The sequence below is a fragment of the Vitis riparia genome, chromosome 6, assembly GCF_004353265.1.
Source record: "Vitis riparia cultivar Riparia Gloire de Montpellier isolate 1030 chromosome 6, EGFV_Vit.rip_1.0, whole genome shotgun sequence".
In the NCBI taxonomy this organism is placed as follows: Eukaryota; Viridiplantae; Streptophyta; class Magnoliopsida; order Vitales; family Vitaceae; genus Vitis; species Vitis riparia.
The window spans coordinates 8,784,617-8,846,139 of record NC_048436.1 but is presented as its reverse complement, the minus strand read 5'-3'; the positions used below and the strand labels follow the sequence as shown (position 1 = coordinate 8,846,139).

At 33.6% G+C, this 61,523-nt stretch overlaps 2 protein-coding genes across 3 annotated transcripts; one reads left to right on the top strand and one right to left on the bottom strand.

The window, feature by feature from the left end:
* Positions 1-5,977: 5,977 nt before the first annotated feature.
* Positions 5,978-8,641, top strand: LOC117916762 (amino acid transporter AVT1I-like). The gene is made up of 3 exons (XM_034832932.1): positions 5,978-6,229; positions 6,872-7,479; positions 7,972-8,641. The coding sequence occupies exons 1-3, from the start codon at positions 6,088-6,090 to the stop codon at positions 8,485-8,487; spliced, it is 1,266 nt and encodes a 421-aa protein (XP_034688823.1). The 5' UTR covers positions 5,978-6,087; the 3' UTR covers positions 8,488-8,641.
* Positions 8,642-12,220: 3,579 nt separating this feature from the next.
* LOC117915710 (la-related protein 1A) lies at positions 12,221-40,658 on the bottom strand. 2 transcript variants are annotated; one of them, XM_034831344.1, is made up of 14 exons: positions 40,056-40,658; positions 31,808-32,363; positions 31,329-31,485; positions 30,487-30,577; positions 30,174-30,245; positions 27,884-28,464; positions 21,220-21,289; positions 19,332-19,436; positions 18,884-19,224; positions 18,590-18,733; positions 18,442-18,505; positions 17,876-18,021; positions 17,473-17,577; positions 12,221-12,812 (listed from the first exon to the last, which is right to left on the bottom strand). In XM_034831344.1, the coding sequence occupies exons 1-14, from the start codon at positions 40,323-40,325 to the stop codon at positions 12,686-12,688; spliced, it is 2,829 nt and encodes a 942-aa protein (XP_034687235.1). In that variant the 5' UTR covers positions 40,326-40,658; the 3' UTR covers positions 12,221-12,685. The 2 variants fall into 2 exon arrangements, with proteins under 2 accessions (XP_034687235.1, XP_034687236.1); XM_034831345.1 differs by lacking the exon at positions 12,221-12,812 and adding an exon at positions 12,954-13,225.
* Positions 40,659-61,523: the final 20,865 nt, after the last annotated feature.

Genomic DNA, 61,523 nt, shown 5'->3' with positions numbered 1-61,523 from the left:
TGGAATCCAATTTTGAAGTTAGTGAAACATCTACTATAAAGAAACTACACTTCAATATCCTATCATATTATATGGAGATAGAAAACTTGGGTTTGTGTCCTACTAATGATTGTACGCAAGCTACCCATGAGTTGGTGTCTATAATTTAACAAAGTGAATGTTACCAACTTCTCAAGATTTCCTTTACAATCCTTAAGTCTTAAATCTTCTTATTATGTGATTAATTAAATACTCTAGTTCTCTAAGAGCATAAGTAAAATTCCATTAAAGGAATTATTAAGGCCATAGATTTCATGATTATATGTCCTTAGGATCACTTAAGAGGGCATTAACCATAAATCTATATTGTAATTAAAATACTAAAGTTTAAATACGTGATAACCCTGACCAAGAAAAACTAAAAACAAGGTTATCATTGACTTGATAGTATTTTAGGTTGTTGTTCTCTAGGATTAGCTCTAATATGTTTATTTGTTTTTCGATTAAAATGATTAATTATTTACTAATTTAATGAAATCTTAATTTAAAATAAATAAAAGTAAAATATGGGTGGTAAAATGTTTGAGAAAATTAAACAAATTAAAAATAAAATAAAATAAAGTATTCAAAGAAGATCACAAGTTTGATTTTGAATCCATTAAGAGAGAAAGTAAGGTTTTTCCTACTTTAAGGATCAAAGAGTTGATCCAAGATTAAACAACATCTTAAGATCAATTTAAGTCTGGAACTCTAATTTGGCAATTTAATTTGGATCTTAAAAGCATTTTGAATCATTCCTAATCATAATTTCTTGTCTTGACAATCAAGCCTAGATTTATCTATGAGTTTGATCTTAATCTCATGATACAATCAATCAAAATGAGTTATTCAATGATCAAGCATCATTGGAACTAAGTTAAGCATTGATCTACACTTAATCAAGAGGAACTACTTAGATAATACATTCAATCATAATGAAAACAGAAAATTAAAGAGTTTAGGATTAGATTTTATTGCCCTTCCGCACATTCCTCATACAATTTCCCCGTGTTCCTTGCTTATTTCTTTAGATCACATAGAAGTAGCGAAACATACTCTAACTCCAAGGAGTATATGTCAAATTCCACTAAAGGAATTACTATACGTGGCCACAAATTTTATGATCACATGTCCTTTGGATCACCCTAGGGGACACACACTATCTTAATCTCATGAGATATCATGGTGCCTCTATTGAGAATACCTATTGTCACCAGTCTCCATCAACATTGATCCAATCCATATGGATATATGACCACTTTAGGGTCTCACCCATAGGTCAAAACTTCCTATTGATTTTGACACAGGTTCAATATCCTCTCAAGGTTGAGAGTCCATGTAGTATAGTAGCTTGGTGAATCATGATAATTAATAGCCTTGCATCATGATTCATCGTAGATCCTGTTCAGTGTGCATCACATACACTAGTGCACTCACCATGGGAAACACATCTCGACATCAAGACAAGTCATTCCTCCAATTAGGAGGTGGTGCACTACAGTCTCTACTGTATTGTCCAAATCCATCAACCAATTGTGGACAACTTATCTACTTACAAGAAACCTATGACTTGTATCTTCTGTGCAACTCCTAATGAACTCAAGTCATGTACTATGTAAGAGACATGAACTGAATGCTCAATCAATGTCAATACATCAAATTGATAGCAAGGGGATAGTTAAGTCTAACTTTGTTTCATCATGTCTTGCTTTTAAGGGCTCAATACCAATAAATAGCATATACCTCATTAGATTATGAGTACTAGTTCATAAGGAGTTTATATATAGTCGATAATAAGTCATAGACATGAGTTTTTGTATCTTGTTGTAATATACATAAGATATTGAAGTGAAGTTGACTCTCTGTAGTGGAATAGTGAGTTAACTTCAAAATTAGATTATGAGGCACTCAATATTTTCTAGGTCTCAATGTTCATTACTCAAGCTCATATTCATTATTAACACATTCTATTAGGGTTAGTTGAATTCTTTATTCACATGTTGCATAAGGACATTCTAGTAAAAATGCAAGGTTGCACAAAAGCTTGTGAATGGTCTCTCTAGAATGGGTTAATTAATTACTTGGAGTTTCATAAGGTTAATTAATCAATTAGGAACTAAGTTGTTGGGATAGAGCCTTAAAAAGCATGACATGCTGCAACAGATAGTTAACTCATTAACATATTTATTTATTTATGTTTCTTGGCTTCTTTTATCATCCCATATGTATTAATTAGTTATTTCAACATTCATGTTCATATCAATTGCATCGTACATGACTTGGATGCATTAGGAGTTACACAAAAGATACAAGTCATGAGCTTTTTACAAAATGATAGTAGTTCATAATTAATTGGTTCATGGATTCAAGCAATCTAGTAGAGACTATAGTGCACTACCTCCCAATTGGAAGAATGGCGTATCTTGATCGTCAGAATTGTTTTCTCATGGCGAGTGCATTAGTGTTTACAATTCGACATTAGATAGGACATATGGTGAACCATGATGTAAGAAGGCTATCGTTTGTCATGATTCACCAAGTTGTTATACTTGATGAACTCTTAATCTTGAGAAGATATTAAGCTTGTGTTGAAGTCAGTAGAAGGCTTTGACCCTAATATATTCATATATCCCTACAAATTGAGTCACTGTTGATGGAGGGTAGTAACAACATGTATTCTTGATAAAGACACCATGATATCTCATGATATTGAGATAGTGTATCCTATTAGGTGATCTAAAGGGATGTGATCATGAAGACTATGACAATAACAATTCCTTTAGTGGAATTTGACATATTCTCCTTAGGATTAGAGTATGTCAATTAATCACATAATAGGTGGATCTGTATCTCAAGGATTGGAGAAGAAATTTTGGTAGATTGATAACACTACTTTTTTAGATTACAAACACTAGTTTATGGGGAATCTACATGTAGTGGATAGTAGGTCACAAACCTGAACTTCACCTTATTGTAATTTTAGAGGATACTACGATGCATTTGATTCTCTTTAGTGGAGTGTTGAATCAACTTCAAAATTGAATTCCAATTTCATGGTCACATGTCATTAGATTTATATCTGAGCACATGAAAATAATGGCTCCCTTAGAATCCAATTTTGACGTTGGCTTAGCATCTACTATAAAGAAACTACACTTCAATATCCTATGATATTAGATTGAGATAGAAAACTCGGGTTTGTGACCTACTAATGATTGTACGCAAGCTCCCCATTAGTTAGTGTCTATAATTTAACAAAGTGAATGTTACCAACCTCTCAAGATTTCCTTTGCAATCCTTAAGTCTTAAATCTTCTTATTATGTGATTAATTGAATACTCTAGCTCTCTAAGAGCATAAGTCAAATTCCATTAAAGGAATTATTGAGGCCATAGATTTCATGATTATATGTCCTTAGGATCACTTAAGGGGGTATTAACCATAAATCTATATTGTAATTAAAATACTAAAGTTTAAATACATGATAACCCTGACCAAGAAAAACTAAAAATAAGGTTATCAATGACTTTATAGTATTCTGGGATGTTGTTCTCTAGGATTAGCTCTAACGTGTTTATTTGTTTTTAGATTAATAGGATAAATTATTTACTAAATTTAATGAAATCTTAATTTAAAATAAATACAAGTAAAATATGGATGGTAAAAGTTTTGAGAAAATTAAACAAATTAAAAATAAAATAAAATAAAGCATTTAAAGAAGATCACAAGTTTGATTTTGAATCCATTAAGAGAGAAAGTAAGGTTTTTCTTGCTTTGAGGATCAAAGAGTTGACCCAAGATTAAATGACATCTTAAGATCAACTTAATTCTAGAACTCTAATTTGGATCTGAAAAGCATTTTGAATCAATCCTAATCATTATTTCTTGTTTGACACTCAAGCCTAGATTTATTTGTGAGTTTGATCTTAATCTCATGATACAATCAATCAAAATGAGTTATTCAATGATCAAGAGATGATCAAACATCATTGGAACTAAGTTAAGCGTTGATCTACTCTTAATCGAGAGGAACTACTTAGATAATACATTCAATCATAATGAAAACAGAAAATTAAGGAGTTTAGGATTAGATTTTATTGCCCTTCCGCACATTCCTCATACAATTTCTTTGCCTTTCCTTGCTTCTTTCTTTAGATCACATAAAAGTAGCCAAACATAGCAGGGGATTTCTCTTAACAACCCATGTTTTGTTGCCAAGAAAATAAAGAAAAATTAAGAAGAAAAGAAGAAATTATATATGATTCACATACTAAAACATCCTCTGGAATTGAAGTGTTCAATGACTTAGATTTAACCAATCTTTGGATCTTGTTTATATTAACATGACTTATGTTTAACCAATATTTGATTAGTGCTAGGTTCTTTTATTTTTAGTGAGATCTAATTATTCTCAATACTTAGCAAAGTGATAATGAAATCACACATAAAAGTAGTGATACCTTCCACTAATCTACACAACTAATCTTGCAATTGAAACTAAGGTAAGTATATCCTCATCATGCAACCTGCTCTCTTGAAGAAAACCTTGTAAAGAATCACAGATAGTGCGTTTGGAATCTATCCACCTCTATATATTCAACAATGAGATCACGATGTATACTTTTATTTTCCTTCGGCAATCTAAACATTTCTTTTTAAAATCTAATGGCCACAAAGGAATCTTGTTTGGATTAAGATTATCTATTCTAATGATTGAGACTCATCACTTATCACAAATAGTAGTAGAACTCATGATCACTTTTAATTACTATATTGTCCATGATAAGTTTAAAAGTTATAAACATATTTTAAAATTATCAGTAAATTAATTAAAAATTTTATCTTTTCATTAATAATCTCTATTATAAACATGACTTTTATACAATATAATTTATGGACAAATATCAAGAATTATGATATAAATAATTTATACTCATCAAATTCATGAAAAATAATTTTATTGCCTATCGACTGTCTTGGGTATACAATTCTTTCATATACACCATATGCTTCACACGTCTCTTGTATAAGTCTAGACAATGAAGATTGGTGACACAAATGGTATAATATTGGATAGAAAGACCCTGTTGAGAGTGATTATCGTAAAGGCCTGTTTGGGTATAAAGGTTTTTAAGTTTTATCCTTAATGACATGTCTTTGAAATATTGTGGTGTGAATTCAATTAATGGTGCCACCAAACTATGTCATACCCTTCATGAAATCGTTTTCAATATATTAAATTTTCTAATAATTTCTTTGAAAAATGGACAGAAGCAGACATTGACATTCGCAGATCTTTCTTCTGAGACCCATATATGTAAAATCAAGCTGTGGAGTTCATAAATTCATAATGACGGGCAAGGCATTGGAAATGGTCATCTGGCGGCTGATTACATTTAATGCTGGCTGAATGCAACAGAAGAATGCATGTGGGCTGCTGGGGGCCTTGAATTTTCATCAACAAACAAATATAGAGAGATACAAATTAAGGGTTTCCTGTTGGCTGAAGCCTTTGAGTAGAAGATAGATGGGTCCGCATAGTTTGAAGAAATTTGCTATCCATCTCAGTCTTTCCACTTGAGGAACTTTGCGTATATCAGCTCTGAGATTCTTGGTTCCTGTTGTAGTTAATTCCATTATTAACAACTCATATATTGCCTTCTTTCGTCCTCACATTTGCTCTTCTAACGGGATAAATCAAAATTATGAACTCTAAATTACAGTATGGGCCAAGCGGCTTATCAAAGAGAGGAGACTTTTTTGGCACTCAAAGCAAGTGTTCGGACGTGGATAATACTAATACCAACCACATCATTAGCATTAGCATTAGCATGCAAGTTGGTAGGAGAAAAGAAGAAATATCTTGTTAGGGATGATGCTACATATTTTGGAATATTCTATATATATTTTGGTTCTTGTTTGCAATTAGTTGATGACTACATGCATATAGAGAAACCTACCCTCTGATGGGATAACTCAATAGATCTTTCTTTCTATGATATATTCTTGAGCTGTCTCAACACCAACCTAATTCTTAAGTGATCAGCGTTTGCCCTTGTGATCTCACAGCATGGAAGCCCAAGCACATGTGGAGGAGTTTTCTCACACCATACCTTTGATGCATGACGAGATCAACCGTGGGGTGGACTCCAGTACTCTGGGCACTACTACTTTCTTTCAGACCTGTTTCAATGGTCTCAATGCTTTGTCAGGTTCTTCTTCTTTTATCTCTTTTTACTTCTTTTATCTTTTTGTTATATTTATTAATTCTAAAAAGTGTTTCTAACATTTTTAATACTTAAAAGATAAATAAAAAAATAGAAAAAAAAATTTAATTGTTAGAAAGAATGTAACACTTCCGAAAATCATTGTCAAACGCACTCTAAGAGTGCGGTTTGACACTATTTCTACTCAGTGTTTTTAATGAAAATGTTTTCTTTAAAAATATTTTTAGAAGAATCACTTATCAAATGTTTAGTCAGAAAACACCATAAAATGATTTTTCAATATTATAAGTGATTTTTTATATTTTTTTAAAAATATTTCATAAATTTTTTCAAATACTTAATTTTTTTTTCAAAAACACTTCTTTAAGTTAAAAGCATTTCCTACCAAACATTGGATAAGTGATTCTCTTCAAAACATTCTTAGACAAAACATTTCTACTAAAAACACTTTTGGTAGAAACACTATCAAACTCTATACTTGATAGATGATTCTCCTAAAAACACTCCCCAATAAAAACCCTTCCACTAAAAATATTTGGGGGAAAAACACTTCCAAACATTATTCATCCATAATTGGTTTTTTGGGTTTTGTTGCTCTTACTAAATCCATTCATTTTGCTTTCTCAGGAGTTGGAATACTTTCAATTCCATATGCACTTGCATCAGGAGGGTGGTTGAGCTTGATACTTCTATTAGCTGTTGCCTTCATATCTTTCTACACAGGTCTGTTGATTCAAAGATGTATGGATGTAGATTCAAATATCCGAACTTACCCTGACATCAGTGAGCGAGCTTTTGGGAACAATGGAAAAATGATCGTCTCAATTCTCATGTCTATAGAGCTGTACCTGGTGGCAACGGGCTTCCTAATTCTAGAAGGAGATAACTTACAGAATTTATTTCCAAACATAGGATTTGAAATTTTAGGCCTAAGAATTGGAGGGAAGCAAAGCTTCACAATAATCGTTGGCCTTATCGTTTTGCCCTCGGTCTGGTTCGACAACATGAGTATTCTTTCTTATATCTCAGTAAGTGGTATTTTAGCTTGTGTTATCATCATTGGATCGATTTTGTGGGTTGGTGCATTTGATGGAGTTGGATTTCATGGAACACAAACAATTCTAAATTGGAGTGGAATTCCCACGGCTCTCAGCTTATATACTTTTTGTTTCTCCGCTCATCTAGTCTTTCCTACGCTCTACACTTCCATGAAAGACAAACGTCACTTCTCAAATGTAAGTGAAACAAGGTCTTTGAATCCTCTAATCCATAAAGTTTTTGGGTTCAATCTATTTGGATGAGAAATGAAAAATATTAGTTATAGTTGTTAAGCTTTTAGGAAAATTGGTAGTTTAATATGGTATCAGAGTTTCGTTGATTGAAAGGTCATGTGTTCAAGCATTACCACATATTTGTTTCCCAATTTGCATTTGTTTACCTATGAGTTTGTGTCTTCACATGTGGATATGGGACTATTCATACCCGCATATGAGGATAAGTTTTTAGGAAAATTGTTAGTTTAACATGGTATCAAAGCTTTATTTGATCAGAAGGTCATGTATTCAAGCATCGCCGTATATTTGTTTCTCAATTTGTAGTTGTTTACCTACAAGTTTATCTCCTCACTTGTGGTGGATATGGGGTCGTTCATACCTACATGTGAGGTTTTTTCTTAGGAAAATTGGTAGTTTAACAAGTGTTTCTCCATTTGTTGTCTTTCATTGCAGGCCTTGGCTATATGCTATCTCTTCTGTACGATTACTTACACATCAATGGCAACTTTGGGATGCTTAATGTTTGGGTCCAAGGTACAATCTCAGATAACTTTAAATCTCCCAATCGATAAACTCAGCTCTAGAGTTGCAGTATACACCACTCTGATCAGTCCCCTATCAAAGTATGCATTGATGGTTAGACCAATTTTGGATGCTACTGAAAACTGGTTTCCATATGACTACTCCAAAAGCCCCTTAAGATTTGTAATGAAGACCAGCTTGGTGATCAGCACCATTGTTGTAGCCCTGGCACTCCCTTTTTTCGGATATCTCATGTCGATAGTTGGAGCATGTTTGAGTGTCACAGCTTCGATTTTGCTTCCATGCTTATGCTACTTGAAGATTTCCGGCACTTACAGAAGATTTGGATTTGAGTTGGTGATTATAGGGGGGATTATGCTAATGGGCATTTTAGTTGCAGTATTGGGTACATATACATCTCTAGTACAGCTAATAGAGCATTTGTAAGTATTAATTAGTCTCTCAGCTACGGGGTCACAACAAAGTTTTGTTTCATATTATGATACGATACCATTGTGAAGTAGTATGGAATGACTAGTGCATTGTTCCAAGTTGATGGGAGTTGTATTTCAGAAAAGAAAAATAAAAGAAAATAATCAAAATCTATAAGCAAAATATTTGTAATTAGCAATTCCAGTATAATAATTGTAATAATTGAAAAATGTCTCAAATTTCTAATTAATAAAGATTATTTTTGTTAAAAATATTGTATATAATATTTTCTAAGTTATATATTATTATAATATTAGATTTCTTTATAGAATAAAGAAAGTTATCAAAAATATTTTTATAAATATTCTAGATTACGAGAAATTTATAAAAACTATACAAGATGGATAGAGATGTGAAGAAGAATGTGACACACCCAATGGAGTTAGAGGATTCGTGGTTTAAAGTGCGGATACAAAGAGTAAAGAAATATGAAATGTTTCAAGAACTTAATAGTTATATTCGTTTCTATCCTCTATAATATTCTCTATAGTATAGTAGAATGATTCTCTTTCATCCCTAAATATAAACATGATTGACCGAACCATGTTAAAATCCCATGTACCTTTTGTGTGAACTATTTTATTTTAGTGTTCTTCCTTTAATATATTTACATTAACCCTTCCGCTGGCACAATAGTAATGGTAGTTGAATGCAGGATAGAAGCTCCAATGAGTTTGACTTTGATTTGGAGTTGGTTGTCTTAGCTTCATCCAAGAGTTTGGGACTTAATTTTAAATGCAGGCAAAGATAGTTGAAATTAACTTCATCCATCAATTGACCCCTTTGGCCAGGGGACTTCCCCAATTTATTTTATTTTATTTTATTTGATGAAATTTGCTTCAAATCCACCTCTTGAGGCTTGATATTTTAGACCATAAAGGTTTGAAACCCGGAAGAACACAAATTATTTACCCCTTCTTTCTCTTTGAGGAGAAAGAGCTCAAAGAGAAAACTTAAAAAACCAAAATAATAATAATAATAATAATAATTTTTTTGGTCATATTTATCACTAATTCTTTCCATCTATCACTATTATTTATACTATTATTGAAAAAAAAAACAAAAAACCTAACCCTTGATGCTTTTAATTTACATGCCAACATGCTTTCTGTTGTCACTTTAGGAAATGCCCTTTTTTCCGGTGTCAAAGATATCTGAAGAGAAAACTTGATATTGTATGAAGATCATCTTTTTTCAATATTGACACCTAAAAAACATGAAGCAAATCACAAGCAATTATTTTTGCGCCAAAAGGCATATATTGACAATTGTTAAAAAGGTCAAGATTTTTGTTGATTTTTCTTTTTTTAATAATATGATCTATTTCTTGTTTAGATAAGCTGCTATATTGCTTTTTGGGGGTGTAAATTTATCAAATTGATTTTGTTTGTATATTCAATTATTTTCACTAAAAAAATGTTTAGAAGAAGAAAAAACATTCTGTGAGACACCCTAGTTACATTATATAAATGCTCTCATGAAAATAAACGGTGGCTCATATCGGGGAAGTGTCTCAAATTCATATTTAGAATATATTTCTTTTTTGTAAAAGGAATATTTATTTAAAATATTTCATAAGTTTATATGTGATTGTAATTAGATTTCTTATAGAATAAGGAAAATTAGTGAAAATATCTTTATAAATATTTTAGATTGAAGAAAATTATGAGAGAGAGGTAAGATAGAGATATGAGAAAAAATAAGAAATACCAAGTGAAGCAAAAGGGCTCCATGGTTTAGGATGAAAATGCAAGGGATCTAATAGTTATATTGTCTATTTTTTGTCCTCTATAATATTCTTTATCATATAATGGAAAGTTTTCTCTCATCCATAGAAGTAAACATGATTGATTGAACTATGTTAAAACCTTATGTACCTTTTGTGTGATTTGCTTTATTTTTTGTTGTTCTTTCTTTAATATGTTTACATTGACGTTTCCATTAGCACAATAAATGGTATCAAAACTTCCACAAACTCAAAAAGTGGTATGAAAGTTGTGGTGTGAAGATCGTGGGAAAATTACTTTGAAAATGATGTTAGAGATAAAATATAATATTGAGCCTTTTGATGGGAAGAACAATTTTAATATTTGGCAAAGTACTGTTTTATTATTTATTTTGCTAGTTATAAGAAGTTGCTCCACCTGAAATGAAGTCCTAGGTCATGCTTTACATAAAGCTTGGATAGTTGGAACATGAAGCTTGAAACGATGATATTTGGTAAATCAACTTAATAATTTAAAGTAATTTAATAACTTAATTTAAGTTATTAAGTAAATTAACTATGTTTGATAAAATAACCTAATATCATAACTTAAAATTAAAAATGATTTTAAGTATTAAGTCAAAATAATTAACTTATTCTTAATCATAAATCTTTCTTGTCTTATTCACTCACATCTAATGAAAGTATATTTAATAACTATGACTCCACATTTAAGACTCATTTTCATAAAAATGTGTTAAAAGTTATCTTCTATAATACTTTAAGTATGAATGATGCTTAACTTTAATAAAAATAAATATTAATTAAACTTAATTATGATAAATATTAATTCTAACTAACGAATGAAATATATCAATTTGATAACTTAAAAAAAAAATTAAGTTAATTTTATCAAACAACCTTAATATTTAAAAGTAAAAAAATAATAATAAATTTTAAATTAATAACTTAAGAACAATTTAACTTAAAGTCAATTCCAATCATTAAGTAATAAATATTAAGTTTTACCAGATGTCTGCATAGCATTAATCTAACCATTACGAACTACAAAAGACAAGGCAAGCCAACCCAAGAAATTCACCACCTCCTTGTTAATTTACCTCTCCTAAACCCCCATCCTTTTTTGAAGGGTGTAAAGAAAAAATTGGGTGCTAAAAGATGAAACACCAAACGCATTGAAAACAAAGCTTTCATTTTAGAAATAATTGGTTAAAAAGGATAAAATATTTTCCATATTTGTGAATTTATCTGAACTATAACCCATTTTTAATATAAATACTGTTGACTATTTCAAATATTTATACTATGTTTTAAAAGAAATGGTTACTTTTACATAAGCTTAAAGAATATGAAGACTTAAATTTTCAAAATTGGGTTTCCAATTACCCCTTTAATCAAATAACCCTTCATTTGATCACTTTTCTTTAACTGCTTACACATGTTAAACGTGAAATGTGGTCATCGATTACAGAAAAATAGAATGAATACATTCAAACCGAAGAGGAAAGAGTCAAAGCCTTGATGATTACATAACATTTCACACAACTGACTTTCTGATATATTTCAACTGGTGAATGAAATACCTGCAACTTGAATGCAAATAAACATATGAAATCTGCTATGCGCCCCAATTGCTTGGCGCTCTCAACATACCAGACCTCTCCAGATTGCACTTCTCGGCCGACATATATGCAGGATGTCAGCCCTATGTTCACTGGATTTGTGACCCACCCAGCTTCATACTGAAACTTTGTTGAGACCTGAATCCTGATATCTCAATCTGGTATGAGACTACACATACACAAAATGGAAAAACCATAGTTTTTCCTAACCAATCCTTCAATATCCCTGTCAACTTCTGATTGAAAAAAGGAAAAAAAAAAAAGGAATAATAAAACTTACTCCCTGCCAATTCTTTAAAAAGACCAGAAGCATATAAATGAGTAAATGACACTATTGAGATAGTTTAGAATTCAAACTTTTCAATCTCTTATTGTTAAAATTTTTCCGAGTCCAAGACTCTACAGCTACTCTTTTGTTCCTATGTACAAATTACAATCCAGAAGGGTGAAAAAAAAAAAAAATGAAAAAAGAGCAAAGCAGCCTCTTCAATCTCTCAGGCAACTCCAAAACTGCAAAATAAAAGGGGGAATACCCAAAAGCCCAAAACTAGAACAAAAGAAGCTGAGGAGCAACAGCCACACAGAGGCCTAAACAATCCAGTGTGCAATATACAATGTACAAAAATCCATCTTTCCTCAGCATCCGCCAAAAAAAAAAAAAAAAAAAAAAAAAAAACGGAAAAGAAGAAAAAAGGCTGCTGACTCCAGCTCCATTGTTAAGTTGTTAGAATTGTTTTTCAAAATTGAGATATAATCATTTTGATGTCCTTGGCGAAGACGGGCATTTATACTGGCTACGATATAATCATTTCTCTTTGGCACGGTGGAAGTCATCCAAGCCACGATATTTTTCCTTGAGCAACTGATCCAACTCTGGATGTTTCTTTGGAGCTGGTTTCTGATTATCTACCCCACGATAATGGTGGAATGCCCTGGCACATAACAAGAAATAATCAATCATGATGGAACAGATTTGACGTAGCATAAGAAGACCAGAGAAAACAGCAGCAGCATGCAATTAATGTGGATAAACTGATTCTTGCAGGTATATAGCCCATAGTGCACCCAATTAAATCCTCCTCTAGTTGCTGATGCAGAAAGCCTGAAACAAATTAAGTTCTCCAACTCAGCAAACACAACTTGAACCCCACATTCCAGAAGAGGAACATGAAGGTTCAGACGACAATTTCTATAATCTGTTTTACATTCCTGCTCTACATGGAGAGCTGCTGGTACGGGATGATTGAAGCCATCTATCACTCTGTGTCAAAGATGTAAGAGGAAACTCGGGAAAAAGCATATTCTCTCTTTGCAAAGGAAATCAAGCGACAGGGAGGGTCAATAGCTATCAAAAATAGAAAAACAAATGGCAGCCTTTAGATTTTGCAAAACATGCTTAAAGCTAGTATTTAAAATGAACAAAGCAAAAGGTATAGGCCTATGGGGTTGTGATCCTTCACCCACTATCAGTTAAGCATATAACCTCTAGGAAATGAAGTTGATAAAGATTCAGCACTCATGTGACGTCTGATGAATGTCCTAAGAGCAATCATTTAGATATTTGATGGTCTGCCTATATTTGTTATTTAGAAGACCCAAGCATGTTTGATGAATGTCCAAAGAAAGCAGGTTCAAATAAGAGACTCTCTTTTTATGCATGATGAATAATGATATCCCTATAGTTTGGCAATGCATTAGAGCTTGAAAACTACTATTTCTACTACAATAGGAAGTGAAATTTGATAGGTGTAAGGATGGGAGTGATACAATGTCTAGGAGGAAGCAATATGAATTACCACATCATGATGTTAATATAACTCCAAACAATATAAAGTATGGCCAATTGAAGAAGCAAGCCACAAATCCATGTTTGATAGGCAAGATTTATCTTAAAAACAACATAAGCAATACCAATATATACTGTTCAGAAGGGATTTTTCATCTTTTGCCAATTTTCTACAAGTTTAAGATATTGTTGTATGAATCATACATGGTATGATTCTATGCTTTGGAGCTTGGCTTAAAAGTCATTGCCATTAACAAGCCTTATGGGAGTTTTGACTATATAGACTTGATACAGGGCAGCATCCATTTTAGAATTAAAAATGTGTTAAAAATATGAGTAGCTTAACTATACATGTACTGAATAAAAGTATCTGAAATCTTTTCTAGTGAGTGCACAAACAAATTTCTCTTAATAGGAATTTCTTGCGAAATTTGTAATTTTATTCATTTGTAGATGAAATAGCTACAATCTCGAAATGATCCTCTGCTTTTTCCTTTCAGAATTGTCGACCAGGGCTTGAAGAGGTATGACCTTGAATCTGAAAGTTTTTGAAGATTTGATGTCACATTCTTGTGCTTAATTTGGGCCTTGACTTCTTTAACTTTGAGTCTTGGCTTGATTTCAGCTTTGTCTTGACTTGGGACTTGGCTAACTTGGCCTTGATGTGACTTGGACCTTGGCAGACTAGGCCTTGGCATGACTTGAGCTTCATTGCAACTTGAGGCTTAGTGCAACTTTTTGCCTTCACAGGGTTGAGCACTTGATCTCAAATTGAAGAAGCCTGTTACAGATTTGGATTTTGAAGCTTGAAACTTGAAGCTTTGAAGATCTTGACCTCAAGGAAGATTTGAAGATGTCTTGAAGAAAATGCTTTTAAGCCTTCTAAAGCCTTCTCAAGAAGCCCTAGAGACATCTAAAGGAGCCTTGAAGATCAATGGAGAAGTTCGAGAACTTTTGCAGAAGCTCTAAACCTCCATCAGAACTTTTCTCCATCTTCTCTCTTCTCAATTATGTACCAAGAATGGAAATTGGACCACCATATTTGAATGTTTCTCTATCCTCTTAAAATTTCATTTATTAATTAAAATGAACCTTTAAGGATATCTAAAAGACCGTATTTGGATAGTCTTCAACTTATTCCTTAATTAGAATTGCCATTTCAATTATCAAATTCACCATTTTTCATTTATTGAAACAATCAGATTTCAACTATCAAAATCTACATATTTTCAATTAAATGAAAGAAAACTTGTCTTCTTGTGCAGGGCCCATGGGACACATGACATTATTTTGTTTGCAAAAAACTTATGTCATGTTTTGACTTTTAATTGACAACAAATTAAATTAATTAGCGATATTTTTATTTTTTGACAGATCCATAACTAACTTAATTTGAGTAGATGGGATATTATAAAAGGTTAAATTTTGCCCTTTTACACGAAGATCTTTATTTCTTCTCAAATATCTTTCTCACAAGCTTTCAACAGGCTTTTGCTTTTGTTCTTGTTTTTAAGCAATCCTCAAAATGTAGTTCTAGAATTACGAACTGCTCTAAATACAACAAGACCAATAATCTCAATGCAACTAAGATTGGAAGGAAATTCAGGATCCGCTTGGTAATGTTTTTAAAAACGGTTTTTTAGAACAGTTCTTAAAAGCCGTTTTTTAATTATTTTCATAAACAAAATTTTGTTTGGGAACTCAAATATAAAAAATAGTTTTTTCAGTTTAATCTCCATGAAGGTACTATATATGTACAATACAAAAGTTCTCAAAGTATTCTTTATATTTTAAATTGTTGCTTAGAGCATTCAACAAAAATAGAAAAACATCTCAAATTTGTTCTAAAAAATCATCTGTTTTCAGAAAAAGTTTTCAAAAAACTGTTTTTTAGAAAACTATTTTCAGTTCTAAAAAACAAAAAAACTATTTTCAATAACAGTTTCCAAACAGGGCCTCAAATTTTGTAATGAAAGTTTTTCAACGCATTATGCTAGATACTATCCCCCTCACAAAAAATCCAGCTTCTTGCATTTTCAGCTCATAAATCTTCCAGGAAACCCTTCAAAAATCTCAAAAAAAAAAAAAAAAAAACAAAAAAGGAACAAAAAAAAAAACCTCTTTCCAAGCTGTTAGGGAAGCAAGTAAATCCAAATTAGCTGGATCTGAATCAGATAGTTTTACTAGCAACTTTGTTTGCACACTCACTCTTATATGGTGATCTTGAATCTAAAAGAAAAGGCCACAGAAATTTTGAGTTTTCAAAAACCACATTTAAGTTAGTCTTTTCCACTTTGACCATACATGTGTTTATTATCTTGATACTACATTTCCGATGCTTCCTAAGACAGTAACATAGGGTTTCCAGTCACCTCTTATACTAGTTTCCTGTATCATGTTTCCACGCATTTTCAAGGCCAGTTGGGTTTTGAAAAACCAGATTTAAGTTAGCCTTTTCCACTTTGACCAAACATGTCTTTATGAGCTTGATAATACATTTCTAGTACTTCCTAAGATAGCAACAAAGAGGTTCAAGTCACCTCCCATACTAGTTCCCTGCATCATGTTGCCATATGTGCTCAAGGCTCTATTTCACTTTCCTGCTCCACACCCAATTCCCTAAGTGGTAAACATGGTCATGTTCTTCATTTCTGTTCACTACATACGAAAAGGAAGGATTCCAGGAGTTTTCTATGAAACAAATCTGATTTTGGTTATTTGACTAGGGCCTTTTGCTATTCTATTTTTCCAAGTTTGTCTTTGCAAATCTGGTCTAATATGCTATTCAAATGTCACCTATGAACCATTACCCCAAGAATCAATGGGAAAGACCTCCATATTTTATTTACTAGATTTTCACTTCAACTGCTTTAAAGCTTCCATTTAGGTGGTTCTAAGAGCTTAATCTTAAAACCCTACAATTTAAAACAACAGAAGTTCAAACCAATGGATCTTCTTCAACCATTCTTCCCAACTTCCTGAGAAACTCAATAGTCCAAAATGACAAAGCTTTATCAACTTTCTGCAATGCTATCACAACTCGACCAATTCGATGATTCATCCCCAGTATTCTAGGCTTTTCCTCCATGACAACAGTTAAACCCATACAGAGCCATCTTATTTTGTCATCCACCAATTTAAATGAATTTCATGGCCCTTTCTTCTCTTGATAATCCTCATAGCATGGGTGGTCTATACACTTACTGGGCCATCTTCCAGAGTGGAAGAATTTTTTCACTATAACAATTCTATTAAGCGTACAATAATTTGCATAAAATAATATTTATTTTAGTCAGCATTAATACATGAAGTGGGAGAACTGCTTACTGAAACAATTTTCATCTAAGAGTTAAGCCTATTATAGTTTTGCATAAAATTGTGTGTGCACAGGTGCGCATGCCTACAATCTTTCATTCAGTGTGTGCATGTGTTTCATTTTCATTTTTTCCTGAACCAAATTACAACATTTAATTATCATCTAGTACATACCATCACCATTTATTTTTATTTTCAGTACGTGTAGTCCAATTAGCAAACTTCTTCCCAGCAAACAACAGACATTATATATGTTTAATTTGCTTATTTGCTTAACCAAAGCTACTACAGCTACTGCACATATGTCATGTTCCATAATTGTCTATTCTTCATTTCATCACATGCAGTCAATAATTAGCAAACTTCTACCCAGAAACAATGAAACATTACACATTATTTACCGCATAAGCATGCATAGCTCAAAGTTTTCAGCAGCCAATCGAAGAGTCATTTGAATCAGGAAAAAAAAAAAAAAAGTTACTAAAAGTTACCAGTATTTTTCGAGACCATAAAGATTGCCTTGATGGTAGAAGTCAATGGTGAGCTGCTCAAAATCCTCATAGAGGTCCTCTCTGAATTCCTTCTCCAAACCATAACTGGAAATGAGAAGAAAAAAATAATAAAAAAAAAAAAAAATTAGGAAAAACATCCAAGAGTGAAAAAGCAGACAATTTTTGTGTTTATCCATATCTTACAATGTTGTGTGGTAGTGTCGGGGTTGGGGGAAAAAGGGAGAAAGATAAAGGAAGAGGGGATTGGAGTTGGATTGTTGTGGTTCTTAGAGGGAACACGTGCAAAATAATAAGGAGGCAACGCAAAGCAAAGCTGAAAACTTGAAAGATTGCCTCAACTACAAATTTTCAGCATGCAAAAAGAGTTACTGGAAAATAGTACCTATAGAACCTGAAGAGGCATTCTATTCCATAATTATAATTAGCAGCTGCATCTTCCAGTGCAAATTTCCGGAATTCCTTATACATAGAATGGTTAAACATGTCTCTAAGGAAGTATGACCAAAACCTGTACAGTGTGTTCATTTCCTGCATGTAAGAAACAGAGTGCTGATTTCAGTACCATAAGTTACCACTGCACGTCTAGGGCTAATATGTTAACATCAGGAAGTTATCAACTTGGATAAAGGAACAAAGCTTCAAAAGAGTTGCTAGGGCAGGCTTCAGTATATGTGTGCATGTGGACACATACTCCTTATATCACACAGACAACACACACACATGTTACACATGCACACGCAATGTGTGGGTGTGTCAGAGAGAGAGAGAGAGAGAGAGACTATCTACATTCATGTTAATATGAAGCAAAAGGCCCCTGGCAAACCTAGCCAAGGAAAAGAAAACAAAAGGAGGACACCCATGTCCTGTAATTCCCAACTTTTTACAATTTTGTAAGATCTTTGAAGGTCATAAAGATATTAAGTGATAAAGTTCAGAGATAAAAGCAACCTCACTGCAACCAATTCCCAATTTCTTTCTGTCACTTAGGCACCGTTTTTGGTACTTCAAGTACCTAATGAAAAACCAAACACATAAGCCATCTTTCATAATCTGGAGAATGCAAAGATGCAGACACAAAAACAAATAAATCACTTACTTCTGCTGTTTGAAACCATTTTCTTCTAAAAGCTGATGACTAGGATGCTGAAATGGTGGAAATGGCTTTGGCATGGAGCCAACTGGTGGACTGCTGCCAGAAAGGCTCCCACGAGGTGAATTGCACAACTTTGAAGACCTAGGACTGCAAATTGAGATTTTAACTCTGGATTAGCAAAGCAGGAAGTGGAAACTTAAAACGGTAGTACAACTTGAGCATTATTTGCTTAGTACTTTGGAAGTGCTTTCCCATCTTTTGACATCAAAGCACAGCCAACAAGTACTTCAAACTCACCCATGATTTTCAGGAGGGGTAGAACCAAAGAAAAACCCGACTGAATTACTTGGTGGACTTTCTGATATGATGCCAAGAGAGTTACGACCACTCCCATGATTTCTGAAGTTGCTAGTGAAGAATCGCTGTTTATGGGATGTCTGCTGCTTGGGAAAGCCTTTATTTTGCTTCCTTCTAGAATTACAATTTCCTGACTCCTCACAACCACTGCTCCCAATAGAATTTTCACCTGTCTTTGCATTTACTAACCCTGGAACAATGCTGGAGGATCTGGAGATTCCATCTCTATTCTCAAAACTAAAGCTATTTTTTCTACGATTTGATCCCTTTGTTTTTAGTTCCTGGGAATAGTATGAACATATAAGAACATCAAGCAATGCAATTGAGAAACATAAATAGAAAGTAAGAATGATGATAATTAGTGAGAAAGAACGACGGGCTCCTCAACCTGCTCATAAAAGAAAAGGCCATCATTTATAGCAGAAGCAAGCTCATTGGAAATTGATTTTGATTCCTGCGCACCATTTCCAGATCCTTCCCCTGTCCTGCTATTCTGCAGAGCAGAAAGAGACCATAATTCATAAGATTCCAACACGTTTACCATCCATTAAGTAAAATCTCAGGCAAGCACAAGTGCATGCAAAAACATGTGCAAGCACACAAGTTAGCCCACACAAATAGAGATGTCTGAATTACACTGAACAAAATTATTTAAATCCCATTACATAATTATTTGAGACAAGTTTTGCTTTAAGACTGCATCTGACTAGATTAAAAATAAAATAAAAAACATATCAATTTACTTTAAGTAACAATGCTGAAAACCTACATGCATCAAAGCAAGCAACAGAGAAAAGAGGAAGTTGGAAATGAAACTGAAGCCATATAACTCAGGACAACTCTATTTCTTGGAATTGTTAATTCAGACCTTAATGAGAAACATGATGCGACTGATTTCAAGACATTGGTGAGACTGGAGGATAAGAGTCACTAGCAGTTTCAAATAATTGAAAGAAGAAGAGGAAGCTTGAAATTCACTATGCCTGAGGCTGTTGGAGTCCATCTGATGACACTTTCTCAGAGAAGATGTGGAGACCCTAACCATTTTCTCTTGCTTGGTTTAAAATTGAACTAGGTGTGTTCAAAATTATTGCAGATCTTTTGACAAATCTAGATTGTCAATATTCCTAAAGGCGTTAATTAAAGAATAGTTGGAACATAGTTAATGTGAGTTTGTGAAGAACGAAAACCCAATTTTTCCTTCATCTAAAGATTTACATACCATATAAAAACACAAGAGTTGACCAACTTTAGGCTAAACTAGGAAACATCCTAACTCCCCTAAATTAAGAGATAAAAAATAGGATCTAAATTACAATAATATCTGTACAGCCTATTTACAGAAGAATAGTAAGTCAACCATTCCAACCCCCCCAAAGCTGGTGCAAAAACTTTTGCATCCCAAGCTTGTCAATGATCCGATCAAAAATTGTATGAGATAATCCTTCAGTGAGAACATCAGCTAGCTTTGGTCTGATCATGATATATTAGATAACGAGCTATATTTATAGCTGCTTTATTATCACAGAACAACATCATTGGATTCTTCACTTCCACCCTCAAAACTGAGAGTATTATTTTCAGCTAGCGTACTTAACATATCCCTTCAGCTATTTCTCCAAATTATGCCACTGCACTAGAGCGAGCAACCACTGCTTGTTTCTTGCTTCTCCTAGTAACTAAATTCCCACCTAAGAAGGGTACAGTAGCCAGTAATTAACCACCTCTCAACCGTGGATCCACCCAATTGGCATCAATTTAAGCTTCTAACTTCAGCTCCTTATCTTTCTGAAATAAGAGTCCCTTTCCCAATGTCCCTTTCAAGTATCAAATGATTCAATAAATTGCATCAAGGGGTGATCTAAGCGGAGCATGCATAAACTGACTTACTACAATCACTACATAGGCTATGCCTGACCTTGAATGTCACAAGTAAATCAGTTTTCCAAGCATTTGGTGGTATATTCCACGATCAACCATTTCTTCTTCCTTTTTATCTCCTAACTTGAGGTTGGGCTGTAATAGAGTACCAATAGGCTTTCAACCAAGCACACCTGTTTGTTAGAGAAGATCTTAGGTGTATTTTTTGTTGAAAAATGAAGATTTCACAAATTTTCTAACCTGTCTATATAAATCAAACACAGAAAAGAGAGCAGGTAAGGAAAGATATGCAAATGGAAGATAATCAGATGAGAGAATAAAGATAAGCCACATTTACAAACAATATAACCACTTGACTTCTACAAGAAAATGAATATACGGACCAATAACCTTACCTGTGTGACAATCACAAGTCTGTGAACATCCTGATCATTGACAACCATCTCCTCATCCTCATCATCAACCCTTTTTCCAATAACACCATTCATGGAGAACAAGGACCATTAGTAACCACACATGCTTAATTAGAAAAGTAAACAAGATTAAAAGGAACACTATTCCCCTGCATTTTGTACATTGAAAAATCACACAGCTACAATAGGGAATACCCCTATTCTTCCACAAGTAAAGCAGATAAATCCAAAAAAAGTGATTTCAACAGACATGATAGCTTTATCCCCACTAAAATTGAATAAAATTGAGAAAGAAACAACACTATTTCCAGTTAAAGAGGAAAATTTCTTCTTATCAATGACATTGGCAAACAAAATTTTTATGGACATTTTTTTTTTTAACCAGAACATTTTATAGATAAATGTCTAAAATACCTCTGCATGAAGACTCCTTGATGAATATAAGATAAGAAAGCTCACATAAGGAGGCCATATTCATCTTCAACAGGGTTTTGAACACATCTGAACAAATTTCACTCACATTAAAACAGTTTCTATTCTTCCAAAGAACATCTTGACTGCTGCAAATTGCATTTGAAGAATCTCATTGTAATGGAAGAAACAAGGTCAATCAGATAGCACAAATCTCTATAAAGTTCTATCTCACAGGGTTTTCTCAAGTCTCATTTTCCAGCATCACAAGTCATAGTCTACCATGGACAAGGCTACTTCCAATCCAAATTGAAGAATTGGTCCTACAAACCTGTCACGTAGAATCAAGGCTAAGGAATTTAAATAAAGATCAAGCACATGTTTTTCATGGTTGACAAAACTCCTTTCAAATACCAGCAACTTGCTCAGATATATAAATCATTAAGAAGCCTTTGCTGAGCAAAGGACAAATGTTTATGCTTTGTGCTTGCTTGCAGCTGCAGTTGCTGGGATGGTGTCATGATAGCTAGGGACAAGGGAAGGGCCCCCTTTTTATCCTTTGCTTGGCAAATCTATTGCCAAATGTTGAGTTGATACCTGTAATTTCAAATTTTGGTCCTTGTTGTCATTGATAGTTTTGTCAAAGATAATCAGTCTACTGTGGAATGCAGCATCACAAGAGGTTCAAAAGAACATTATTTTTTCCACCAAAAAAGAAAAAACAAAAACACGACTAAACCAAACCAAAAAATTAAAAAAATAAAAGATAAAAACAAAACTATTTTCCCTTCCAAAAGATACTCGTCCTCCTTTTATCTCAATGTCTAGGAGTATGTCTAGGAGTATCAAGGGCATGAAACACGGATACATTAACACGGATTTTGATAACATATTGGACATCGATTTGGAAAAAAAAGGAAGTTAAGGAAAAATATCAGAAGTGCAGAAAAATACTTTGACAATGTTAATAAAGAATAGAATCTATATTTTAGATTCAAAATATCATTAGTCACAGGCATGCATGATAAGTATGTAGCGTGTAGAGTGGAACAAAAGTACCTAATATATAATACCATATAACTTAGCCTTCTAAATAACATTAATAAACCTATTTACACCTTAGACATTAATACAACCAAAGCAGCACCACATGAAGCTCCTATGGGTTCAGATCTCTCCATCTGGAAAAGAAACCAAGAAAAGATGTTGAGAACGGCAAAGAAGAGAGTTCTCAACCTTCTTGAGAAGATTTAAAACCATTATTAGATCTGAAGTGCACGAGTGTTGGAGTGGAACTCAAGTTCTTGCCCACTTCACTTATAAAAGATATTATCCCTAAATAAATCAATGAAGCCAAAATAAGTGTGATTGTTAGAGCAATGGTAAAGGTCTTGGACAGTTAAGTTTACGTGTGTAGTTCAAGTCTTAAGAAGGGCCATTTTTCCCTATAGTGGGAAATTAGGTCTAGGGTTTTCAGAATAAAGTCCTGCGCAATTCAGGAATAAGAAAATAAGGTTCTAGGATAAGATTAAGGATTCAATATGGTTAACAGAGGGATTTTATATCAGGTTTGAGTTGAAGAACAAATAGTCTTTGATTGCAAAGAAATTATGATGGGGAGAAGAAGCCTTGGCAATTAAGGAAAAGAAATCTAAGCAATCACACCTAGGATTCCAAACTAACCATGCTAAATAACAACAGTCAAGCACTCTGAACAAGTGATCATTTATTATTAATTGAGAAACTAGAGAAGATGAACAGCAGCTGGAGAAGAATTTGCCTATTGTCGAGGAAGACTTCCAAGGTAAGGTTTGTGGAAGAGAGTGGAGGGCCATGGATTGTTCTCACAGAGGGAACCCATAGAGCTTCTCTTCCGTTGGTCTTAAGAAAGAAGAGATTGATTGGCTTTGAGGCCATTTGAAGAAGGCTTCAGATATGGACAAGTCCCTAGGATTTAATCTCAAATACAGGGAAAAAACTATAGTGCACCTCTTGGAGGTGAAAATAAACCCCGATGGCAGATTTTGCAAATCACAAAGTTCATAACAGGCCAAAAAACAACCTTTCTGGTGATCCCAAAAAGATTCAAAAGTAGTGGATGGGGAAACATTAGAGAAGCCATAGCATCTTCAATTTTTTTTTCCCTCTCAAGCAATGGTTATTAGGGAAATACAAGTAGTCAAAAATGGCAAGGAGAAGCTAGATAGGAGATGAGATTACAAACCAGTAGGGAGATGGGCTAGGGCTATGGTTTGTGAATTCCCAAAAGCACTAGTGAGGAGGATCGCAATAGGCAGAGTTAATGTGGTGCCAGGAGATTTTAAGAAAGATCAAAGATTGATGTGGTGGCTTTGTTATCGTGGATGTAGAAACCGCTAGTCTGTCACTTACAGCGGGCAGAGGGTTGGTGAGATCAAATGGGAGCATAATGCATGGATCGTTGCAGGTAGAGGAGGGCCTTTATGTCTTCAATATCCAGTTATGGTGGAAGTGCCACCATACCTCTCTCAAGTGGTGCCAAGTTGTGAGACTAGTGGCCGAAAGGTTAGGGGTGAAGGAGAGGGTCTGGCATGTGTTGGCAAGGGCGTGACAAGGCAAGGTTTGTTGGTGCAAAAGGAAGCAAAGGGTGCGTCATCTTTTGATTGTCAGAGTAAGACGACAAGATGGGGGGCATCTGATGTTTTTGAAAAGGTACATACAAAGGGGTCAAGGGGTGATAATGGCAGATGTAAAACAATTGGCAGTGGTGGGGGTTGTACGAACATGGTGTGTTTTAAGGGTGTTCAAGGTGAGGCCACGACAAGAAGTGAGGGGTTGGGCTTTGAGGAGTTGAAAGGAGCTCATATTCTTAATGGCATCTTCAGTGAAGAGGCTTGGTGTTGTAAAGGCCTTTTGGAGAAGGAAGTTGTTTCTTTTTTAAAAAATGGTTTATGTGGCTTGGGTTGGGTACTTTTAGGCCAAGAGGCCTTATAAAGTGAGAGGTCTCTAGGCTTTTTAAAGGAGGAGAGGGCTTCATTGGATTTTGATGCAGTTAGGGGGGGTCCTTCATCACTAACAGAAATGTTGTCTTTCCCTCAATGTCATCTCTTTTGTCGTCGACTAACCACTCCCTATTGACTAATGAGGCCCAATTGGAGGAAGTGGTTAAATTTCCATGTTCCTTCCTTTTCCTTGCATTCTCCTTTGGGGATGAGGCTTCTTCTTCTCCTTTCTCTAAGTTTGGGTGAGAGGGAGGGGTTCAGTGAGGATGATTTGATGACTCATAGCTAGATGGAGGGATGACTGGGAAGACACCATAATATTTTTATTCAAGCCCATCGAAGACGATTTTGGTTTATGGGAGTTCAATGGTGTTTCCAACCAACAACGAGAAAGAGACAGTAGATGCAGAGGTTAGGCCAAGCAGAGCAAAGGGAGGGTCGATGGTTATTCTGAGGGGGGAGAGGTTTCATCGGAGAATTGGACCTTGAGCAGATTGGTTGCTTTCCATAATTTCTTGAACATATGAACAAAATCAAACTAAGAAAGGGACATGAGGGCACGATGTGTAGTAGAAGAAAAAGTAAATATGAGTCTTCACATTTTAAAAGACAGCTTAAGAAACTGGAGTGGTCAATGAATTACAATGGAGCAGAAATAGAGAGTGGATGGAGCAGAGAAGATGGATTACTCATTAGGTGACAAATGAATTTAAGAATTGTATTTTGGAACATGAGAGGTGCTAATGATGATAATAAAAGTATGATTATAAAGTCTTTGATTAAATTGCAGAGGATAAACTTAGCCTGACACAGGAACTAAAATCCAAGATCTGTCACCTAGTTTGGCGCAAAGTTTAGGAGTTTAAAGATTCTTAAAGTAGGGTCTGGCGAATTTGAGGGGTGTTGCAGGCGCAGTCATAGTTTCTTAGGACAATAGCTAGAATTGGTGAGCATGAAAGTAGGTGAGTACTCAATTGTGTGTCATTTAAGGAATTGTGATGATGGGTTGGTTTTATTCATAGGGGTGTGTAGTTCTTCTTGTTAGAGGAATAGGAGGGCTTATGGGCAAAGTTGGGGGTCATTACGGGGCTATGGAATGACCTATGGTGCATTCGATGTGATTTTAACATTGCCAAATTTCTTGGGGAGAAATGTGGAGATGGTAGGTTATCTACGACCATAAGGAGATTTTCATAAATCATTGAGGACCTTCAATTGAGAGATCTTCCCTTGCTTAGGGTGCCTTTTACTTGGTGTGGGGGGTTAAATAATCAATCCTAGTTGAGATTAGGCCCATTTCTGGTATTTAAGGGGCCAGAAGCCACTTCAGTGGGGTAGTGTAATGTACGCTACCTAGATCTGAGTCAAATCATTCACCTATTATGTTAGATGGGTGTGGTTTGAGGAGAGGCCCTACACCTTTTAAATTCAAAAAATATATGGCATAAGGAAGAGGGTTTCAAAGATATATTGTAGAGATGGTGGCTAGGGTTCAATTTTAGGGGTTCTTATAGCTTCATTATGGCAAAGAAATTGAAAGTTTTAAAGTCTAATTTGAAGAGTTGGAACATAGAAGATTTTGGTAATGTGGTAATTAGAAAGAATATGGCTCTTTCCCTAGTGGATTCTTGGGACTCTAAGGAGAGGATGGGAGCTTTATCTCAAGAGGAGGTGGTTGCAAGGGAGGAAGTAAGGATGGAGCATCATAATTAGGCTTTATGAAATAAACTAGCTAGAAGCAAAAATCAAGGTATGGTTAAAGGAAGGTGATAGAAATACCAATTTCTTTCACAAAATGGCCAATGCAAATAGAAGAAAGAAATCTTTGGCTAAGGTTAAAATTAATGGGGTTTGTTTAACGGAGGAGATTGAGATTAAGGAGGGTATTGTCCGATCTTGTAAGAACCTCTTGTCAGACCTAAGGGAGTGGCAACCCTATATCAAGGACATATATTTTGACGCTTTAAATGTTCAGTGGACTAAGTCGGTTGTAAATGAAGGTCCTCTTCCTTTACTCAATTTTCTTGATTGGTTAGGTGCTAGTTGAGGGCTGATGATTTTTTGTATCCCCTCTTCTTTTGTTTGTGCCTTTTGGTGCCTCTTGTATACCCCCTGTATGCTTTTGGGTCAGCCTCAAGGTGCCCTTTTCTAATATATTTCTTTGTGTGTTTGCCTATCAAAAAAAAAAAAAAAAAAAGATGCAGCAAAGTTTGAGGAATCATTTTTAGAGAAAGAGACGTTCAAAGCCTTATTAGAGCTAAATTGGGACAAAGCTCCAAGGTCAGATGGTTTCTTAATGGCTTTTTAGCAATTTAGTTGTTACTTTGTTTAGGAAGAGGTGATGAGATTTTTTAGTGACTTTCATGAGCAAGGTAGATTTGTAAAAAGTCTCAATGCAACATTCTGAATTTTGGTTTCGAAGAAAGGGGGGTAGAAGATCTTAAAGATTTTAGGCCTATAAGTTTGGTGGATAGTCTTTATAAGTTATTGGCTAATAGGGTTAAAAAGATGGTGAACAAAGTGGTCTTCAAGTTCCAAAATGCCTATGTGGAGGGAAGTCAAATTCTAGATGTTATGCCTACAACCAACGAGGCCATTAACTCTATGTTGAAAAGCAACAATTGTGGGGTGCCATGTAAGCTTGACATTAAGAAGACTTATGATCATGTTAATTAAGACTTCTTACTTTCAGTTTTGGAAAAAATGAGGTTTGAGTAGAAGTGGATCAATTGGATTAGATTGTGCATAACAATAGCAAGTTTCTTAGTTCATGTGAATGGCACTTCAGGCTTTCTTCAAAGCTCTAAGGGCTTGAGGCAAGGGGACCCACTCTTGTATTTATTTATGCTAGCCACGGAGGTGCTCAATTGCCTTCCTAGAAGGGCTATAGAGGGTGGATATTTGTCAAGTTTCAAGGTGAGGAGTAAAGGTGGAGAAGGAATGGAGGTTTCTCATTTGTTGTTTGTCGATGATACTTTGGTTTTTTGTGGGGCCACTCATTGATTAGTTGGGTTCTTTTTTAAGGAGGGAGTAGTTTTTTGTTGTACATTTTCTTTTTTTTCGGGACGCCTTTTAGCAACCAATGCATACGTCTTGTGTACGTTGATACACTCTTTTTAACGCTTTATTTATTTTTATTTTTTTTGATAGGTGACACTTTTTATGATTTATATCCGCAGAACTAGTGCAACATATAAAATCCACAAACAATGTACAATAATTACCATCAGACATATAGAAAAATCATGAGATACCTTCTAGTCGAAGAAAGATCAACCTTCTTGCTGGTTTTGGGCTCCGGTTCTAGCTCTTCATCAAGCATGAATGGGCTTGCAAAGTCATTAGAAAGGTCACTTACTGCAAAAAAAGATGACACCTCGGTGCTTTCAGACTCATGCCCAACAACTGTTGTGGCCTCAGTCTCTTGCACAAAATCTAGGCAGGGATTATAACCAGTGCTGACATCTGAGAACCTGGTATCTGACTCAAAATTCAATCCATCACTTGAATCCCCATCTCCTCCAATCAAAGATTGTGCTCCATCATCAAACCGAACTTTCTCAGAATTGTGTTCTGCATTACTACAATGCGATACTTCTAAAGTATCTCCATCTGATGGAGAGTTCAACACCAAATTTCCATTGTTCGACTGAAGTTCACAGTTCCCTTCAGAGGTTCCAGTTGTGTTGTCTTTGTTGGACTCACTATTCTCATGATCAATGACAGTCTTCTCCACAACTTGGCCCTGGGGACTGTTAGCTTTCAATGGCAGCCCATGCTCTATAGAAGCTGGAATCCACCTTGACCACTCATCACGTCTTCTTATCCTGTCACACTATAGGAATGACAAATAATCCAAGTCATCGGATGAACAATTAAGCAACAAGTAACTCATTTTTGATAAGTAAATAAAGAGTGTATTAAAAACAAAGCACCAGAAATGTGCTTCAAGGTATACAGGGAGTATACAACGGGCGCCTACAACACCTCCAAAAAAACAAAGAAAAAACACCAAAAAGGCACCCCTCAACAAGAACTTGCAAGAATACTCATAAAACTTTTAAATCATTACATTCTTTTGGTAATTTAAATCAGCCTTCAAAACTTATGCAAATAAAATCACCTACTATAGGCCCATATACCATGGACTAGCGGCCCACTTATTAATCCATCTATATATTAAAGCCCCCTCCAATACTACTTCCAAAAGCTTAAGGTGGTCTCAATCACAATACCTAATGCAACTGTCTGATATGGATACCAGCATCCATCTACCATTTTAGAGAAAGAGGACAAGAGGAGTGAGAAAGAGGATGATTCATTGAAAAAGGCTTTATGTTTCTCTTTCTTTTTTTTTTTTCTTTTTTTTTCTTTTTTTTGACAAGAAAATGAAAACTACCTCTCAATCGAGGTTTTTGATGGAATTTTATGAATTTGAAATTTTCCAACCAAAAAAAAAAAATGAATTAACAACTTGTGAAATTCAAGATTTTGGACTACTGCAGAATCAAGCAAAAGGAAAAGATGACAGAGAACATTGCTAATATTTTAACTACATAACAAAATACAGGAGCCTATATGGGAACTGTTTCCTAGACTTGAAAACACGTTTGAAAATTTTTTATTGAAAGCTGTTTTGGAAACTTGTTCTGAAAATAGTGTTTTTTGAAAACATATGTTAATTGTTTTCAGTTGTTTTCTAGGGACTGTTTTAGAAAATAATTGTACAAACATGAAGAATAATTGAAAATAAAGCATTACAAATAAAAGTTACTTTTATAAAGTATTTGGAAACACAAAAAACACATTGAGAACATTTCAAGTTCCCAAAAAGACTTTTTTTTCAGAAAACATCAGAGAACTGTTTTTGAAAACTATTCCTAAAAGCTGTTTTTTGGGAACAATTCTGAAGAACATTCCCAAATAACCCAAACACCCCATTAACCTACACAGATTGGAATGGATTATCAGTATCCTCCCCAGATGAAAAACCTTCTCTACTTTTAAAATTTAAGTAACCAATTTAACAGTAAACTTAATAATTCTCGTCAACCCTTTTAAACTCGTCGCCTTATTTCAAAATGACAATTAAGTACCCATGCCGAAAATTGGATAAAATTAAATTCAAGCTGACATAATTCAGTTTGAAACTGAATTCTGGCAGAAAAAGAAAAATTCAACACAGTTTTAGAAAACTTGGCAATAAAAATAATTTCTCTTTATTTAAATTTTAAACAAAAGAAAGCTTTAAGAAACTTCAATGAAATTTAGGGTTCAGAGCATTAGACTGAGAAACTAAAAGAATTATGAAAATTGGATTTCCAAATTTTGCAGTAAATTTGGCAATCTGAACAGGTGAAAAACTCAGATTAAAAAAACAAACAATAAAAAATCCACCTTCACAAATTAAAAACCATGTTCCTACAACTCTGGTTTCAAAGAACAATTTTTTGCTCCCAACATATATACAGTAATCAACTCATTAATGATCAGCAGAGTGGTCAAAGAGAGAGAGAGAGAACTAAAAAAAATAAAAAACCTTACCTGCACCTCTACTGTAGTAGAACTCTGCAATGCCTCAAGGATAAATTGTAAATCTGTACTCATCTTCTTAACCTGTGATTCATAACATATAATTATTAAAAAAAAAGAAAAAAAAAAGCAGCATGAGCTTAATGGATTGCATTACCTGAAGCTGCATGACAAGAAAGCATGGTTAAGCAAATCTAACACACGAAGTTTACATGCAGCAATCAGGTATGAACAATATACCATTTACGGTAAACAGTACTAGCTTAATAACTTACGCTATTCTAACATAAATATAGAAGCATTGTACTGAAAAAAAAAAAAATACCCTTTTAAAATCAGCAATGATGGATATTGGAACCCATCCTTGGTCATCCATCAAAGAAATCAAGTAATGGTCATTCTGCAGATTTCCATCACTGCCAAAAGAAAGGTAAAAGAGTTGGATAATAAGAGCATGGTATTTATGCATGTACAGTATTACATAAAAAGATTCATTTACATTTTTAGTGAATAAATAAGCCATGAATGTTCCATGGCCATGTTTTAGGTGTCCCTAGGAAATTGAAAGGCTTAATTATGCTTTACATAGGATTAGAGAAACAAACCCATCATCAGAAAAGGGATAATTTGGAAGGGTCTTGTAGCCATCATCACAAATGATGGTCAAAAATGACACAGCATTACTTCTCAAAATCCTAAAACTCATCCTGTGCCATTAGTTATGATCATGAGTTCCATTTATTTAATGGTTCCATTCTAGGTAATGCTCCCTAAAATCCAATTTAAAAGATTCCCAAGCCATTCCATGCCCTAGGGAAGTCCAAAAAATATCCTATAGTAAGTGTGGTTAAGCACAAATAAGAATAAAGATCTGCTAAAGTGATGCTACACCTAATCATTTTTTTTTCCCCTCTGCATGGAAAGATCTTAACCACCCATATCTTTTACTTGATTTCTCCCTAGAATAGAAAAGCCATCACAACCAACATCCAACTACCCAGTGAAGAAAATTGAGACGAAAATTTATGGGGACAACTAGCAATTTTCTTTTTAAAAAATATGAAATGATGGATGGAACATTCATCAGGAATCATAAACCATAATCTTATTTCACATGAAATAAACTGAAATCAAACAGGACAGGCTGGAACGCCTAAGATGACTTACCTGAAATAATACTCGATCTGTTTTACTATATTAGCCCTTAAAGCTTGTGTTTCTGAAGGTGGTATTGGAGCACCTGGACTTAAAGATGGTGGAATAAAGCGCGGATGAGGGCCCCTAATAGAGCCTGTAGGTGCAGGAGGAAGATAGTAAGCAGGACCTGTAAAATAAGTGCATACCATGTTGAATGCCATTATAAGACAAATTAGACAAGCAAATAAACAAGGATTATTTTATTCAAAAGAAAATGGCAGAAGCAAATGAAGAAGGTAGCTTGTCATTAATAGATTTCACGGAGGTGGAAGTGGCTGAAGGCCCCCTTAATTTGGCCTTGACAAGCCTATATTTTTTCCTTTTAGTGTCATTCTGGTGTCTTTTATTCAGACATTATGAGATGGCCTATCAGGGCCCAAAAAAAAAATACACAAAAAAGCAAATGTTTGGAAGGAAAATGCAACACACTTTTACAATGTCAAGATTACCTGGAAAGGCCGGTCCAACCATGAACCCTGGAGCTGGACCAAAAAATGGAGGCCTTATGAAAGCCCTGGCCCCCATACCTTGTTGCATCTGAATGCCGTCTCTGAAACCCAATGGTCGTTGAGGATGCCATGCAGGGTTAAAATGGCCACCAGGTTCTTGCAAACTAGGTCTTCTATTCGGAAAATTGACAATATAGGCGTTGGGGTCTCCCCGCGGTGGAGGCTGAACACTTCTATTGGAATCGATACCATGAACTGGTGGAACAAAAGCTTGCATGGACGTCTCAGATCCAGACTTCACTAAATGAGGGTCAACACTAGGAAGGGGCCCAGTACCAGGTGGGTAAGCATAACCAGAAACTGGAATATGCGGCACAGATATCATAGGATGAAAAACAGGTGGCATTGGCGGTTGATGATAAGGTAAAGGTACAGGGAAAGGAGGTCCACCATTTGTATTGCGCTTGGAGCCTGGCTTTTGATGACGCAGCGGCAAATGCTTGTGTGAAGGATTAGGGTTTCCAGATCCATGTGATTTTTGTTGCCCAACTGATCCCTGGAACAGCAACCAAAAAACATTAACCAAAGCTAGTAAGGTACAGCAACATCAGGTATTTAAATCACTTAAAGAAAAAAGTTATTGCAGCCTTACAACAATTCATACTGGTTTCATGCAGAGGCAACACAGCAAGAAAGATCACGGTAGCAAGTTGCTGTAATATTGAGGACCATATTACTATAACACTGTTGTTTACACTACCATAGCAGTTATTAAAGGTATGATATAGGGTTTTGAAAAACAATTAGAACTAATTCTAATTTAAAGGATGAGGTTGATAGATGAAGTGCTTAGATAGCTTTATGCCTTGTTTGGTAAAAAATGTATTTTTAAAAAGTTCTCCCTTCTTTTTGTCTAATAAACCATCAAAAGGACAAACTCAACTAGCTAACAGTTTCCAAACTGAAGGCCAAGCCTATATCAAATAATTGATCAGCGTGTTTCATTCTGACAAAAACAATGAAAACCAAAGAGATTTTGAAGAACCTATTAGGAAAGGAAAAAGGAAAAAAAATAAAAGAAGTTAAGATGTCAAAAATAATAATACAAACTCATCAATGCAGTTGAAGTAAATTTTGATTGCCAAATATGTTAGTAATATGTATAGTTGTTAACTTGTGAAATGTATTATGTATTGTTTTTTTATTTTTCTGTATAATACATTGTATCAAATGGTGAATAGTCTTATATCTCTATTGTAATTTTTTTTAAATAGGGAAAAATAAATAGAAAAAATATGTATACATACACATATTTATTGAAAGGATGAAGTATGCAATAATATATAACTAATTAGTATGGGTTCATCACAAAATTCACCAAAACAAAGCCTTTTTGAATCTTTAACTATGCTTTTTAGTTCCAAATTCTAACTAACCATATTACTTTTGTGTTGTTGATATATGTCTTTTTTTGTCATCTACAAAGTTACAACTTTTCATACTCGCCATCATTCCTTTCTCATCAAAAAAATTAAAAGAAAAAAAATCAAAAATCAAAAAAATAAAAAGAAATTTAAAATAAAAAAATAAAAATAAAAACTAATATATTGAGTAAAAGTTTTTATTTATCAATCATCATCCTTTTCAATGTCAATATTCAAATTATTCAAACAAAAATTCTGCATAAAAATAAATTTACTTGATTTCAAACATGGCCTTTAACAAGAAGAATGTAGCTTTTCATGTAAAATTATTTTATCTTTCTCCATTTTATGATCAATTTCTAATCTCACTATACATTGCAAACAATTAATATAATAATTCTTTTTAAAAAAATTACTTGATTTTTTAAAAAAATTATGAAAAATAGTTTAAGGTATATGTGTCATTGTATTGTTGTACCATGTATCATATTGTGTAACATATGTATATATCATAAAGTATGCTTAAAATAAGATATGAATTGCAATACATCTCAATTTTCATTAAAAATAAAATATATATATATATATAGTGTTGTATCATACCATGTATCATAAGTTTTTGACAACTACAATAATATCACGTTCTAAAAAATGACTAGGAGGCATATCAAAGGCCATCCATGTAGATTAGTTTGTGACAATGTACAACATGTGTCAAAAGGCATTCATCCAAAGGAGACAAAGAAAGTGAGAATCTTGCCAAAAGAGGCATGCAAAGCTAGGTTAGTATGTGACATATAACATAAGTCAAAAGGCATGCATCCAAAGGATGCAAAGAAAGTGAGAATCTTGCCAAAAGAGGCATGCAAAGCAAGCATTGGAAGCCCATTGTGTTATTATCATTGACAAGCGGAGATCCTAAAAGAATTGGGGCAGTTAAAAGAAGAAAACTAAATGAACTTGAAAAAGTTTATTTATTTCCTCCTTTCCGTCCATTAAACTCTTCTCCCTTGCTTTCCAACTACATGAGATAACGTCACTTCCTTCTGCAGTGTTATGTCTTCTCTTCCACTCTCACTCAGGAACAAAGCAAGAAAGCAGCTAATTATCTAATAGAAGTGATATTTTATCCAGAAGGTGAACCAAAGACAGTCTAAATCAAATGAACCACTATGACTTCATACAAGTGAGGTTTCATTTGGTTATTGCATTGTTGTTTGTGTGTTTCTGCATGGATGGATAAACTGAAGCTACAATGCTTGAAATTCTTTATCCTCTGTCCTCTTTATCATTACAATTTATCAAATAAAAGCTATCTAGGTCCAAGGTTCATATTTTCTACAAGAAAGTGACTTTTTTCCTAAAAAAACTATTTTCTAAAAAAGAGATTCCATTTTCTAAAAGGTTTTTACTTCTCAAAGAATCTATTTTTTTGAAAAGTTTTTTGTTTTTAAAAACTTCCATTTTCTAGAAATTTTCTACCTTGTCAAAGTTCCAAATTTTTTAATACAGTTACTTGGAAGATTAAAAAGTATTAGGAAAGAATAGGGAGTTCTAATAAGTCATTATATAGGCTGGACTTTGTAAAGCCTACAAACAAAGCTATTTGATGTACAGTATGAAGAATGATGCCTCCTGAGGTGGACCCCAGCAATAGTTCCCTTCGGTAATGAAAGAAAAGTCATGAATTCAAGCCTCTTTAGTATTGAAGTGGTGACCTCGTTCCTCTCTTTAAATCCTAAAATGGTAAAGCCATAGCCCACTTCACTTGATTGTAAGCAACCTTCCTACAGTTGTCCAACATCAATTCCAAACTTTTCCCAAATAATTCATTTACAAAAAGTAATTAATCAATCAACAAGAAAATTTTGTAAGGATAAAAGTCAAAATGATAATATGATATGGCTCCAAAATACTATAGCCATGTATGGACAAAATATGCACATCCATGACTAGACAAATAAATGGTATATCCAATTCTGTAAGGGGGCTGGAGAAAATATGCATATCCATGACTAGGCAAATAAATGGAATATCCAATTCTGTTGTCTGAATCACAAATGAAACTATCATAAATACTCTTTTATTTGGTTCACAAATGAAATTACACTTTGATCTGAAATGGATATGCAAGTCATTGCTGGTAGTGGCAATATTTCAAAATAGAGATAGCAGTAAGATATTTGGGTAAATTTGTTGGTTAGTATCGGAGCAACCCTCAAACTCAAAATATATATATTTTAAAATTGTACTTTAAAATGATATAACAGTGCTAATTCATATTAAAATAATTAAATTAAATACTAATTAACTAATATTAAACAAATTGGAAGGACAATAGGCTTCATTCAAACCCGCATGTTCATAATCAAGCTGGGCTCAAATCAGGCCAGAAAAAGGCCCAATTATAACTGGATTCACATATGTCAATCCATATCAACTAGTTTGATTTTAAGCTAAACTGCTAACTCAGAAGATTATTATTATTATTATTATTATTTTTGATAGGTAAACACACAGAAAAAAATATTATATATAACTCAGAAGAAAATTAAAAAACTTTTTCAAAAATTAAAATAATATTAAAAATGGAATAATACACATTATATTTAACAATTCAAAATCAAGTGGATCTGCTTAATTAACATTAATCAGATCTGGAAGCGGTAGGTGATAAATTGTATAGGATCTGATTAATTAAGTAGATCTGATTCAAATCTTAAAAAGCCAAGAAGATCTAAGCCAATTACAGTATACACAGTCCAGCCTTATTAAAATAAGTTTGAAATTCATAACCCTGACCTAAACCCCCCCAGATTAGAATCAAGTTAAAAGTTTTTTTTTTAATTTGAAAATAATAAAGTAGTAAAAACAGCACTATGTATATATCATCTAAAAAAAATCTGATTGATTAATTAACAATAATCAGATTGTGTCTGGGTTCTCATCCTTCATGCTCTTTTTCATTAATAAAATGTTTGTTTCCTTCAAAAACAAAAAACAAAACAAAATCAAAAAACCCAAACCCCAGCCAATGCATAATCGCGTTGGGTTTAGGTTCCTCTTCATAATCAGGCCATGAACCCCAATCCAAACCCTCCTTTTATTCAAGCAGGTTATCTTTATTCAAGCAGATTGTCTATCCATCACCATGCAATCTTCCAAGATACAGCATCTCATCCCACTACAGGGATGATTTCATCCTATGTACAGGGTATAAACAGCTTGGCAGGATTTCTAATATGGGGTGCATATTCACATTAAAAATGCTATCAAGTCCCAAGTACGGAGATCCACACATACAAGTGTACAAATATTTTTTTTTATGAGAATCACAAAAAATGACCTATATCCAGCATACCAAAGATAGCCTATGCAATAATTTTCTTTTTTCTTTTTTTATAAGATATTGTATTAAGAAAGTATAGAACACATAAGAGTACACTAGGAGTATACAATAAGCAAAAAAACAGAATAAAAGGGGGGGTAAACAAAAAACAACTTCCACCCTCATGAAGGACCCAACCAATCTACACAATCAATTAAGGACAAAAAATTCCCATGAATGTACACCTGAATCCACAAAGCAAAATTGTTAAGGAAAGAACTTTAAAGACTTTGATCCAACATCTCTTCATCTTCAAACACTCTTCAATTTCTTTCCTTCTATATAGTCCAAAAATACATAAAGGGGCCACTCTCCAAGCCTTCCTACTACTTCTTTCCACAAAAGAACCTTGCCACACTAGTAGGGTGTCCCAAACCGAGGCAAAAATAACCCATGGGATCCCAAATAAAGAGAGCATAAGATCCTTGCCTTAGCACAATGAAGAAGAATGTAGTCAATGGATTCTGACTCCTCTTTGCAAAGAGTGCACTTGTTGACTAATGACCAACCACTTCTTTGGAATTGGTCCAAAGTCAACATCTTCCCCCAATAAGCTTCTCAAGCAAAGAAACTCACCTTAGAGGGAACCCAAGAATTCCATATAACCCCTACTAGAAAAGGGGTAGCAGAATCTAGTTCCAACAACGAGTAAAGGGATTTTGCGGAAAACCTTCCTTTGCCATCACCTTTCCAAACCAATCTATCATCTTGCTTCCTATTCACCGAATGACCTTGCAATTGAAAAAGGAATGTAATCCAACTCCCAATCATTTAGATTCATAGCAAAATGGAAGTTCCAAAACCCTCCTCCCTCCCTCCCTTTGCTCCCAGAATCCTGCTACCCACACCTCTTTAGCCTCAGATAAAGCAAACAAAATAGTCAACATCACTTTTAAAGGCTCTTGACTACACCAACTATCTTTCCAAAACATGACTCTCTTCCCATCCCCAATTGCAAAGCAAACTTTTGAGTAAAAGAAATCCCTCTTTAGCCTATGCAATAATATTAGTACATTTATTGTATATATATATACTAGTAATAAGTGCAATATATATCATTCCTAATAACATTCGTTTAGGCATGTAAATATCTTAAAAGGAAATGAGATTGAGGAGCTAGGCACTCTTAAAGAGAACAGCAAAGATAAAAAGATAAAAATGGCCCCAAAAGCTATGTACTTAATTGTATCATGTGATGTCAAATACATGTACTTATAAAAGCAACAACATCCATAGGACGATGCATAGCTTAAAAAATGATATCAGGAACTAGAAACCCTTAAACAACAACAGATGTTCTAACATTAGGCCAAAAAAATTAGGTTTTCCACTCAGGGTGTGACATATAAATATTTTAATCAAAAGAATATAAAAAAGAAGAGGGGAAAAGGAAAGCCAAGACCAGTAATTAGCATATTTTGTTTCTTGCACTTTTATTCAAGGATTTTAGTAAATTCACATCCTCAATATTTTAAAACATCAAAATCCAACAGCATATGAAGAAGGAAAAGGAGAAAAAGACGAAGAGAAATTATGCCATTCCTTATCAGTATCATATTTAAATCTCAAGTGAACATATAAAGTTTCAAAATTCAAGGGTTCAGGTTCACACAAATACTTCATACATCTCAAACACAAGGAGCTCCATGCAACACACACAAACATTAGAGGTATTGCATCATTATGCACTTGCTCTGTCCTTCATCCTCCTGTCCATAATTTTCAATTATCTCACAATGAAAGTCTGAAAATTCATGGACTTTTTATACCATAGATGATTTGGAAAATTTTGAATTTTAAAAATTTTCCATGTTTTCCTTCTTCAGTTTAAGAAAAAAAACATGGACATTTAGTAACTCTTATCAAACACCCATGAGGAGAGTCCCCTTAATATAGTAACATATGCATGCATATGGAATGTAAACACATATTTGACTGTATGTATGCACATCTACATACGTATGAGAGTTATATACTATGAATTATTTCCCCATTTGCTTTTGGAATCTTCCTATGTCCCAGTGTATCATCCAAGCAGTTGTATTGCAATGGTGATTCCATATGGATGGTAAGGATGCTTTCCTTATAAATGGTCTAGTAGCATGCTCTTCGCTGTTCTAAGCATGAAATAATTAAAATTAAAATTAAAAATAAAAATAAAAACCCAAAAAAAAAAAAAAAAGTTTTCCTCTCTCAAAAATTATCCATCTAATAGATAATTTATGGAATCTAGTGAACTTGCTGAACAGTCTCAAAACTCAAGCTTTTCTCAAATAAGCAGGATTAACATAATAACAAATTGTCTTTTGGCACTTCTAATATATTCTCTTATTTATCAAAAAAAAAAAAAAAATACATATGGAATTTGAAGTTCTCAAAAATAGGAACTCTCTAAAAGTTCAAGTTCCTATTAGGCTGATTTGCAACCCAAGAACCCCTCTGAATTAAACACCAACTGAATAAATAGGAAAAAAAATAACAATCTAATGCAAAAGTAATGTGAATTGTGATGTGATGCATTGATGTGAAATGCTCACCACAGTTAATTACTTGCTAAAACTTGATCTAGTTGCTAACATGAGTAATATAGGCTAAGTAATTTATTACTAATTCTAAGTGAGCCATAAAAGAGTTAGAATATTTTAATATGTTCTGCATCAGTCCTTAGTGGGAGGCCATCATCTCGAGGATGTTACCTTAGTGGGAGGCTATCATCTCGAAGATGAACATCCTCACCACCTCTTCCTTGCTAGGAAAATGGGTTACCTTTTATCTCTAACCAATCTATCTACAATAATCTCATCCCTTGAAACTTAAACATTTTAGTAATATCATCAAAAGAGAAATTGAGGATCTTACGTCAATTATACTATCACTTGATGAAATCTTCCTTTCAAATTCCTGGATGCAAGGTGTTGGTCATCTTTGGAAAATAAAGATATTTTCACATCCAAACCCTTGTTTTGAAATCTTTCAAGAACAGATCCCATAGTGGCCTGTCATCTGCCTAAAATTGTTCCAAAAGACCACATATGGAATTTAGATGCCGGTGTTGGGATACAAGGTCAAACCAAGGGGACGAAAATGCAAAATTTAACTTCAAAAATTAACTTTAATAAAATTTTCAGCATTAGTTTTCCTCCCTTTTCATCCATTGTTTCTTAATCTTAACCGCAGACAGGACCTAGAAGTTGGTTACAGGTAGTCCTCATCACTCCCCTTCCGCTTATTACAAGGCATAATGTTTCAGTTTTTTATCCAAAAAGACCTACGTACCAACAATGCAGTAAAACTACCAATTAGATATTCAACTCATTAGAAATATATGAGATTGAGAAATTCATAAATCAAACACAAATAGCCACATTTTCTACTTCTTCTATATTGAAAAATCAAACGGCTCAAAACAGCCACAAAAACCTTAAATTTCACTCACCTGCACAACCGGTGGCTGGGGCGGCGGAGGTGCACCCCCACCAACAACCGGAGGTGCCGGCCGCACCCCCGCCAAAACCGGCGGCTTGGCGGCTGGCCCCGGATTCTTGGGCCGCTGCGCATCAGAAAGCGCCGGCCACGACTCCGCCCCCATGACAGGACCATCGCCTCCCTTGGCGTCTCCGCCGAGCGGCCTCTTCCACGGCGACTTATGACCGCCGCTCAACTCCTTCGGATCCTCGCCTCCAGCCTCATTCTCCGCCATCACCATCCCCTCCAAAGATCTCCCTAACGCCGCCACGAAACCTCAACCAAAACCACCCAGTCGCCGAACCTTGAATTCAAACTATCAATCAACCAATACTCAAGAAAACAACACGCGAAAAGTCATCATTCAGCGACACTAGGATATCACCGGAAGAAGCGCAATTGATACGATCAAAATGAGGTTCATTACAGAGACTTTTAGCTTCGGATCACGGGCAGAGTAGGATTTTGACCGTTTTGTTTAGCTAAAGAGCAGGCTTGGAGGAAAGAGAGAGTGGCGATTAGGGTTTCCCCTATGGACAGTGAGATTGACAGTTGAAAACGCCTACAAAGTGCGCTACTGTTGGAAAGGCGGAGCAGTGAGTTTGGGTTTGGGTTTTATATGACTAGAAAGGGCTATTGCCACCACTGATCTTTAACTGCTGCCAGGCGTTTGATATGTGACTAACCAATCAAGTGCTTAGGGTGGATCTGACAGCAGCAAAAAATGGTTTGGCAATTATAAAGGTTTTCTTAATAATTTTAATAATATTTTATTTTTCATCTCAAACAAATAAGAAAATTATTTTTTATTTTTAAAATTTTTCAAAATGTAAACGGTGTTTTACTAAATCAAAATGTTGACTTTTACACAAAAAATTATAGAAATTGAACATTGATTACATAATATTGTAAAGTTATAATGATGATAATAATAATATATAGAAAAAAATAAGTATTGTTGCACAAACTATACAATTTTCTTAGTTAAATTATTTAAATCATGAATTAATCAAATAATAGACTAAAAAATATAAAATCATTTATTTATTTTTAAGTAGGTGACTTTGGATCTCTCTAAGTTCGGTTACGTTAACAAATAAACGATGATTAAATGAAAGGGAAAAATAAAATAAGTCGATAATTGATTATGATTATATTAATAATGTGATGATTAAGTTCTATATGACCATTTAATCTCGGGTTTTATAAAAATTTATCTTGTTATTTCCACAAGACAACAAAAAGTAATAATTTTCGCACAAGTAATAATTTCATGCTAATTCTAATAAATATAATCTCAAAAACATTTTGATGTTTCATAAATTATTAAGAATTTACTCAAATTGTGAAATTCACGTATGACAACAATTGCTTTTCGAATGAATCATCATCTTTTTTTCTTGTCAAGATCAAGTTTTGAAAGAGAATTTTGCTTCATATTTGTGCTTCTTCAAGTTTCACATCTACGAGTAGATTTTTCAGCCAACATTCTGCTTTAGTCAAACAACTTGTTACCCTTCTTGTTTCTTCAACCTAGGTTAATATATAGCAAGTTAGGCAAGCTCATCTGTCACCTAGGATTTTATTCTTCATATTTTAATAAAAGAGTTAACCTTTGTGAATCTTTGTCAATTTGGAAAAAGTAAGCTTTTACCTCTTCGACCTATGGAAAATAAAAACCACTAAACCACTCTAACTCATACATAATGATATCTTGGGACCTTCCTCAATCCCGTTTATGCAAGGGTTTTATGGAGAATTAATCATTTATGCGTACGATTGCCCATTTCTATCGTAATTAAGATACTAAAACCTAAATATATGATAGCTCTAGCCAAGAAAAACCAAAAATAGGGTTACCACAACTTCGTAGTGTTCCTAGTTGTCATCCTCTGATTCATATTCAATTGTTTTTAGATATTCCATTTTTTTAGATTAGAAAGATGAATTATTTGTTAAAAGTAAAAAAAAAAAAAAAATTCCTAATTTAAATAAATCAAAATAAAATATAAATAAAGATTTTCTAAAATAGACCTATTTAGATTGTACAACAAATATTGATTTTCAATTTAATTAATCAAGATTAGGATTTCCACAATCCAACTTCGAATATAGACCTTTAGTCAAAATAAGGGTATATAATTTAATTAGTCTTAAGGTAATAAAAATGTATGGTCAAATGACATCAACTTGAGTTTCATATCTCAGAGTTGATTCGTATCATGACTTTTATTATTTTATTCTATTTTTAATTACCTAATAAATGGATGGATATGAAAATCTAAGTTTAGGTCTAGGATTTTTAGGGTTTTACCACTTTATGTATATTAGCTTTAAGGTAGGTAATATTGACAAAACCTATGATAACTACAAATAAAAAATGATCAAGAATTGTATTATCAAGGAATATACGATTGTACCATCTTCTAAGTTAAACTAACTTTATAGAGTATTTTAATCTTAATAACGATGTTTTAACTTTTCATTCATTCCGTTATTAGTCTGATTTTACTCATTATTTTCCTTTTGATTGAATCCTAGGTTTTCATGTTTCATCCCAAGGTAGCGAGAGTTTTCACATATACAAGCCATAAAAAGTATAAAAAATGATCATTCTTGATTTTGAAGAAATTAGAAACAATGTTGTATCAAATAATATAAAAGAGAAAAAAAAAAACTAAGAAAAACCTTTCATGTTTTCTTCTCCCTCAGGAATCGTTAAAATATCTCTAATTATTCTTTTTTCCAAAACCTAAAATTGAAGCTTTTATAGCAAAATAAATATAAAAAAAATACAAGTAACATGCTCCTATTGACCACATATTTCCCAAATAATTACCTAAAAATAATTTTAAAAAATACTAAAATATTGATTTTCAATTGTGTGGGGCCTACTTAGGGTTGATGGAGTGCCAAAGATGCAATTCCTATTAGGAACCTCAAATTACTTTGTTCCTTGACCCTGAATCACATAGGGTACATGCAAATTATTCTTAAGTTTTTCTAGATCTAACATAATGGAAAACATGACATCAAAAACCATAATAGAGACTAAACCTAGAGTTTATAGTTTTATATTATGATATGTATATTCTTAGGTTGAATCCAATTTGGAGAAGATGTATTGTAGAACTCGTCTACCTAAGGATCTTTCACTCAATCATCTCTTCATTAAAGAGAAATATAAGTTTCTCTCTTTCTTGAGGATGGCTAGGGTTTACTCTCTTTCTTTCCAAAAGGTGATGGCAAAATTGAAGTCCTAAACCCCTAAAATGGTTTATATAGGCTTCCTTGTAGGCTTAAGTGAATTGAGCCTAACTTGGGCTTAGGTCAACTAATCGAACCTACTAGGGTCTTAATTAATTAATTAATTAATCATATTGGGCTTCAATTATTAAAAAGAGTTCATAAGATCTAGTTTAATCTTATGTTTTCACCAAAACGCCCTTATGAACTACATACTCAAAATCCCTCAAATAAATGTGTCACCATGAATCAAGAGCTCAAGTGGGAACGACTATGGCCTAAAAGAAAATACCAACTCTCTTAAAATCCAATTCTGAAGTTGACTCAACAATCTACTAAAGAGAGTTAATTGAACTCTAGTATCCTATAAAATTAGAACGAGACAAAGGTTAGGTCTATAACTTACTATCCACTATATGCAAACCCCCATGAAGTGACATTCGTAATCTTAATGCTATCAACCTCTCAAGATTACTTATCCAATCTTTGAGTTATATATCTCTTATTATATTATCAATTGATATACTCTAACTCACAAAGAGCATGTGTCAAATTTTACTCAAGGAATTACTATATCATAGTTTTCCTAATCACATGCCCTTAAGATCACCCAATGGGAAATACTATTTCAATCCCATGAGATATCATGATGTCTCTGTACATGATAAGGTCGGGGCTTCGAAGGATCACAAGATTCCTTTGATATCTAATGTGAGTTGGTCCATGAGCAAGGCTAGGTCTTGATTTATCTTAGGAATAGTGACAAAGAGAAGTCCTTTGAGTTTGATACCACACCTTTTACCAATGGTTTGATGAGTATTGATTAAGCTTAAGTGTCTCTCTTTTGTCTCTTACTTACAGGCATTAACGATTACCAAAAATCAACTTACCATGTTTGAGCATTGGGTCAGGGCTAGCATCATGATTAAAGTAGCTTGGAAATCTCTCAAGCTAGTAGTCAAGGGAGTCAGATGGTGATGCAAATCTTCCTACCTTACCTGTGGGAGTGAGACTGATGTACCTTCATGTAAGAGGTTTTGATATAACAAGTTTGAGCCTTCTAGGAGTGAGGGTAATGAGCATGACCCCATTCCACTTACCATAGCTCTTTTATCAAAGTCTCCATGATGATGGTGTTATCTGCCCTATTTTTAGCCCACTATAATAGGATTTTGCTTACACTGGGTTAATGTAACTTGGTTTTGAACAACACTTGAAAATTTGAATTCGTATTTCATGTTGTAATTATGCAAGTTTAATAAGGTTGGGAAAACGATTGTGGGTTGTTTCAATGTTGTAAGACTTTAGGAAAGTGATTTCTACATTGTTGTAGGTTTTTTACCCTCTCTCTTGGTCAAAGAAAGAGGTCAAGCTATGACCAAGACCTCTTGTTAAGGCAAGGTGATGTGTCTTTTGTGTCAAACCATGTGTATGTTTTGGTTGTCCTACAAGACGATCATAGCTCTAAGTTTATGGACCAATAGAGCTCTATTTTTAGGATAAGCTTCTTATGAGAGCTATCTTCTAATGTTGGGGCTTAAGACTTCTCTCAAAGGTTGCATGTTCAGTTTTTCCCAATCTCAGAATTGATAAACACAAAATCTTATTTTATTAAGAGTTTTGACAAGTAACGCTCAAAACAGGTAGCTTGAAATGTAATGGTTTAACTATAATATATTTTGAAGTGGGCTTGATTCTAAGGTTTGGACACTTTGTTGCCATTAGGTTAGGACTACCAACATGCCTCTTATGAGATCACTTTAATTACATGATTTAGTACTTGTCTTGCATTTGAGGACTCCACTTTTTTCTCATTGTTGCTTTCAACTTGTCTAATGTTTGTCTTTCCTTAAGCAATTCATTAGGGACAATATATTTTTAGCAAAATAGTGAGTTTTTACATTTCATTTCTTTGTTTTTTCAAAGGTTTAAGTTCATCGAAGAAGGTTTTAAGAAAAGCGCTTGGTATAAATTGCTAATATAAAGGCAATTGTGTAGGTAGCTTTTCCCTTACAAAAAGCATTCAATTTAATTTAGATGTTTGTTGTTGTCTTACTTCTTCTCATTTGAGCTAGGTCGAGTAAGAGGTTAAGAAAAGAATATGTTGTCTTGTCTAGTTAACCTTTTTGAAGAGTTGTCTCAATTTAAAGTGGAGCTAGAATCTGAGCATAATATCATTAACAACTCTTGGCAAGAGATTTCTCCACTTAAAGAGTGCTTAGAAGAGTGGGAGTCTTGTTTTGCTTTACTTTCTCAAAGAGAAAAAATAGTTGAGTATTCTTCTTGAGGAGACTAGGTGGGCCAAGGTATTGTGTGAGACAAATTTGCATCACTTACAAGAAGAATAAACTAAGGAATAAGAAGACTTTTTTATGACGTGGTGTTGAAGTAGTTGTCCAACAATTTTTTAGCTTGGGATAAATAAGACCATAATAAGGGGTACCTGAGTTGGAACAAGATATATTTCAAATTAGATGTTGAATCCTTCGATCTTCTTTAGTGTGGTTCTAGTAATAGGTCTAATGAATCTTTTAGGCAATTTTTGATGAATGATTTGTTGCTTAGTATAAGTGGAGGTTTGATTCAATCTGACTTGGAGTTAAGTTTTAACGATTGTCTTTAGCTTTCACTTCGCTTACAAGAGGTTATTTGATGAGAGTCTTTTGATGTTTTTTTTGTCAGGAGTTGGGTTTGGCCAGAGATTAATTAGGGTTTGGAAAAATAAGATTACTTGTAGAAGCTCTACTACGATGGATAAAGTTCCCTTAGTAACCCCAGAAATGAAAAAGAGGAATTTATTGACAACTTACATTTTTAGTGATTGTTTACATGATTGACCAATGACATCATTGAGTGACTACTTGATCATTAAGGATTTCTACTACCCTTTCCCAGTTTGGGTTTTTGATAGTGAAAGGAAGTTAATGCATTCATATCAAAGGTTGCTTAAAAGTGGCATTGTAAGGCAAGTGAGACTTTTTCCACAAGTGAGGGTTTAGCTTTTACTTCAAGGTTGAGCTGATCTTAAGGGAATAGGAAGATTCTCCATAAGAGTTTATAGTTCGCGTTGGAGACATAATTTTTTCATTTATCAAAAACAGTCATTAAAGAGTATGTTGGTTGAAGTTCTTACATTAATAAGTATCAACCAAACTTGGTATATCTTGAACTGAAGAGTTATCACCAATAAGTCACTACGAGGTAAGGAAATGTGAGCCAAGGTTTCAAAAAAGATTTCAATAGCTATGGAGGGCTCCACGTGGTGTTTTACCAGATTTTCTTTTAGTTGTGTTGTGATCAATGTTGATTCAATCGTTGTTTAAGTTTTCTTTTAGCCCTGTCAAGTGAGCAAGTGTTAATCATGCGAATTGTGATACTAAAACTTCTTCTACAGGGTCTAATTCAAGTTGTTTATCTAGTTTGATCTCATCTATTGGACATGTTATCCTTTGCTCATGACTTGAGTAAGGACCTCTTAGGGGTAGGGTTTTTCTTAAAGCCATTGTCATAGATAGTCCTTTGAATGTTGTTTTCTACCTATAATATCTCTAATGTGAATTGATAAACAAATTTTCATAAGGATTTCTTAGGTGCTTACCTCAAATTGAAGAGATAGTTCACGTTTTTCCTTGGTTGGGAGTTATAATCATACTGTTTTAGGAATATCTCAAAGAGATAGACAAAACCACATATCAATTATCAAGCCAGTTGGTAACACCATGTGATCATTGTTAGTTTGTACGAAAAACTCAAAAAAGTAGTCCTTCATGGTTGTCTATTAGTATTATAAATTGTTGACAATGGTAAAGATGTTTGATTGGGTTACTCATGCCATTATGCAAGTTGAACCTCGGGACCACACAGTGAATAGGATACTTTTCTTGAAGAAAATGAGAAATGGTAGGTGATGCACACACTCTGCTACAATGCTTTGATGCCTTCGAGGTTGAGTTGAATTGTAATTTTAATTGATAGACCTTCACAACTAGTGCTTCGTACTTATGTCCTAACTTTGTTTGACTATAAACTTGGTCATTTGAAGGTTTTTTAGCTTGGGGCCAAATAATAATGGGATTATGATGTCTTGTAATGCTATTCTTTGAAAATTCTTCATGTTGCATTTGGTTTGATGGGTTTTGAGTCCTTAATATGAGTTTCCTATGAGTTGATGTGTCGTACTACCTTAGCTCCATACAAGCAATTTAACTTCTTTTTTTCTTTATTTATTTTATAGTTCACTAACCACAAATTAGAAATAATGTAGATAGGGAGCACACATGTGTTGAGTAGTTTGTTGTAAAGTTCCAATATCGTATTTCACCATTGAAGGTTTGGTCATACATCAACCTTTTTCTTTTTTTCTGAGTAAGGCTTCAATGTGCAATTCTACTAGGGTCAATCTCTTTGCTAGATTCCTCAACCCAGTGCTCATGATTATGAGGTTGTCATTATTTGTTAGCTTGAGATTCCTAATCTGCTGTTTGAATGATCTTATCATGAGGTGGACCACTTCGTGACCTGTCTTGCTTTAAAATAATTCTTACGTCATAAATCAACAAGCAAGTTCAATTATTTAGTTCACAGGTGATTAATATAATTTGTAATGTTTCCAAAGTGGATGGTAAAAAAGATTAAGGGTGAGCTCTCTGCATATTTGAATTGGTAGAATTGACCATTATGGTTTTGACAATAGTTCAAATTTTTGTTGGAATGCACATTTAATGATTTTTTTTTTTGTTAAAGGTTTCACTGTAAGGATGACACGTGTTGAAAGGTGGAAGTTGGTCTGGTGCAAAGTTGACCCATACTCATTTGTCTTAATGCATACAAGTGCAACCTATATCCGAATATGTAGAGGTTAGCTTAGTAAAGAGATGCCCTAGACTAGGAAGATGAACAAAAAGGTGGGTTTTTTGGTCAAGGTTTTAAAAAGGGATACCTTTAGATCTTTTCTAGTTATTCACCTTGGTCATTTATTTTTTGGTTAGACTATCGATAAGAGCTTTTGTTTTGAGACTAACTTGGCCTTAAGTTTTTAGTTTGAAGGTTTTCCCGACTTGTAAGACTTGGTTTTTCATCATTTTTCTTTTCAGAATAAAGTGAGCTAAAGATCATAAAATAGGTGTGTTAGGGAAGACTTATTTGGACTTCAGTTGACCACTTTCATTAGTGATAAGATTTCCTTCCATTAAGGTGATGCATATATGAGCTGACATCAAGATCATTCTCATGTTTTTTATGGCTCCTCATTAAGGTTGCGTAAATAGGATGACCTCTTAAGGTATATCTAATTTTTGAACACCTGAGGTGCTTCGAAGTATGTTTCTACCATATTTTTCTGGCAACTTTTTTAGCCTCTAAATTTTGTATGAGTGTTTTTGATCAAGCATAAGACCACAAACAAGTTTCGCCCAAAAGAAAAAGTCAACCATTTCTAATACATGTATGTTGAGTGGGTAGAATGTTAGATAAACTCCTAAGCAGGTTTAACAAGATGCAATATGTTTTGGGTGGTCGTTTGGATGGAGGTTCAACTGTTAACTATAAGGAAGGATGTGCTAGCTATTAGCCATGTTTAGATTAATACATAATGTATATAACCTCATTTCTGGTGAAATGAATGAGACCCAAAATCTCTTTCAATTGTTATTGATCATTAGCTCACCATTATCTTGTAAAGCTTGTTGACATATTGGTCTGAGTCTCTTATGGGTGATGCTTTGTTAGAGCTTGCAAGCATAATTGTGGATGAATCTGTATAATTTTCATATGAAGAGCTCCTCTTGGAGAAAATGGCTTTCTTCCAATAGTCCATTTTTGACATCAAACAGACTTACTTCATGTAACCATCCACTATGTCTTTTTTGTACAACATTCCATTTGTATCCACTCAAAGTATCAAGCAAATCTAACCCTACATCATCCAAGGTGGTGGTTTAGTTCTTGCAACCTTTTTCTACTCCTAATATTTGTACTGCTTTAGATTTTTTAATTACTATGCTTGCATCCCTTTTCAATCAAGTCATTAAGTTGGGTTGCTTTACTAGTCTTTGAGAATGAGGTATCCCTGATTACTTGAGATGAAGATCATTTGGTTCTCCGAGATGAAGATCGTCCAATTTTTTTTACCTTAGGTTTGCAACCGGGTCACTAACAACCTTCTAATGTACGAAAGGCTCCACTTTTCGTACTTACTTTACTTGCCATGCAAATATTTTTAGGTATGACCAAGAGATAAGAAAGACTAAGTCATAGCACTTGAGGCTCAAATCATGGAACCTAAGGTAATAAATTTTAGGTAGACATATTTATTCAAAACGCTATGGTATTCAAGAATTGTTCTTTTGGCATGCAACGAAGGGTCTAGAGTTTCTATTTTGATTTTTTTTTTTCGTTCAAATTTGTGGAATAATTGGTCATCAAATGTATCGTAAAGAACTAATAAATAAATAAATAAATAAATAAATAAGAGGTTAGTTATCCATATTCATGAAGCTTCGAAGTTGATATTTTCTTGAATATCACATAGGACAAAAATGGTTGAAGAAAGATTTGCAAAAGGAAAAGAATTAAAGGAAAAATCTCTATGAGAAGGTGAGAAGATGAGTCACAACTTCTATCCATTATTGATGTTCTCATTTTTATGGTTTATAAGGCTTTAGCGGAATTTTTTAGTGTTGAATAACAATAGATTTGACATCCAAATCCTCTTGGATTGATTAGGCTTCATTCTCAGTCCTTCATAATAGTTTTTTCTTCTAACTAAGTAGGGAAAGCTTAGGCATTCCCACAAACAATGCTAATGAAGAAGCTAAAGTTCATCAAAATTTTATTGCATCATTTTTTGGATATAGAGTGGAATTTTTGCAAAGCGAAGCACCTATTTGAGAATTTTTACACAAATTTGAGTGATTGCAAGAGCTATGGAATGCCTCGTTTAATTGCATGGCTAAGGTCTTATATAGCAAGTGGGTTTGTTGTTGGAATAGGTTTTTCTGTTTTTTGTTGACTTTTCTTCGTAAGAGGCTAAGGATAGTTGGTTTCTCATTTTAAGGGTCAAGTCTACCAATTGGTAGTCCTCCAGGCATGCTTTTTCTAAGGTCCTCATTTATGGTGAGATAAACTTTGATAACTTCAATGACAAAAAAAAAAAAAATTCCAAAAATTCAAAATCAGATTTGCACAAGTTGACATCCTCAACCTAAGCTAAATCCTGGAACTGTCCAAAAGAACTCGTCACACAACTACTAAAACCAAACTTAAGCGAAGGTCTCCATGCTAACTTTTGATCAAGTTCAAATAAACTTCTCCCTCTAATATGACTCCTCAAAATAGAGATCATAAAAAACTACTTGACCAAAGATAGTTCATCAACGACAAACAACTCAACCTTTCAAGCCTACACCTTCAAATAGAGGATCAACATAAGAAGCAATTGCTCATACAACTACCATTTCTTGACATTATAACCTTCACTCATCAAGTCCCAACTTCCAATACAAGCATAGGAAATCGGGGTCAAGGGGGCAATGAATGGGTCAAAATTAACCTAGTCTGAAAGTACTATCCCTCAGATGTATAACCTTGGCCCACTTCGGGCAAGCAAGCAAGCTTGATTATCCCAACCACAAAAGCATATGTTTTATTTTTACTAACAAGCACAAAGTTGCCTAAAAGTTGGAAATGCCTATGAGGCGTTATTGCAAAAGCCAAACTCCACTGAAAAAGGACTATCACTAAATGAAAAACAACCAATGTTTTCAGAATCGAACTAGTCATTGAATTATAAAAGTTACCGATTCACAGTTCACTGGTCGAACCGGTGACATCATAAATATGTATTTTATATATTATTAATATTAAAATTATTTATAAATTTTTTTAAATATATAAAACATTAAAAATCAATAACATTATTTTTTTTCATCTTTAATATTATCAACTTAATATACATAAATGTATTAATATTTTAAAATTTTGTTAAATAATATATATATATATATATATATATATATATATATATATATATATATATATATAATATTTAAATTTGAAGATATTTATTGAAAGTTATTTAATATACCTATATATATATATATATTAAAAGTTCTATATCTTATTATTTAATTTATTTTATGGTTGTAAAAATTTTAACATTATTTTATTTATATTATTTACAATTTTATTATTATAAAAATGTTGAAAACATTATTGCAATAAAATTTATTGTTGTGTGAATATGTTAAAAATACTTTAATAGTGCAGTGGTGTTGTCTATGCCCCTTGAATCAGAGGTCATCGGTCCAAATCTTGATGGTGTGTTGTTATGCTTCAAAAAAAATTTCTCATTTCTCCCATCTGATAGCCCACTCCACAACAAGGCTAAAGCCCATTTTGATCCATTAAGGTAAGAATGGATCCAAGTTGGAACTGGTTCAACAGGGGTTCGATGGCAATCTTGGCTCAATCTATGATTGGAACCGGATTAGGCCTCGGTCAACTATTAGACCGTTTGAACTAGTTTATCTGGTCCAGTTTTTAAAACATTGCTAACAACCCATGAAGCCTAACTAGTATAAAAGGGTATTGATTGCTCAAGTAAGGGGAGCAGACTATTTTTTCCTTCTTAATAAACTCAACCACATTATATTAAAAACCTAAAGAAAATTCTTGCATTTTCAACCCTTATGCACAATTATGAATTACAAACCCAAAAACTCTTAAACAAACATGCTACTATGAATTAAGAATTCAAGCGAGGACCATTAGGACCCATGAGAAAAGATTGAATCCTTCATAATCCAATTATAAAGTTGACATAACATGTCACTAAAAAGATTCAATTGGACTTAAGTATCCGATGATATTATAACGAGACAAGCCTCAGATCCAAGACCAACTATCCACTACATGTAGACCCTTTATGGATGGGTGTTTGTATTCTAATGAAGTAGTGTTATAAACCTCTCAATACTACTTCTCCAATCCTTGAGTTACAAATCTTCCTATTATGTGATCCAATAACATACTTTAACTCACAAAGAGTATAAAAGAATTACTATGACCATAGTTTTCTCGATCACATGTTCATAGGATAACTAAAGGGGATATGTTATCACAATCCTATGAGATTTTATGGTGCCTCTATTGAGAATACTTGTTCCCACTAACCTCCATCAATGATGACCTAATTCATAGGAAATATATGAAGACCTTAGAGTCTCACCCATAGGTTAAAGCCTCTTGTTAACTTTAGCACAAACACAATATTCACCCAAAGTTGTTGTATTGTCTCTCAACCATAAGAGACTACTAAGCATGTATCAAAGTTTGTAGTGGCTTTGATCTATTGGTAAGATCCTAAAGTGATCACATATTCCCTATGTATTGAGTCACTATTGATGGAAGCCTCTATTAACAAATATCCTCAATATTGACACCATGATATCTTAGGGACTTTAAGACAGTATGTACCCTTGGGTGATTCTAAAGACATGTGATCAAAAAATTAATCTATGGTTGTAGTAATTTCTTTAATGGAATTTGAAATATATTCTTTCTAATCTAAGACATGTAAGTTGATCACATAATAAAAGGATATGTAACTCAAAGATGGTAGAGGTAATCTTAAGAGGTTGATAGCTTTCACTTTATTAGATTACAAACATCAGTTCATGGAAGACTATATATAGTGGATAGTAGGTCATGAACTTGAGTACTTAGTATCTCATTGTAATATACATAGGATATTGGAGTGTAGTTAACTTTCTATGACGAGATATTATGTCAATTTCATAATTGTATAATAATGGAGCTAGTATTGTCTTATGGGTCCCAATAGTCCCTATTCGAGCTCATATACCTTGATGTCATGGTTTATGAAGGTTGGGTTGGTTCTTGGTTCACTTATGTGCATAAGGACATTTTGATAGTCACTAAAAGTTGCACTAGAGTTCGTGAATTGTATTTCTAAAATAGACTAATTAATTAATTGGAGCTTGACCATAAATATCTATTGTAAACAAAATAATAAAGCGTGAATACTTAATAACTCTAGTAAAGAAAAATAAGAGATAAAGTTACCACAACTTTGTAGTGATGAGAATCCTGGATCTCTTTATTCCCTAACCTTATATCGTATAGGTGCATGCAAACTACCCTAGACCTACAAATCCTATGCAATGGAAGCAAAAATTATATTTTTAACATTCTATGATCCAAGGAAAAGTCATTAGAAAAAATTTACCTTTGATCTTGATGTTCCTAAATCAATTCCATTCAATGAAAATGAACCTGAAGAGTTCGGAAGTCTCATACACCCAAGATCTTCTGCCCCAATGATTTGAATTATGATATTGGCACTCTAAAGAGTGGACTTTGGAATAGAAGAATCCTCGGCTCTCTCTCTTTCTAAAGTTAAAAGACAATTGTATCTTAAAGTAATGGAAAACCAAATCCCTAAAGAGGTATTTATAGGGTTCCCTAATGAACTTAAATGACTTAAGCCCACTAAGTGCTTGAGTCATTTAATTTAGCCCAAAATGAGTCCTAATTTATTAATAGATCTAACAAAGCCTACTAATTAATTAATTAGCCCAATCTAGAGACCTTGTTCACTTATCCTTGTGTAACCTAATGTAATTACCAAAATGCTCTTATGCACAAAATTGAACCTAGAGCCAATTTGATCCCATAATCCATGTCATATTAGTATATGAGCTAAGAGCAAGGACCACTAGGACCCATAAGAGTATTGGCTCCCTCAAAATTCAATTCTAAAATTGATTCAACATCTTACTATAAAGAATCAACTGAACTCTAGTATTATCATATGTAAATAACAACGAGACAACATGCGTTTGGGTTCATAACCTGCTATTTATTTCATTTAGTCACCTTATGAACTAGTGTCTATAGTCTAATAAGGTGAAAACTATCAACCTTTCAAGACTACATCCTTGAGTTATAGATCCTCTTATTGTGTGTTGAACTAACATATCTTAGCTTTCTAAGAGCATAATGTCAAGTTCCACTTAAGGAACTATTGTGACTATAGTTTTCATGAACACACCTCCTTAAGATCACCTAAGGGGATACACCGTCTCAGTCCTATGAGATATTATGATGTCTCTATTGAGAATACCTATTACTATTGTTTCCATTAATAGAGAGTCAATCCATAAGGAATATATGATCAACTTATGATCCACATGTAAGTCAAAACCACTGCTAACTTCAGCATAAACTTGATATTCTATGAAAGTTGATAGACAACACAATGAAACAGTTTGATGAAGTCATGACTATTTGATAGCCTTAAGTTATGACTCACCATAGGTTCTATCAAATATACCATATACACAAGTGCACACCATGGGAAACCCATTTTGATAGCCAAGACCAGTCATCCCTCTAATTAGGATATGGTGCACTACAATCTCTAATGGGTTGCCTAGACCCATAAACCGATTGTGAATAAGTCATCTGTTTGCAATGAACTTGTGACTTGGATCTTCCGTGCAACTCCTAATACACCAAAATCATGTAAAATGCAAAAAATACAGGTAAGAGTGCTTACAAAGTATAATGCATGGAAATAAGATAGATAAAAGTAAACCGGAGCTTTATTAAATAAATAATCAAAATTCACATGTTTGTTATATCATGTCATGTTTTTAAGGGTTCTGTGCTAATATGTAGTATTCTGGGTTGTCATCCTATGGGATCGACTTTAATGTGTTCAATTGTTTTTAGATTAGAAGGATTAATTATTTACTAAAGTTAATGAAACCCTAAATTAAATAAATAAGGATAAAATATAAATAAAGATTTCCTAAAATATTTAATAAATAAATAAATAAAATGTTCCAAAAAGTTTCACAATCCAATGTCAAATCCATAAAGAGAGGAATCGCTATAAAATCTAAGATTTAATATCAAAGTCAATTTGTGACCAAATTGAGTCATCTTAAAATCAATATTGCATCTGGAGCTTAGATTTTTTTTCTCTCTTTAAAAATAGATTTCTAGAACCATGAAGTAAATAAGATTAATTACCAGTTCAAGCTTTGGCTTGTTAAACCTTCTTGTTTCTTATAGTTTTTTTTTAGGGGCAGATAATGATAAGGAAGACTAAGATAACTAATGATAAAGAGTTACAAGGAATCACTAGTATTAGGTAATAATCTACCATATCATTCCTTAATACAACTCACAAGGATATGACTAAAGACTCATAAATTGTAACCCAACCAATTATTAATCTCATTGTTATAATTCTTAGACCAATTAGATATATGATGGTTAATTTTGATTTTCAATTTTATTCAATTAAAAGCCCATATCCATGTTTGTAGATTTGACCCTTAGATTTGTTAATAGGAGGATCAAATTATAGTAACTTGTGATCAAGCTCTTCCTAAGAATCACTAGTATCTTAACAAGAATCCCTCATAATTTATTTACGGTGACCTAATATAGAGGATTTATTCCTACTAATTAAAACTTGAAAACAAAATCAAATCATTCAATATATTATTGTTTCTTGCTATTCTTATTTGGATTCTTCATCTTCATGTTAGCATATCTAAATCAATCAAGTTAATTAAAGATGATAGAAGATTTCTCCTCACAACCAATGTTTGGTTGCCAAGAAAATAAAATGGGAAGATGGAAAAAGAAAAGAAAACCTAAAACTTTATTAAAGACTTTCAAGAAGGGAGAACAATCTTCCTCTTTACATTCTATCTCATTATCCCATAACCTAGAACTAAAGGGTTTATATAATAAATTCAATAACCTAAAATGTGTCACACTTCCATTGGCCACTTATTACAAAGAAAATTCACAAACAACTTAAAAGACTTAAAAATATTACAAGTTCTAAATGTGTATTATACATTTCAAAATGGATGAAGGCATTCAAAACTCGATCACCAAGGGTTGAGTTCAAAATTTGGGTGAGTTCCAAATCAATTTCCAACTCATAAGTAGAGGAAAAGTGTCAAACTCTAACTCACACACTGCCAATTCGCTTCCAACATGCATAACTTCTTCATTCAAGCTTCGATTTGCACTCTATTTGAAGTATTAGACTCCTAACTTCCCAAGATTCGAAACAATATATATCATGCCTAAAAATGATGGTAGGAAGTGCTCCAAATTTCACCTCAAAGTCAAAGTACATGTTTAACCAGATTTTTGAGTTCCAAATTTCCAAGTGAACTTAACTACATTTTCTTCAAACATCCTCCATTATATTAGCTTACCCTTTATCTCACTTCATAACATCTATTGCTAGTATTTCATGTCTATGACTTGCTTATTTCACCATTGCTTGGACTTTTTATGGTTCATAAGTCCGGAGTCTCTCCTTAATGAATATTTAACCCCTTCTAATCCCTCAATTGGGAATTAAATTTGCACTTAATTTTTTTCACCCATTTAACTTGAAATTAGGATCAAAATAAAAGTTAGATCCATAGCCAGGGTCTTAGCATCAATTTGAGTTAAATTGGATGATTTGAGCTTTTTATATTGTATAAATCATGTCATAGTTATGCCATTGAAGCACATATTTTGGCTCCAATAAGATCTCTATTAGGTTAAATAATCAATTAGAACTCTTATTAGGTTAGATTAAGTGACCCAAACCTATGGTGGATTCAAGTCAGTTAAGCCCAATGGCAAGCCTATAAATACCCCTTTTAAAGTTAAGGCTTCAAACCCTTAGACTTTTACTTCTTTCATTCTCCCTCATACGTCCACAAAAAGAACCCTGGCCTTCACCCTTTAGATTTCCACCATCTATGTACCAAGCTTCCAAGAAGAGCCATAGGACAAAAGATTAGGGGTTTGAAATATCATTTTTGATTTCTACAACATTCAATGCCGGGAATATCTAAATCTAGGTAACCACTGCTAACTTATTATATTAAATCTAGATTTTCTTTTAAAATCAATTATTTTCCATTGCGCATAGGATCTAGTACCCCTGTGAATAGTAGCATGCATCGAACGAGATTTAGGGCCTAAGAACAAAGTAATCCGTAATTCCCATCAATATGGTATTAGAGCCTTGGGTTAGGTTAAAGCATCTTAGAACCTTTCTAGGTTGAGCACCTTTGTTTTGTAAGGTTTAATATTCATCCCATGGCCCTAATGTATGTGCATGAGACATTATTATCTATTCTTGTATTTGAATGAATGATTAGTTATTTTTGTTCTCTAGGTAGGTTGTAAACCCCATAAGGGGTATAGGATTTCTCTTTTTAATATAAAAATCTATCTTTTAATATTTTATAGATTAGTTGTAAACTTCAATTTGAAAGAAGTATAGGGATTTTTTTTTTTCCATTTTTGATGTAAAATCCAATTTTAATGAATCCATGTAATCCATGGAGAACATGGAGGCAATCCAATCGATCACAAGGCATTCATGATAATTCTACAAACTAGAAAAATGTAAGTTTCTTGATGGAACGACGATTGGAGGTGCATAAAACTTGCTCTCAAATTTGTAATTGTAATAATAGTGCTCGAGCACCCAGATTCATGCTCAAGTGATCATCAAGTGCTCAAGTGCCCTTCCAACTTCATCCAACGCACTTGGTAGTTGCATCACTATTTTAGGGTTTTAGGGGGGTAGTTTAAGGTTTTTGCAATCGTTTGCTAACCCTATTTTGTTGCAATTTGATTTGGTAATTTTAGATTTTGGAAATTCAAATATTTAGGTTACTAAATATGCAATAGCATAATCCTTAAATGGGAATTTTACTTTCTAATTATTTTATTTATTTCCTTTTATGAATATTACATATATGACAATTGTTAGGAAGTGTTTAATTGAAATAATTTTTAAAAACAAAGGTAAATTTGAATTTTCTTATAGAAAATAAATTTTCATGAGAAGTTTTTCCTCAAATATTATTTATTTAATGTTGAAAGTTGTTATTTTTGGGTTTCAATTTCTTTTTTAACATTCATTTTGTTTAGAATAGGTGATTCTCTAGGTTCTTCCCCCAAGAAAAAGATAATAACTCCAATGATTGTCCTTTAGACTCTTCTCCTTAAGAGAAGGGAGATAACACCTATTCTTTCAAACTCTTCCCCTTAAGAGAAAAATGATTGTGTTGGATAAGGAAAGTTAAAGGATTAAGAACATGACAACAATTCCTATTTGGCATAAGCATTTCAATTTAGGAAATAAATAAAAAAATTGAATAATCCCATGATAGATAATTTATTTTAAGAAAGTTACCAAAATTATCTAAAGTCTCTTATTTCAAAATATTAAGTAGAAAAAGGTCAAAGGGAAACCAATAACCTCCAAAATCAAGCCCATTTTTATTTTTGGAACATCATCTTCTTCAAGATGGGTTTACCTAAGGAATTAAGGGATATAAACTAACCTTTGTGGACAAAACTATATGTATTTATAGTGGGAATAACCAATGTTGGCAACATAAATGTCAAGGATCTTGGTTACAAACTTAACATAAATGTGAAGTGTTAAAATCACCTAAAATGGTCTAACTTGCACAATCTGATGGCTAAATTATAAAGGTATGTTAATCATTACCTTAGGATAACCTTTTAAGGTTTAAGGCAGGTTGATTAGTTAGAGAGGATCCCTACCTAGTAATAAGAATCATGACTTGCCTGAAGTAGGTTTGATATTTATGATTGTAGGATACCATGCATAGATATATGTAGTTTGAGAGCACTACATTTTTGCTAGGGTTTATTACACTTTATCCTCCATTTTCCAACCTATAGCGTGTTTTGCACATTGCACCCTCAAGTTCAAAATCGAGCAATATACCCTTCATCATTTCTAATTGCATATAATGTGCATTTTTTTAGAGATGACATTAATTTTTTGGATGGAAAGACATGTCTGTTTGGCTTGACTAAGGGCAAAAGTGTCTTTTTTGCTATAAGTGAGAACAAAAGGGTCATTATAATTTTAAATCCCCACACTGTAGTTCTTTTCTCCCGCATCAATCGTTCATTTGTCGTATCTGGTAGCGAAACCCTAAGCCGAAACCCTAAAATCCCAAGAAAGCTAATGCAGAGCTGACATTGAAGAGAAGACATGGAGTTCAACGATATTTCTTTGTCTTTCAATTTCTTTAGGGTTAGGGTTTCGTTTGGGTCTTTCAGAAATTTTGAGGAAATTTTGGGAAAATGATGAGAAAGTAAAACTCAAGCAAATTAAGGGTTAGGGTTTTTGTATTAGGTTTAAATTTTTATGTTATGCTTCCGATTTAGGGTTAAGGTTTTGTTTTCATGTTTAAGAAAATTGAGGAAATTTTAGGGGTAAATTTGGGGAATTTATGGGATAAATAAAACTTAATCCAATTGAGGGTTAGGGTTTTTATGTTAGGGGTTTAATTTTTTTGTTATGCTTTTAGTTCAGAATTAAGGTTTTGTTTTCATGTTTCAGAAAACAGGGGGAATATTTGGGCAAAATTTAGGGCAATTTTTAAGGAAAATTTAGGGAAACTAAATCCGATGCTTAGTTGCAGTTTGTTAGGACAATTTTAATTTTTTCCTTGTAATTAATGTTACATTATTGATTTACCTAATATGAACATAGCTGTAATTTATTATGTGTTTGCATATCAACCATCTCAATATTTTACCATAAAATTGCATTATGGAGGGAGGTTTAGGGGTAGTAAGGAAGGTGTACCAAGATTAGTGATTATGTGGGTGACAAACTAGATTGTATTGATAATTGTGACTCAGATTTAATGTCATTGATTGAGTTGAATGATATAATGAAACATTTAGGATATAAAGATTACTTGGGGTATTACTATGCTAATAAGAAAGGAGAATTAGTTATGGTGCTTAACAGATAAAATTGTATTAGAGATGTGCAGTTCATTGTCAAAGGATGGGGAAGTAGATGTATTTTTCAAGTACCTAGAGGTTTTACATCTGCCTGAAGCTGAGATTGAGTCTTCAAATGCATGCAGTTAGCCTACTAAAAATGTGTGTGAAGGTGAAGACTCTAGGATCAATGCTGTAACAACACCCAATGTAGATGAAGTTGTTGATGAAGCTGAAGATTCATCTAAATAGAGTGAGTTTGTTGATGATGAGTATTCTATTAGTGATGATGATGACTTGTATGATAATTATGTTGATGCTAATGAAGAGTGGGTTAGAGTAAAAAACAATAAAGAAAAAGATAAGGGAGTTGAGGAGGAAAACGTAATAACAGTGAATGATGTGGAGGATGAGGAAAACCTTTGTGATGATGACATAAGGACTTTAGATAATGGTAATGAAGAAGAAAGTAATAGAGATAAGCCTCGGTATCCTTAATTTGTAGCTAATACAGACATAATCAATCATCAATTTAGTGTGAGGTTACTTTTCACAAGTGCAACTGAGTTTAGAGCTGCGGTGAGGGAATATGCCATCAAAAATGAAAGGAATGTGAAGTTTGTTAAGAATGAGAAGGACAAAGTAAGGGTAGTATGCTCAGCTGGATGTCCTTGGGTGGTTTTTGCAGCTCAAGTAAGGGATGAGAAGACTTTTCAAGTGAGAACTTATAATGCAGAGCATACTTGTGGCAGGGTATTGATGAAGATCACAAGTGTTCTCAAAAGATCATATCACTGCAAAGTGGCACCATCCCCGGCAACGGCGCCATTTGATTCATGCCTAATTGGTGTCTCAACTGATTCGTGTCCAGCTGGTGCTCCTTGATTGAGGGATTAATCAACAAAATTTATAACCTATTACACCATATACTAGGGTAGCAAAGACAAAGCTACTATAGCATAGTGGCTCTAGGATCGTTCACTGGGATGGGTTTTCACTTCACAAATGATATTATTTCAAAGATGAATTGGTGCCTTTTCATTTCAAGGTTAGCTTTAAAAGAAGACAAAAAGATATTTGAATGAAAAAGGAAAGGTTTTAAACTAACCAAAAATAGTAACTGATTTTACTTACAAAGAAAAGGTTTCTTGGAGTTTAGATCACTGGGCTCAGATTCCTCATACAAAAAGGAGAATTCCGGTCACTTGTTTCTTTTCCTCGCATTAGAGAATTAACATATAGTTCCTTCTCCAACCGGTGTTGTACAGATGCTTCCCATTAATGGGTTCAAACACTAAATCCCTCTCACTGATGCATCTTGCAATGGCTCATACCTCTCACTTAGCACTTGCCA

Excerpts from the sequence above, each read along its gene's own strand:
- LOC117915710 (XM_034831344.1), bottom strand. The coding sequence starts at position 40,325 with ATGGTGATGGCGGAGAATGAGGCTGGAGGCGAGGATCCGAAGGAGTTG. Across the intron at positions 19,437-21,219 it reads GACTTGTGATTGTCACACAG|AATAGCAGGACAGGGGAAGG; the intron begins GTAAGGTTATTG and ends TCTGCTCTGCAG. Across the intron at positions 18,022-18,441 it reads TGGGAATTGGTTGCAGTGAG|GAAATGAACACACTGTACAG; the intron begins GTTGCTTTTATC and ends TCTTACATGCAG.
- LOC117916762 (XM_034832932.1), top strand. The coding sequence starts at position 6,088 with ATGGAAGCCCAAGCACATGTGGAGGAGTTTTCTCACACCATACCTTTG. Across the intron at positions 6,230-6,871 it reads TGGTCTCAATGCTTTGTCAG|GAGTTGGAATACTTTCAATT; the intron begins GTTCTTCTTCTT and ends TTGCTTTCTCAG. Across the intron at positions 7,480-7,971 it reads ACAAACGTCACTTCTCAAAT|GCCTTGGCTATATGCTATCT; the intron begins GTAAGTGAAACA and ends CTTTCATTGCAG.